This window comes from Clytia hemisphaerica, unplaced genomic scaffold (genome assembly GCF_902728285.1).
Source record: "Clytia hemisphaerica strain Z4C2 unplaced genomic scaffold, Clytia hemisphaerica genome assembly, whole genome shotgun sequence".
Lineage (NCBI taxonomy): Eukaryota > Metazoa > Cnidaria > Hydrozoa > Leptothecata > Clytiidae > Clytia > Clytia hemisphaerica.
Window position 1 is genome coordinate 1 of NW_027104002.1, and position 58,933 is coordinate 58,933.

The 58,933-nt window shown below is 35.4% G+C and overlaps 4 protein-coding genes across 5 annotated transcripts; 3 read left to right on the forward strand and 1 right to left on the reverse strand.

Moving 5' to 3' along the window:
• The first annotated feature begins 6,334 nt into the window (after positions 1-6,334).
• LOC136811346 (uncharacterized) lies at positions 6,335-8,368 on the forward strand. The gene has a single exon (XM_067067960.1). The coding sequence runs from the start codon at positions 6,335-6,337 to the stop codon at positions 8,366-8,368; it is 2,034 nt and encodes a 677-aa protein (XP_066924061.1).
• Positions 8,369-26,323: 17,955 nt separating this feature from the next.
• On the forward strand, positions 26,324-28,387 carry LOC136811343 (uncharacterized). Its single transcript, XM_067067956.1, has one exon. The coding sequence runs from the start codon at positions 26,324-26,326 to the stop codon at positions 28,385-28,387; it is 2,064 nt and encodes a 687-aa protein (XP_066924057.1).
• A 4,338-nt stretch (positions 28,388-32,725) lies between these two features.
• Positions 32,726-40,216, forward strand: LOC136811325 (uncharacterized). 2 transcript variants are annotated; one of them, XM_067067940.1, is made up of 5 exons: positions 32,726-33,017; positions 37,366-37,447; positions 37,781-38,041; positions 38,376-38,407; positions 39,941-40,216. In XM_067067940.1, the coding sequence occupies exons 1-5, from the start codon at positions 32,903-32,905 to the stop codon at positions 40,063-40,065; spliced, it is 615 nt and encodes a 204-aa protein (XP_066924041.1). In that variant the 5' UTR covers positions 32,726-32,902; the 3' UTR covers positions 40,066-40,216. The 2 variants fall into 2 exon arrangements, with proteins under 2 accessions (XP_066924041.1, XP_066924042.1); XM_067067941.1 differs by lacking the exon at positions 32,726-33,017 and adding an exon at positions 36,835-37,093.
• An 11,388-nt stretch (positions 40,217-51,604) lies between these two features.
• LOC136811339 (RNA polymerase I-specific transcription initiation factor RRN3-like) lies at positions 51,605-53,187 on the reverse strand. The gene is made up of 2 exons (XM_067067954.1): positions 52,918-53,187; positions 51,605-52,642 (listed from the first exon to the last, which is right to left on the reverse strand). The coding sequence occupies exons 1-2, from the start codon at positions 53,170-53,172 to the stop codon at positions 51,854-51,856; spliced, it is 1,044 nt and encodes a 347-aa protein (XP_066924055.1). The 5' UTR covers positions 53,173-53,187; the 3' UTR covers positions 51,605-51,853.
• Positions 53,188-58,933: the final 5,746 nt, after the last annotated feature.

Sequence of the window (58,933 nt, forward strand, 5' to 3'; positions counted from 1 at the left end):
TTGGAGTGTATTCTTGAAGGAAAGTAGCCAGTAGCCAAAACAACCGCGTGTTATGGGTGGTTTCAAATTATGACCTATGGCGCATGTAATGATAAACAAAGTCAAAATGTCGCGAATGTGCTGAACTAGAAATCACTCGCGAAAAATTGGCAATAATAAAATTTTTGAACGAAGGAAAGAAAAAGTCTGACAAATTTACCGACTCACCGACTCAATTCTACTCAATTTTCGAGAGTCGGTCTTGCCGCCTAACAAAACACATGATCTGTTCCTCAGTTTTCGACCTGCACAGGATTTTGGCCATTTGTGAAAATATCCTCCTATCTATCTATATGATGGAAATAGGGTTGTGCAGGTAGGCCAAGCAGTGTTAATTAGACACCACCACAGATAAAAGATTGTAAAAAGATGTGTTTAGTGAAAGTTTAAAATGTGTGCAATAATATAAAATAAACTAAAACATAAAATCCAGGGAACCAAATGAAGAAACTAAATAACAGTGAGAAAAGAAGTATACTTTCTACTAGAAAAGTTGCCACACCTTTGACCAGCTTTGACCCGTTTCTGCCATAACGTTGTACTTTAATCCAATTAATTTTCGCGAAATTAAAACTCGCGAACACGCGTGAGATTCCTGATTCGCGAAATTAAATCCACCACAAAACTTTTAAAATTGTATTTTTGGCGGAGAAAGTAGTTCCAAGTCTCCATTTATGGCAAAAAATAGCTATTTTCAGCTGTTTTCTGGCTTATTCGCGAGATTAAATCCACGCGAAATATTTCAAAACTCTGACTCGCGAAATTAAATCCAGAAAATTTCGCGATTTTTTTAGCTCGCTAAATTTAATCTCGCGAAATTTAATCCGGTTAAAGTAGAAAGCATACTAGAAGGGAATGAACTGGGATTGGATTGCCACTATCCAACCCTGTGGCTCTCACACACATTTTACAGTTCAAAGAAGATGATGGAAAGAGTGGAAAAAGAATCAGAATTTAAAAAAAATCAGACTAGAACCCAGTTTTAAGCCTCGTACACCAGTGACCGCTCACCGCAAGAGCTGGTGAATGAGTGAATCTTGAGAAAGTTGAAATCTTGAAAATTCTGAAATATGATGAACTATAACTATAACTTGTCCAAGACTGCACTCTATCTTTACTTCAGCACCTTGACATTGCATTCTTTGTCTATATAAAAACTTTGGCAAAAGAAGAATAAAAAATCGATTCTGGTAGGTTGCTATCTTTATCTGGTATTTATATATAGGTCTTTGAAATACACACTATAAGTAGATTGTGAATTCAGATTTTTGCTGTGGCTTCGTGATCTAGTGGTAGCGTACAGAGTTTCTAACCAAGGGTACTTTTCATGTGTAGATTCGAATCCCACCTGCTCATAGATATCAAGGGCCAATTTAAACTCTGGATTGAATCAGAGCCAAACTGCTAAATTGATTGAATAGCTGTAGAGAACCCATTATGAAAACTGAATGAACAAGATTGAATAGAGTTTATTCTTTATATTAACACCTGGTAAATAGCGTTTTAATAAAAGAAGAGGAGTTTGAAATAAATAGGACTATAAATCTATAGTATCAATGAAACTTAACTTTTCTTTATCTATTGAAAAACGTTTATTTGAAAATATCAAAGTTGAACTCTTAAAATGAGTCCAACCTAGAAACATCTTAAAGGTTCAGAAACCCCAGAAATCTCCAGATCAAATATAGAAAAATACAAGATTTACTCTCACCCGTACAAAGCAGCTAAGACAGTTTGAGCTCTGGCAAAATTTCTGGGAAATAACCTATCTGTTGGTGTGCGGATCTAGGTTGGTGTCATCAAATTTCATCAAACTAATTGAACAATACTGTTCAATTACTGAACCGAAACGAATACCTTATCGGCCCTTTTTACGCCAGCCCTAATTTAACGCCAGCCCTAATTTAACGCCAACCCCTTTTACGCCGACCCTTATTCTGCCCAAGCTTAATGTTAGGCTTACGCCAATTAGGGCCGTAAATAACGCCAAAACTTGTAAAAATTGCTTTTCAGGCTTCAAAACAGTAAGTATTAACGAAAATTTACATTAAAAAGTCATCTTTCACTCTTAAACTGTTCAAAATTCCATTGAAAATCATTGATTTTCATCCTTTAATCATGCCTAAAATCCTTTAAATTGAGAAAAAATTACAAAATTTTGGCCCTTTTTAATCCGACCTTTTTAACACCGTCCCAAAAATAACGCCAATAAGGGTGCCCATAAGGTAATAATCAAACTCTACCGGGATATTCAGTTTGATTACTGCTGATTACTGTTCGATTCTTAAGATTTCGGTTTAATTAAAGGTTTTGTTTTTAAATAAGAGTGATATCGTTTGCTTTATACTAATTAATTTCAATTCACAAGCTTTTTCACATTGGATTAACACAGATGTGGAGCGAGATTGGTCGGAGAGAGGAAAAGAAAAACATTTTTTGCATATATCAGCACTGTGTTGTTATGAAATATGTGTCTGATATGAAGCGGGAACTCTTAGTAAAGCTGGTCATTAAAATTGTGCACTGCGATGGAAGACTTTTTACTAGCTATGTAATCAGGAACGGGATGTCATGTTGAATAATTTTAAAAACTCCAGCATTAAAACAATGTCAAGAAAAAATTAGTGCACACTTAAAACATAGTGTGAATCCCCCTTTTTTGAGGTCCCCATCCTTTTCCAAAAGTGCTTTATAGGGGGAGGATAGGAGATTTTCTGAATAAAATAGCGGGTTTGAGATTTTAGGGGGAGGGTCAAGTAAAAATAGGGGGTAACAACTTTTGGTCAAATTATCTATCATATTTTATATTGATTTAGATATTTGGTGTGGGACAACTAAAAAACAGGTGTAGATAGCTAAATTTTTGCCTGCTATAAACTGTTAAACTCTTTTTTCATATAATTTTTAATACAAATTTCAATGTTTTTGGTTTTGAATGACTGGTGGACTGCTGCTGTAAATTAGCCCGGGTTCGAAAATTTAGGGGGAAATACGAATATCGAAAATAGGGGTTCAAACCCCTCTGCACATTATGTAAAACAGTTATATGCATTAGTGTGTCATTGTTTTAATGCTTAAGTTTTTTGCAGTAACTAATTGTCGTGGAACTTATTTTGCAGTATGAGGGTGTGAAATCGGTGTTTTTAGCAGAACTAATTTTTGTGGTTGACACCCACTTTTCATTTTTCTAGGAGTTTTTCAGAATTTATAGTAAAAGTTGCATTTCACGGAACTAATTTTTGCGGTAGACATCCAAAAACGCATAAATTAGTTACCGCAAAAAGTAGTTCCCATTGGTATTCAACATGTCATCTTGATTAGCAAAAGATCTACCTTCAATCGGGGTTACTTTCAGAAGTGAGGGGTAACAATAATGAACTTCAAACCAAAGACTCTCCAAAGCTGCAAAATGATTTCGTCATCTGAACGCAGGTAGTCCCAATTACTGCTACCATTTCTTTTTTCTGTGGGCTAGTTACTTTAGTTAAGTGGAAGAATAGAGTCATGTGTCTGATTAAAAATAAATTATGCTGAACTGACATAATTTTAATAATCTATACATGGGGCGAATTTAGACGCTGCTGAATGGTTTTCAGATGTGAATTCTCAAATTTACTATCAATTTGGAACCTATTATATCACTTTATGATTTGGTAATATATTAACAAATTTTGGTTGGGTGATTAGCTGGCTACTGCACATTAGCAATCAGTCATTTTATTTTATTTCAAGTTTCAATTGATTGTCTTGGGATTTTGAACCTGATTCAGGTAACTCTCATCCTTGTTGTTGCAAACACATCCTGTAGATGTCTGATGTTTTTTTTTTCTGAAACCTTGATTTCCCACTGCTGCTAACTTCTTCTATTTCTTTATGTTCGCCAATCCAAGGAGTCTTCAGTTATATATCATAAGATAGCCCATAAAACCCCGTTAATTTAGTTTTGAGATTTACAAATCCTTATGATTGGCAATTAATAATTTTTTCCCACTTACAGCTTAGTTTTGATCTTTTATTGGTTTCTTTTGTTGGTTGCTTGCGTCATTGATAACTTGCGAGTCATTTCTTGAAATGGCAACACGAAATTTACCAAGCTGATTGATGAAAAACAATCGATGATCAATAGATGTTCATTTATATTTGTATGGTATGTACATAAAGGAGAGAAAAAAAGTCTTTTTACCTTTGATTCATACTCTTCAAGGGTTACACTCAGGTTTCCAGTGCTCTGGAAATGCTCTTGATTTTATTGAGCTTGTCTAGCACAAATGAGTTAAGATGTTTGAAATGGTGGCAGTTTAGCAGAATTTCAAGATTTGAATACACCTATGCTTTTTTCAGGTGAAGGGTACTACCACCTTATAATTTACTAGATTGTTGATTAGCTTTTTATTTTCATTTGAGCCTTTTTCATTCTTTTATTTCCCTATTCGTCCTTTTTGACAGTCTCCATCAGAGAGGTCGATTATATTGTCTTCCTTTTAAGAAATCTCATACTTACTTGATGAAATAAGCTGATAAAATAATAGGCTTTATGAATTTAGTTTCTACGGGTGAGGGCCAATACAAATACAGACAAGACATGTAAGATATAAGTTTAGCTAATTAGAATTGTTTGAAGTTCAGATGTCTTTCCTTTTCATCATTCTCTTCACATGGAGTCACTGTAACACTTTTACTATCTTCCCCTATTAAACAAAGCTTCCTACTAAAAACACTTAACTTGAAATTACAGAAAGAAACATTGCAAATTTTATTGTTGTGAATACGTGATATGAAATATGAACATCCATCCATGAAATTTCGAAAAAATCTTTTCCCTACTACAGTAGTAAAATTTAAAGTGTGAATTAAGCACTGGGTAGACTTTTGGACGTTTGCAATTCGAGATAAGTAGAGGATCTTTTCCAGATGGATGTTACTAGTTAAAAAAGTTCACTTACCTTAAGGGAAGAAATTTTCGCGAGAAGAAATTTTCGCGGAATTTAATTTCGCGAATCAGAGTTTCAAAATGGCAAATTTCGCGGAATTTAATTTCGCGAATGAGCCGATTTTAAAAGTTTCACGGAATTTAATTTCGCGATTGAGAAGAATTTATCAACTTAGATTAACTTTTAAGCATAACGGAGTTGTTTAAATTTGTTTATATTTCATAAAAAATACACGTTATAATGCTTAAAATCAATTGTGTCCATCTTTTTTGGTAATACCTGGTCAAAAACAACAAAATAAAAGAAGAAGAAAAAAAATCGAATTTCGCTGAATTTAATTTCGCGATTTAACAATTTTGGTGTGCTTCGCGGAATTTAATTTCGCGAATCACGCCCAAATTCGCGAAATTAAATTCCGCGAAAATTTCTTCCGCGAAAATTTCTTCTCGCGAAAATTTCTTCCCTTAAGGTATTATATTATTTGATGTTAAGAGGAGATACCCAAAGTTGCAGTTCATTTTTATCGGGGAGGGGGGAGGCACTGGCGGATTTAATACAATACAGTAATTACGTCTGAAACATTCGAAGGTGTGCAACGCTCGTTAAAAGACAATGAAATTATAATTACAAATCTCTTCCTCTGATAGGTTCAACATGGTCTAAAACCGCCTATAGGGGAATGGGTTGTGCACACTATTTGTTTTAAATGATCATCTTCTATACAAATATCAGGGTGACATAAACGTATAATCACCCTCACTCTTAACAAAAGTACAATTTTCTCATAAATACGTGGTACTGATTTGAGTAATTAATTTTTTAGGTGAATGCTAGAGCAACATTTTCCCCTCAGTCATTACTTTGTGTTGCTACTAAAAGTGTATTATTTACAAAAGTGCTGTAAAAGTATTTATTTTTTAACTATTAACAATATATAATGTGTAATTACACTAGAAGAAAGGTTAGAATAGAACCAACATTCAATTTCTTGTTATCAATAAATGTTTAAATATTTACTATATGATAAACACCATACCATGTCAAGGATAAAATAAAGCTGGAATGTAATGAATGTGGATGAGAAAGTTCTTATCTCTATTATGGAAAAAACACTGCAGATCTCATCTTTTCTGTTGTACTTAAAAAAGTATTAAAGTATGCTGCTAAGCTATTTATATTTTAGGTATATTGCTGAGTTAATCGTATTTAGACTTGCTGAAGCAATCATATTTTGGGTATATTGCTGAGTTAATCGTATTTAGACTTGCTGAAGCAATCATTTTTTCCATTAATATTCGGTGTGCTTGACCTGCAGTCATCATTTTGTGAACTAAGATTTCATCAATACCTTTATGAGAAAAAAGATGTTTGTCATAAAACTGCTTCTGCTCTATGCTCTCCTGAATGTTTCCTTCTGTTCCAAGAAGAAATATTGTGAGCCTGATTTGCTTTGCTGGCCCAGTCAGATTGAATGGAACGATTTTGATGAATCTTTGAACGGGACACTTCATCAACTTTCACCAGATGATTACGAACAATGTGAAAAACAAGGTGACAATGCATTCAACATCTCATCCACTGGAAATGGTATTTGCATGCAATATCATGATTGCTCACGTCAATTCTGTCAAAGTAGCACTTCTTGGAACATCCCTGCTTACAGCGTGGAGGTCAAATCTGTGAGAGATGTACAACTGGCAATTGCGTTCGCCAATAAATACAACATTGCTGTTTCAATCAAAACATCTGGTCATTCATATGCTGGCTCGAGTATGGGGAAATCTACTTTGTTGATTTGGACGCGCAATCTCCCTGAACACTTGAAGACTGTAGATGATGTCAAACAAAACTTCACTGATTCTTGCGGAACCGTTTTCACTCATGCAGTCAAAGTTGGTGGTGGACAAAGATGGAATAGTGTATACAAAGCCTTGAATTCAAAATACCATATTGTTGGAGGTGGTGGATTGACAGTATCTGCAGCAGGTGGCTGGCTTCAAGGATGTGGCTTGTCTTCCATGTCTCGCAAATATGGGATAGGAATTGATAATGTTATTGACTTTGACGTTGTCCTTGCAAATGGAAGTTGTGTTACCGTAGATAAGTGTACTAATCCAGACTTGTTTTGGGCGCTACGAGGCGGAGGTGGTGGTACTTGGGGTGTTGTCACAGCAGTTCACTACAAGATTCGACCAGCTGAACCCATTCTTGAGTTTTACATGAACATTGCGAACATTGGAGCCCCTTGGTATTACACAGGGACTGTAGATTCTTGGTTGGAAGAGTGGGTGAAACTTTCACCAAATCTGGACAACCGTTGGGGAGGCTATTGGACATTGAACACACTTATTTTGTATTTTGTCGGTTCTGAAGAAGATGCTAAAGCAACCTTCATCAATGACTTCAATAAATGGAAAAATGACTTGCCTGCGCTAGAGAAACTAGCTGTCACAACAAACATCTTGACGGCTGACAGTTATTTCAATATTCGTGGAGGTTATCAAATGGATACTGATAAAACTGGAGAACGTACGATCAATATCGCAAGTCGGTTGATCCCGCGTGAATTTGTGTTGAACGAACCTGAGGAAGCTTTGGAACATTTGAAATGGATGGTGAGAAACGGGTTTTTCACTTTCAATTATCTCTTAGGAGGTGTAGTGATGGATCCTAGCAAAGACGAAACGGCTGTCCATCCCGCAATGAGAAAAGCTGTTTGGCAAATCGAAACCTTCCAGGATGAAATGACGAATTATTTGCGAGAGAATATCAAAAATACAGGAGCTGGATTCAACCATGCTTGGGCGAAAGAACCTGATTGGCGAAACTCTTTATGGGGAGAACACCTGGAGAAATTGCAAGAGTTGAAAAAGAAATATGATTCTGAAAATCGTTTCAACTGTTGGCATTGTATCGGTTACCAAGGAGATGAATATCCACGCTTGCAACCTGAACCATCTCTCTCACCTTCCACTTCACTCGAAATTTCATCCTCTTCGTTCATGTCATCTGAATCACCATCATCTTCTCCCCTTCTTTCTACCACTCTCATATCGTCACAAGTAGTTTCATTGTATATCCAATCATCCTCGCTCTCTTTCTCAAGCTCAACTCAATCTTTCTCGCAATCCCAAACCTCAACAACTTCCATGCCTGAATCATTCGCACCTTCTCACACAACGTTCATCTCTTCCACGCCATCTTTTCCATCTATTGCCGCATCCTCTTCATCCATGTCACCCACCAAGTCACCTATTTCACCTACACCACCATCCTCATCACAAGCCATCACTTCAACAGCATCCGTTACCTCACCCTCATCATCAGCTCACCTTCGAGTCAATTCACTTCTCGCATTTCTCTTTTCTCTTATCTCTTTTAGTTTTCTACTCATTTAAAGCAGGTCACCATTATTTTTCATGCTCGTAAATCGTCATGATGGTCATCAACACAACAAGTTTTGTATTCAACCATTTTTTTTATCTTCATATTCTAATTTTACTAACATACAACCCCTTTTATTACCCAATTAATATGCAGTGAGCAGCAAACGAGCTCTAAAATCGAATTGTTCTCGTCGTCACACTATTATTGAACTTTTTCATTACAGTAGACTATTTGCGATCTCTTGTGAGGAAAATGGTTTTGAAAAAAGGATGTTATTCAATTGGGTTAAAAAAGGGTTAAACATTATTTTGTATCATTGTAATTAGTTGTCATATAACTCTTTCCTTCTTGTGAATAATTTGCGTCAATATAATTTATACGTCTATTCAGCACTTTGTATTGTAAGCACTTTTTTGCTTTTTTCGAAGTAAATTAAATTAAGACATGAGTAGAGATCATCAATTCTTTTCGTATTGTCACATGTTAGAGCATTAACATGAGTCTACAGGAGGTAACGTTCTTTAGAGATTACCGTCTTTAGATTTTAGATTAAAATCCTGCCCTTTATTTATTGCCCAATTGAGTTATAGATTAAGAGATTAAGTTGCTATTTACTTTCAAAAGGAATAAGCAACACATCATTAATTTTCCTCTCTAGAATCTAAAAACTCTCTATTTGTTCCCAATATAATAATTCCTAGGATGACTAGTATAATTGATCTCAATGAGATCTTTAAATCTTGGTACATTCTTTAATTCCAATTTAAGAGGGTTCAGAGGGTGGTAGCCTCCAGTAGGTAGTTCTCAAAGTCGTATACTTAAATCTCAGTTGAAAACAAACTCTGTATAAAAACATGCTTCTAGCTATAAGCAAAAAGCTCGTACCCATTTCTTTTTTTAGCTGTTAAAGCATAATAATAATATGAGTTAAGTTGTTTTTTAAGACATGAAACTTGGATATTCAAAATCTACTCTAAATTCCACTTCCACTGATATATAACATGATAGGGTTATTTTCAGGTTACTTTTGTTGTTTTTTTGGATTTGGGCCTAAAAATGACCCAATTTTGGCCCAAAAAGTGATGTAACACCAAAGATCACAAATGTGAAATAGGAAATTATTTTTCTGAATTTGTAAGGAACATTATTCTTTTGATGTCAAGTTGTCATAAATACATACAAGAATGAGAAAAATTAACTTTTAAAGTTAAAACATGCACTAAATCCTAAAAAAAGGCCGGGTTTTTCCAAAAATAGTCTACCAGTCTGTTCCTCTAAAGGTGGTACAGTTACTTTCGGTTGGGGTTGTGGACGGCGAAATATGTCGTTTTTTATGAAATTTGTCGTTCTTTTTGTCTATTTTTAGTAATGCAGGATTCTTTAGATAAACCCCCTCCTACGTAATATTTCGATCAAAAATGAGAAAATCCACCTTGCAGGACCTCTAGTTCATTGTAATTCTGGATTTTTGACTCAATTTTTTGCATATTCTGATGAACTCTACCTATTTGAAGAATTTTCAAGCAAAGAAATCTCAATTCAAATACAATTGACGAAAAGATAGGGGAATTTCGACATAGGCCCAAATTTTCCGTCATGGCGTGACAAAAACTAAAAAGGGCTACAGAAAATCTTGTGGGTTGATTTTTGAATTTCTTTTTTAGGTTTCTGATTAACATTAATGGGTTGATGTTTCATGGAAAAAATGAAGACCTGATTCCACTCTCATAGATTTTTACAGGCTATTGAAAACTTTCTGTCACGGCGTGACAAAAACTCTGACCTAGTACTAGTCAGTGAAAAATGGATTTGAAAGCCTCAAATCATAGATTAACCAGTCCAAGTCCTATAGAAAGTTGACTCAGCTTGCAAAAGAGGCCTTTTGATTAGTTTTTTGAATCCATACCTGAAAAAAACCCTGTAATAAGGACATCATTCCAAAGCAGTTTTTTTTGCAACAGGCTCAGATGTTGATTTTTCGGGAACATATGCATGTTATATATCAAATTGTCAGAAGTTTTATGTAGATTCCAAAAATGGTTAAAAGTAGGGGTTAATAATGAAATCAATGAAAAGAAACTGCAAAACTTAATGATTTTTTATCCTATTTTGGCCTGCGATTTTACAAAAACCTAAAAAATGTGATAAAAATTTTTAAAGCGAGGTTAAGCTCTATTTTTTTTTGCTTCCCATAAAAATAGGTTTTAGAGATTTGAAGACCTTCACTTTTTTGACATTTATTTTTAAAATTTTTGGGTACGAGCTTTTTGCTTATAGCTTTCTCCGAGACAATGAAATTTTGTTTGTTATCAAGGAAAAATGATAACATTCACGTTATTCACAAAGGCAATCAAAAAGACATTTTGTCCGTGTTTAAAATCTGATTGGAAGCTTCAAAACTTCAGGCGTCCGTATAAGTTGGACAGAGGTTCTACATCACGTCCGAGGGGCTCATAACCAGTGACGCTGTCAGTTTACTCTTATCAATGGGAAATTGCTAAAATATCCCATGAGTGGGACTAATTTATAAAGTAGCTTGGGCTTCATTCATATTTAGGTGCATGAGGTCTATAGTATTTAGAAGTTTAGGAAGTGTAGAGCAAAAGTTTTCCCTTTCGGTTAAAGATTACAAGGAAAGTGTTATGTCAAAATCCACCCTGTATAAAAGCATGAAACATATAAACGACTGGACATCCATCTCCTTTGTCTTTTTGTAGAAAAGGCTGCTAGCTTCGTTGCCGCCTCGTTAAAAGCATAAAATGGAACAATATATTTTGATGATATACCACTTGGGAATACCTTGCTAACAACGTCAAAACTTCGACAAAAGTCTCTGTTGTTCTGCTCTTCTCAAGTCTTTTATCTATATCATAACAAGATAACAGAGGCAAAATCATAGTCAGCTTGTCAAAACTCCGACTAATATTTCTAAATTTTGACTTAAAAGTGTCTAATAATTTTAGAGAGTGTCACATTCTAATTTCGATATTCTTATGGAACAGGCTCTCAACTTTGGCAAGCTATTTTTTTCAAGTCATAAAAAAAATTATTAGAGTGACAAAAGGGATTCAAAAGTATACACGCAGTTGAAATTCTGCATTTTAGGCTTGAAAATGTTGATAAAATATATTGCAAACTTGTGAATAAATTCGAAAATAATTCTTTTGTGCATTAGGAGTAATGTTCAAGCTCTATCAATCATTTTACCTAAATAATTCAAAGAAATAAAATTATGACGGAATATTGTCGGATTTTTCATACTAATTTTGAAATCCAGGCGGCAACGAAGCTCGCTTCAAAGAGACAATAAATGATAGATGTCCAGTCGTTTATATGTTCATGATAAAAGGTACCCCCTTTACACAAATTGTAGGGATGACCTAAATTAATATTCACCCGGCGGACACCCAAATTCCTAAGGAGCACCTAGAACCTAATTTCGCTTTATTATATTCTTTGAGCGATCTAAATTCTAGTAGGGGTAGTCCAGGAAGACATATAGTCGCTTAGTTGGTCATTTCCAGTAAACATTGTCGAAAGTTAACCCAATAGCTTCTAATGGTTTTTAACCACAAGATATGGACGGATATTGAGATTTTTCCATAGTATTTCCAGTATTTTATCTTAAAGAAATAATAGGCTCTTCCAGAAAAAATCCGTACATGGGGGGTGGAGGATATATTGTTTTTTTTGCTCACCCCATGGACAAAGTGCAAATTTACCCCATGGACATTTGCATTTTTACCCATGGACATGTTATATCTAGCCCCCTGGACAATGCTGTTTACCCTATGGAAAATACTAAATTTTTGCCCCCTGGACAACGGTATCTCCCCCCATGGACAAGACATCCTCAACCCCTCTTGGCCTTTAAAGAGACATAAATTATTTTTTCCTTCAAATAATTGAGTCCTTCAAACTATCACTTGATTAACACTACCCACACAAATAAATGCCCTGGATACTCTTTAGTTTCAACCCCTGGACAGTCACCCCTTGGGCATTCAATCTTTACCCCATGGACACTCAATATTTACCCCATGGACATTCAATCTTTACCCCGTGGACACTCAATATTTACCCCATGGACACTCAATATTTACCCCATGGACACTCAATCTTTACCCCATGGACACTCAATATTTACCCCATGGACACGTAATCTTTACTCCGTGGACACTCAATATTTACCCCATGGACACGTAATCTTTACCCCGTGGACACTCAATATTTACCCCATGGACATTCAATCTTTACCCCGTGGACACTCAACATTTACCCCATGGACACTCAATATTTACCCCATGGACATTCAATTATTACCCCATGGACACTCAATATTTACCCCATGGACACGTAATCTTTACCCCGTGGATACTCAATATTTACCCCATGGACACGTAATCTTTACCCCGTGGACATTGTGATTTATAATGTTTGAAAGTATTTTAGGAAATTTTGCCAAGAGCTTAAATCCAGACGGTGTCAATCGAACAACTTCGGACGAAAATCGCAAACGAAACAATCGAACGTGTAATAGAACGCGATCAAATAATTGCGAATCGGTTGTCGAACGTAATTGAAGCTCAATCAAACGGCCGATTCCAGCGATTCCAGCGTAATATTCGATGCGTTTGAATAAGGTTAGATTGGATCGATTGATAGGCCATTTCACGGTCGAAATAAATCATGGGTAATCAGAACCAATTACATTCGATTGATCTTCGGTTTTGTTCGATTACGATATGTTCGATGAGTTTCATTGCGATTAAATTAAATTGGATCACTCCATTAAAGCTTTTTGTGGGCGGCCGAGCGCTTACGTACCGTGCGAGAGCGAATAAAATCTAATACAATTTAATCAAACGAACGTAATCGATTAATTGAACGGTAAATCAAGGGTAATATTGGATTGCGTTCGATAATCGAATTGCAATTATTCGATTGTGTTCAATTGCGCTCAATTGATTCGGCGTTCGATTCGTTTGATTGACATCTGGCTAAGTTTTAAAAAAAACATTGCTACCTTAATTTTCTAAAAAGTGGCACACTGTTTCAATACTCCACGCAGCAGAAGGTGCTGTTTTCACTGTCAAAGTCGAAGTTACATATTTAGACACTGATATGACTTCTCGGACTTCAGAGTACATGCTCAACCAAAAATGTATATTTGCTTCAAAAAAGTATGCGAAACTATATTATAGTGTTATACAGAGTGGAATTATTGGGTGCCCTTTCTGATAAGTGAAACCTTTATATCGCTAAATAATCGCTAAATAAGATTATAAATGTACATCCAAATTACAGTCAAACCACGAATAAACGGATATTATCGTTACCTCTAAGTTTTCAGATCCATGTTCCCAGTTGTCCATAATGTTATTTTCCATAATCGTGTTTCCACCAAGGCCTTATCAAATATCTTCCTCGTCCTAAGCAAACCATAGAAGTTAAAGTCTGTTTCAAAAAAATAAGCAGTTGTTCGTGCATTTCAAGATGATTACTCTTGAAAAAAATGCTTTACTAAAACGTAACTTCTCGTTGGAAAGATATCATTAAGTGGAAGATTTTTATTGTATTTCAAAAGTTTTTTGAAATTGGCATTTGAAAATCATACAAAAGCAATGTGTCGTGTAAAAAGTTAAGTATGTCTATATTGTCCAGGGGGGCCAAGAAGGGTTTTGTCCAGGGGGTAAAAAAGTTTGTCCAGGGGGTAAAAGAATTTGTCCAGGGGGTAAAAGAATTTGTCCAGAGGGGGTAAAAAAAATTGTCCAGGGGGGAGAAAACCCTTTGTCCAGGGGGTAAGAAGTCCTTGTCCAGGGTGTTAATCATGTGTTGTCCAGGGGGATAAAAAGTGGTTTTGTCCAAGGGGAAGAAAGCAGAAAGCCCTTGTGCAGAGGGTATTACGTATTACTTGCTGTCCAGGGGGTCCTTTTACGTTTTACAGAGGGTCAAAGATTTTATTTTTCTAGGATGGAGAGTCTATTTTTTTCAGCGATTTAAAATCAAGAATGGGAAAAAGGGGAAAAAATGTGTTTTTTTTTAATAACAATAGGACTGATTATATAAGACTTAAATATTAATTTGTTATAGATATATAAGATACTTTTATATAGGAAGTATATCTATAGAAGTCCGCCCGTTTCTGTTCTCTTCGCCCTCTCTATCTTTGGCGTGCACAACTTTGTGTGCTTTCGAGTAAGTAGTTTAAAGTCAAATTTAAAATTTGACGCAGAATGGGACCCAGTTTGGAATAGCGATCATGATTGGGACGAGGTCTCAAAAATAAGGAGCCTGGATGGGACCGAGGGCTAAATCACTCGAAAAATTTTGTTCAAGATTTATGATTTTTTTTTGATTCATGATTTATTTTTGAATTTAATTTTCACATACTGTCGGGTTGCTAATGGACAGGGACATTGCAACAAGTTTGGGGGGGGGGAGAGCTTGAATGAAATGGGGATCCCTTGAAAAAGTCTAATCGAGAAGGCAAAAATTAGAATTGCTTCAAATATTTGAGTTTACCGTGAAAAGCACAGGTCAAAATCATATATTGATGCTGTGCCGACGAATAGAGATTCTATTCATCGCGCAATCAACGAAGACAAAAGTAACCATGACGACCATCCAAGATCTTGGATGAAGTTCAAAGTTGATATTTTTATTCCCGTCGTTGAAAACACAACAAAAAAATATCATCAATGCTTTTTATAAAGAGTCAGTGATAGAGAATCATAACATAAAGTCTGTCTATTATTTCGATTCAATTAAAAGTGACATTCCACTATTAATAGTTTAGTAATTACTGTTATACATTTGGGAATCATGTAAAAGATTTCTTTCGAAAGAAACTCACTTCGATTACACTTGGAGGTTTCTGGGGAATTCGTAAATAGTAAACTGCATACTGATACAGTCTGCTAGACATTAATAAGGTAATATTTGCTCTTCATCTTTGATTCTTTCTACAGTGATTAGATTGACACATGCGCGATAAAATTTCTATTATTTGTCTTCAGAGGTTAATATATTCTTTGAAAACTTAACCTCTGATACTCAGGGTAATTTGAGTTCGATACAGGAGTTATTTTAATCAAAGTGACAAAAAAGGGAGCTTTCAATCAAAATTTAATTAAGTATCTTGCTTTCTAAAGTTTTCTCGACTTTTTCCAATCTCGGCTTCAACGGGGCTTCAACCTGGTGTACTTGAAGCCCGGGGGGTACTACCCTTGCCGACCGACTGGGGTGCTCCGCTGAGAGGTTCGAAAAATGGACCCTACATGGGACTCGTTTTTTCAAAAATTTTGCCGGAATTTGGACTGAAATTCCAAAATGTTCTCAAATTTTCTACTTTTTCCCCAAATTTTCCAAAAAAGGCACCCTACGGGCTTGAAACTCAATGCATGTGCCGCCAAAAAAATGGCTTTCAAAATCGGACCCTTACAGAACGTGCATTTTACGGAACTTTTCTGACTCTTACAGTGTAGTTTGAATTCACATGTTATTTTGCTGAAGCCATCTGAAAGTGAGCCTGAGATGTCGGATGTCAACACAATGTGCGTGGAAAACATTTTTATATGAGTGCATTCCAATCTAATTTAGAGCGCTTCCAAATTGTTTGTGGTTATGAAATTTCGTGGGGAATTTCCCTTTTGTGCCAAGTATTTTGGAACTGATCGTAGACTCCGAGTATCTATCATGGCGGTTCAAGTCCCATCCGAGACGTTCGTAAGTTTAGCAAATGAAAACAATACAAATAATATTTCATCCGTCAATCAAAATCAAAAAACGACAGCTGTCAATCAAATTTTGTCCACCTTTTGCTTTCTCTTCCATTCCATTCGTTTTATAAAAAGTAAAGGCAGGGGAATTCTACTGTACTTTTCTTAAGAAAAAGCAAATACCAGGAAGTACGGATCGGTATGGATTGGAACGAAGGACTATCTTCGACCCAGTTGCCACATATTTTCTTCACGTGAACGGTTCAATTGTTCACGTGTTTGGATCAAAACGAATCGAAAAAAAAGTTGGATTTTTTCAACTTTCTTTGCGATCCGGGCCGGATCGAAACAGTTCTTTTGTTTTGAAATAAAAGAAACATCTGAAGGAGATTAAAATAATTCGATTTCTTTTGTATGAAAGTTGTAAACAGAAATAATCTACTTTTAAAAAATTCGAAGTGGAATTAGCAAAACGGTTTAGATCGCTTTTTTTCTTCTTTCCAATCCGTTGCAAACATGGCTTTACATTGACTTTATATCTCTTCTTGTAATTTGAGACGCGACACACTCTTAATACTATTTTGGTCAAAATATTTGGAAATCATGACCCTTTGAGAGAGAAATTTTTTATTTTCGTGATTTTTGGACCCTTTCAGAGACTAACCTTTGAATTTGTACCCCTTTGAGAGACTACCCTTATGGCTCGCACATAACCGGCACCCATTTTGCCTAAGTACCCCCCCCCTCCGGGCACCTGAAGCATAAAATTGCATTTTTGTGAAAGTATGATGAGCCTTATTACTGGGGTATGGGAGGCAATTATTTACAGTTAAAAATGCTCTAAGAATTGCATTCTTAGGTTCTAATGCTAATCTCCAAAAGCAGTTGACGAAGCAATTTTTTAGAAGTATGTGTTCATATCTTCTAGGAGACCACATGTTATGATCTTCAGTTTTTCTATACAAATGATGTGTTCTATTTTCTAGGAAACTTTTATATTGCACTACATGTCTCTAAAGTTATAATTTAATTACTTTATGGACCTTTATGGTTAGGTGTGTTCTGAAATCTAGGAAATCATCTTTACGACAAGATAAACTTGTAAAATAATGTGTTTTCTCGTTTTTTTCTCTACAAAAGATGTGTTCTGAAGCTTTGTAGGGTTACCTAGACAACCAGAGCACGTTAGATGACCTTGATTATACCCCTGTCTCGTCACAACACATCATCATTTCTAGCTGAAACATACTTTCAGAACAAATCGGAAAAATTTTAGTTTTAAATGGCTATCTTTATATAAAATATGTAAAGAAAGAATGCGCGTGAGAAAATTTTGCTTCTTTGATAAACGAATAAAGATATCAAGTATCAATAGAATGTTTCTATTAATAAACAAAAGACTGACGATGACGTCAATGACTTTTATTTGATTTTAATAAAAAGAAACTTTGTCTTTTTTGGGAAGTTGTTTCATTTAAACAGCAATGATGAGTAAAATAAAGGAAAAAAAAACCTAAGCGATATGAAGCTACTCGAATGATTATTGATTGACCACCATTTTTCGTGATTTTTACAATTTTCACAAGCCCTTTCTTCCAAAATAAAACCATACTATGCTTCTTCGTAAACGAACATATAGCACCACGGAAAATGCTAGGCCTAAAATATACAAACTCGGCGTAAAACTTAAGTTTTCAATTTTATCAATCCTGATTCACTCGTCAATTTCAAGATTTCCATCCTCAGCGGCGCACCTCTGTCAATCAACAAGGGGTGTGACCCTCCCCGGGTCCTCCGTTGACATCAAAACCTTTTATTTGCATGTATTTACATTAAGAATACAATACTCACGATGAAATCCGCGATGAAATCGAATGCCCTAATAATTTTTAGAAATCTAAAACTAAAACTTCGAGACCCTCAACAAATAAACTGATATTGAATTTATTTGGAGGGTGTCCTATTGATTTAAAAAGGAGAAAAACTCTTCTCTTTGTTTTTAGATTTTTTCTTTTGTCACACACGATATACCTTTTGGCGAAAAAAATGTTGGGGAAAAACTTCCATTTAGTAGAATGAATGTGCTTTCAAATTTGTTTTTCTCCGACCAAAATTTTAAATCAGTCACTGGTTTTTGGAAAGAGCTTCACCCCTTATTTTGCGAGGAAAGCCTTAAAAAAGAAACGTCTGGATAGGGTTTGATCGGTTTGATCGGGTTTGATAACAGATCTTGTATCATATAGCCCATAGGCGGCGCCGCCGCGCGCATCATCAGAATTGTTTTTGATATAGGGGATGCGTATCGTGTATAAAATTCCTGTCCCAGAGTTATTCTAGTTTTGGGGTAACCTGCTTAAATGTTATAGAAAGGCTCCAGTAATCTAATTATTGTATTATTCAAATTTTTAATTAAAATTTAATGAAATTTAAAAATCTCTCCTAACTTACTAATTCAAGCTATCAAGTTTCTAAAACTAAAAAAACACGCGGACGAGAATTTTAAACACGATACACAGCCCCTATATAATCAAATCGAAAAGCTTTTTTTGTTCGAATTTATCACTTCAATGCAGCGATTTCACCTTTTTTGTAGAAAAAAGCTTCTTAATCCTCGTTAATCCTGGGTCAGAGCAGGATTAAAATTTGGCCAATTTAGTCGGGATTTAATCCAGATTTAAGCCTAATATTTTTCGAACAACCGACGGTTCTCCGTTAATCGGCGCTAATCGAGATTTAATCGAAAATTAAGCTAATCGGCCGCTAATCCACTTTTGAACAACCGGGCCATGGAGGCTACATATTTCAAAAATTGACGTCACACAACGAGTTTAATAACAATTGAGCATCTTCTTTTTGACGTTAAGTCACAAAATAAAAATAAGACTTTTGAATAAAAAACTACCAAGAAACCAGATTTACGGGGTTGGTGTAATTTAAGATGCACGATCTAACGATTTACGATTCACGATGCGCGATCCATGCATAAAGTATGCTGATTATTCCTAATAATTATCATAAAACTTAAATTATACAACATAATTCTAAAACAATGGCATAATCTTTTCTCGCTTTTGTTTGCCACAGTAAATTTATGCAACAAAAAAGAAAAAAGTAACCAATGGAACTACGAATAATTATTACCGTAAAATTATGAAAAAGACAAATTTACATATTGATCATAATGAGAGTGAAAGTAAACAATGCACAAGAATTATTTTTGCTCTCAGTTTTAACAATCATAATCGAATATAGTAATTTCTTTCTTAAAAGTAAATAAAAGAATATATTGGCGAACAATATGTTTTGAGGACGTAATGTACGAAGCAAAAAACGGGTGCTCTATTATGAGAAAGAATTTTCTTTCGGTAAACAATTCCCCTATATTGATTCAAGTTATGAAAAAGAGAGTAAGAACAGATGGTGAATGCACATAGCTTCTTTAAATATAATTTGTATAACCTTGCATAAATGATATTTTTAAAAATAATTAAGTTTCAGCGAATGAAAGTTAGTAAATTACCTAAATAATTTATCATGATTAGCATAATTACGCATGAATTAACATATTTTATGCACGGATCGCGAATCGTGCATCGTAAATCGTTAGATCGTGCATCTTAAATTACACCAACCCAGATTTACGAGCTTATAAATTGGAATTATGTTTGAAAACCAGAAATATTTTAGCGATGAACGGATAATAAACCATTTATTTGGACGCAGTCTCATCCAATAAAAAAAATGTTGGACGTGCGAGAAAAGATATTGGACGAGGCTTCGACTTTGTCCAATAACTGCTTAATATTTTCATTATCTACCAAATCCCTTATATTTTTATAATCCATCATATAATATTATGTCATTATGACCTAATAACAAAAAAACTACTTTTTTAAAATACTTTCAGCCTCTCCACTGTTCTTAAATTGTTCTTATTTTTTGGCATTTTTGAGCCTCATTGTTCTTATAAAATTGTTCTTATAAAAAAAAGTGTATGTTGCTCTAAGACCAAATTGCTCAATTTTTTTACCATTCTCAGGGCTGGACCCTTAGCAACTCGGTTGCTTATAAAAAATGTGTTACATATCAAAGGGGATGCGTTCAGCCTTTAAAGCCCAGTACGCTCTAAAGATGTGGACGAAAATATTCAATCTCATGAATATGTCGCGAACTGTTAAGAACCTTTATTTTATGTATAATTGGCCCGAATGAAAAGGTGTCACCGTTAGGTCAATTTGAATAAAATTCCCTCGAAACAAATCTCTAGATTCTTTCCCGAAAAGGGAAATCCAGGGAGCGATTTTCCTATTTAGGAGTTTTTGTGACCCTGCGTGGGTGGAACTCGTGGAGGTGAAAGCGACACATTCCCGTACCCCTATTACAGATATGATTGTTTTGAGGCCTCAATTTCAGGTTCGCTTTAAAGTCTAAGTACAGATGAATTGAAGTTGATAATTTAATTTTGCTTTATGAGTTTTATAAAAATCAAACTTTGCTTTCAAAAGCAAAACTGAACGAATTCGAGGGGTGAAGTTGATTGACAGCCAGAACGGTTGATTGAAAGCCGGGACGATTGATTGACAGGTAAAGATAGAAGAATTCCTTACTTTTTATGTAGTGGACAGGGTTTGATTTAACTTTTCAAAAGTGATTCGTGAAAAAATTCCTTAAAAAACAAATTTCAAGTAAAATAGAAATTAATTTTGTAGCCTTAGACCATCATCGTATATATTTTTTAGTCATTTTTCAAAGAATAAAACTTGTGTGTAGTTATTAAAGAAGACGCAATTTCATTCACTTTCTTCATCATTTTTCAAATGATGGAGTGTGCTTTTTTTTCTTGCAAATGTTTTATTTACTCGCATGTGGAGAAAAATGCTATTATATCACTCTTCAAAATTGTGTTTGTTTAGCATACTTTCTGGACATTACAGATCAAACAGATCAAATAAATAGTATTATGCATACTAAAGTTTGTTTGTCTAAGAGGTTTTCTGAATGTTTAAAAGATCAAATACATAGTGTTATGCATATTAAATTAGTGAAGAAAAAGTTTGTTTGTCTAGTAGGCTTTCTGGGCGTTGAAGATCAAATAAATAGTGTTTTGCATATTAAATGAGTTTATTAATAGAATGAAAAGCCAGTTGATTCTTAGATAAAAAATATCACAAAGTAAACACGCCATCAGCTTTTTGTAATTAATGAGGGTGTGGCATGAATAGTAACACATGTCCAGTGAAAGAGAGAAAGAACATATAGAGAAAGATGTGGGGCAAGATACTTTCTTTAACACTAACAGTTAGAGAAATGAAATTTTTTCCTCCTAATTTTTTTGAATTCCTAATTCTTTTGATTCGTGATTTTTTTCATCTGAGCCAAAACTAACTCGTGAATCACGAGTCGTTAATTCAAACCCTGGCTGAATTAACACTGTTTCCATTGTTTTTTAAAGAAAATCCCATCATGTCTTGTAATTTTGAAGGAAAATGAACACATCATGCCTTTTATTTTAGGAGAATGAACATTACATCTCTTATATTTTAATTAGAAAATAAACCAGCTGTGCTGGAAGGTCAGCCCAATAAGCTTAAAACGATCAGAAGGAAGTACAATCAAGAAACCTAATTCGATGTTAAAGCCAGAGAGGTTGAAAAGCTCATTTTGGTTGAATTTGTCCAAAGCAGACAGAGATGTGATAGATTATTTCATCCTTGGAATTTCACATAAATCTTTTCGTTAGAATGTCTTAAACCTGTTCTTTATTCTCTGAGAAAGGGGCGGCCGCTTTATAATATGTTCACTGTGGCTTTCGTCACTTTTGTTCATTTTTGGCATTTTTATGTTGATTTATTTATTTTTTCTCCAGTCAAGGCCGCCCTTCGTTTATAGTGGAAGTGCACGGTTCCAGGGGGGGGGGGGCATTGACCTTGACGGCCGACGGGGGCGTGCCGCTGGAGTTTGAAAAGTGGACCCTGTCAGATATGAATTTTTGACAAAATTAGCCTCCGTCTCGGAAGAGGACTGGGCCCGAATTTGCGGACGTTTTCACAGTTTCACTTTCGTTTTCGGCTATACGACAGCGTTTTCAAGCAGAAAGCAGAGGAAATCTGTGAAATTATGGCAGGGAATGCTAACCTATTTTTCCAGTGTTTCTCAAGATTGGAGCAAGATTATTGTTCTAGAAAGTTCATAAAGGCCTAATAGTTTCAGATTAGTATGATTTCATCAGAAAAAACATTTACACCAAAGCTCCTTATTGATATGTGAAGGCTACCAAAAATAGCAATGTTCTCCATCAGAACAACTTTAACATAAGGGACAAGGACAGTCAAGAAGTCTACTTCTTTGTTAAAAATTTGCACAAAATACTTAGAGAAAATGGTACTATGGAAGCCCATTCTATACTCATAAATGATAGTTAAAAGATCAGCAGTTGAGAGGGTTGATTAAAATAGAACTCAAAGCACACCAGAAAGAACTGGCATGTTGTTTGCTTTGTTTTGGTGTTTAAAAATATGTACTTATCAGTCCTAAAAAAATACAAATTTGAATATAATGAGGGCAGTGAGTCTGGTTAAATGTTACTATATTTACAAGAAAGGATTGCTGAAAAAATACTACTGTATGTACTACTGATGAACTAAACTCAAAAACTAAAACTTTACCATAAATTTACATTACGACAATTTAAAAATCTATCTTTAATAGCAACAAAGAAAAAAACATGGCTCAAAGTTTTAAACATAGAGCTAGTCAGAGCTTCAATTCACAGATTCAGTAGGTATAGAGCTTTCAAAATTTGAAAACAGACACTGCACTGGTTACTACAAGACATACTATCCATACTATCCGATTCATGAAAAAAATAAAGTATTTATAAAAAAAAGGTTCTCTTTTTTTTTGGTAATCAATTCCAACAAACAACAATCAATATAACAGTTTTTTGAAAACCATCCCACAGTGTAAACATTATCAACCAACTAAACCCACACCGCCAAAATTGTAAAAATAAGTCAATATAATTTCTATCAACAATTTCTCGTAAAATGTTTTTTTCCAACATTCTAGATACCAATCATGGCTGGAGGCATCATGTGTAGAGTGACTGTGTGGCATTTCATTGCTTTTAATGATCACAATACCAAACATCAACCAAACAAAACTGACGCCAAGCCAAATCTGGCGATTAAAAATTTCCATGAAAATTATAATTGAAACTTATCTCGTAAAATGCTTTTTTCTGGAGGTGTTCAAATTTAGAGGTATCACATGTAGAGCCAAGCAATACATGAAAAGTCATTTGCTATACCATTTTCCATGAGATATATGAGTCAACAAATCAAACAAAAACCAACAAATCATGTCTCTTCACTTTCATGTCACATCGTGTTTATATGGGGTATCAGAAAGCCAATCCACAAGAAGAGCCATCTTCCTTTATTATGGAGTGTTCAAAAACTATTGGTAGGTTGTTTGGAAGTAAAGAAACCCACACAGTTTGCTTTATTTTGAAGATTTAACTTGAAAACAAACTGCATCTTTCCAGTAGAAACTCATGTTTCAACCTGCTACATAACATTGGTCAGTCGGGTCTGCTACTCTAACATGTAATAGTTTTATAATAGCTGAGCTTGAGAATCCGTAGGCAGAACTTGTAACATGTATTATGTGTATAATTATGTCAGTCGACTTGAATCATGATACATTACTCATATTTCACTGGATGCATTTTCGCTGTGAAATTATCCGCAAAATTTTCTGACCGCGTTCTGAGACGGAGGCTAATTGGGACCCTGGTCAGAACGAAAAATTTTTCCCATTTTCGCCCTGAAAATAAAAGTAGACGAAAATTTGAAAGATTTTCTGTTTTGTACCCTGAAAATTGTCCAAAATAATAAGAAATCGACCCTGTCCGATACACATCTTGAAAATTTGTAAATTTGGGAACCTGTCAGATATCTTCAGAGCCTAAAAAAGGAACCCTGACAAACGGCACGTCTCCGTACCCAATTTTGCCTATAAAGTGCCTCCCCCGGGGCACAGTTAGCTGTCTAGTACACGCTTTTTTATAAGAATGGTGTAAATCCATTTCATCATGGATATTCTTAACTTTTTTGGGAAAATCATCCTAAAATATTATTATAGCATTCTTTGGTTAGGACTAGACTTAACATAATTAGTAAGTACATACGTCTCAAGCGTGGGTATTTTATACACGTTTTTTTTTTATAAGGAACCTTACCTTTGCTCTGAGCCTGGAGTTCCTTATTTTTACAGAAAATTTCAGCCTCAAAGTTCCTTATCGAGTTCCTTATTTACATAGCTGCTAAGTTTGGATTCGCAAAAATTGGATTCCTTAAAACTGTTTTTCTTATTCTCAGCCTGAGCAGTTCCTTAACAATTCCTTATTTTTTTGGACCATTTTCAGCCTCGAGTTCCTTATAAACGTGTTCCTTATAAAAAAAAACGTGTATTGAGGAACCTGCTTAGGAAATTCCGTCCAGTTTCGATAACTCAATCAAAAGTTATGACGATTCTAAGTTTATGTTACGCCACATTTTGACGTTCCTTTCTTACACACAAAAACTCTCCAGACAAGAAAGCCTCAAAACCAATCATAAAAAACTTTCTATTACACTCTCTATTTATTTACAATGCAATAGCTTCTTTCAATTTATTGAATAAACAAAAAAAATCATTTTTCACTTTTTTCTTTTAATTATAGTGATCTTTTATTATTATGCGCAAATCTTTTATTTAATGAAGTTATGTGTTTCTTTTCTCTTCCAAGAAAAAATATTTTTCGCGCCAAAGTTTTCCCGATAACTTGTTTCCGAAAATAATCCGAAATCGGAATTATACCAATAAATCCTAATAAAAAGCAACACTGGAGACGCTGGAAAAAAGAGATTTGAAGGGTCATCGGGGCTGACCAATGAGCTACTTTACTTGAATATTTGAAGAAAAGTAATTTGTCTTGTAGCTTTATGGAAAGTAAAAGCTGTATCTCTTGAATATTTTATAAGAAAATAAACTTTACTTTTCTTGTATTTCAAAACGAAAAAGAACAATTCATGTCTTGTATTTTTGAAGGAAAATAAATGTGACGTGTCTTGCTTTTTTGAAGGAAAACGAAAATTTATACATCTTTTATCTCAAAAAAAAATGAAGACTGCTTTTTTTGTATTTTGAAGGAAAATGTAATTGGCATGTCTTTGTTACTTGAAAGAAAATAATTGTTACATGAATTTCATGGAAAATTAATGTCGGATATCCTGTATTGTAAAAGGAAAATGAAACCTGCATATCTTCATATTTGAAAGAATATGAGTGTTATGTGTTTTGTATTTTTAAAGGAAAACGAAGATTACATTTCTTTATTCCAAAATTATATTTCTTCATTTCTGGAATAGCCCAATAAAGCATGCATGCCCTCTTTTATTCTAAAAGCTTTGGCACAAGTTGGAAATTACAGGTAAAAATGGGATGTCCGTGGGTATCTAGGCAGAAGCTCTAGGGGTGAATGTGAGATGTCCAGGGGGTGAAATTAGAATGTCCAGGGGGTGAAATTGGAATGTCCAGGGGGTAAAATTGGAATGTCCAGGGGGTAAAATTGGAATGTCCAGGGGGTAAAATTGGAATGTCCAGGGGGTAAAAGCAATATACTTTCCAAGGTAAATAAAGTAAACTTTCTTTGTATTTCCAAAGGAAAAGAGGTAGTTATTCTTTGTATTTTCCAAGGTAAATAGAGTAAACATTCTTTGTAGTTCCAAAGGAAAAGAGGTAGTTATTCTTTGTATTTTCCAAGGTAAATAGAGTAAACATTCTTTGTATTTCCAAAGGAAAAGAAGTAGTTATTCTTTGTATTTTCCAAGGTAAATAAAGTAAACATTCTTTGTATTACCGAAGGAAAAGAGGTAGTTATTCTTTGTATTTTCAAAGGAAAATGAATTAGGGTTCTTTGTACTTCCAAAGGAATTAAGGTAGTTATTCTTTGTATTTTCCAAGGTAAATAAAGTAAACATTCTTTGTATTTTCAAAGCAAAAAGAGGTAGTTATTCTTTGTATTTTCCAAGGTAAATAAAGTATAAATAAAGTATAAATAAAGTTCGTGTTCCAAATAACGGATGTTTTGATGATCGAGCTGTTAGAGAATTCCAGAAAAAGTTGTTAAAAAAGGAAATTGTGTCTGCTAAACAAGAATGTGTTAAATTGAGAGAGAAAGCTACCATCAATAGAACAGATATGAAACAAAGAATAAGATCTAATTTATACCCGTCAATCATCGTTTATAATCGACTCTATTTACTAGAACTTAAAACTTTACAACAGGAGAAACTTAATGGTAAATTACGTGCATTGTCAGCTGAGCAGGATCGTCCATTGTTTGATATTGCAAATACTGTGTTATGTTATGGTTTAACTCAACCGCTACCTAAATATGTCTTGGAAACATTATCACTGGGCCCACGAAATTCTATACTTGAAACTTTTGATCAGAAAGTTGTTCTAACTGAACTTGATGATTTGCTGAGATTTTGTAAGAAACAGGAAATTAGTGACGAAATTATGACCGACATTAATGTCAAAACTCTTGCGTACATCAAAAAATGTAAGAAGCAAAAACCACCAAGAAATATTAAAATGACTCAAAAGTACCTGAAGGATAGAGATCTACTTGCCATACCTTTTGATAAGGGAATCGGGATTTGTGTTATGAATAAAGAAACTTATAACAAAAAACTTGACGACATCATAAAGCTACCTCAATTTAATAAAGTATTACCAAAAAGAAAAAATGAGAAAAATCCTACCATGAAAGAAGAGGAGGTGATTGTTGAGAAACTGAAATCTTTATTAAGTGAAAATAAAATTAGTGAAAAGTTATTTGATGATATTAAACCGATAGGGAGTCAACCACCAAGACTTTATGGTCTAGCAAAGATTCACAAACCGTTGATACCGCTGAGGCCAGTCCTTTCAATGCCAGGATCAGCATATTATAAAATTGCCAAAAAGGTGGCAGATTGGCTCTCAGTTGTGGAAGAGTGTCAGATTAATACATCATCACAATCTTTAAGTCAATCACTGAAAGAAATCACTTTGGAAAATGATGAAGAGATGATAAGTTTTGATGTAGTCTCGCTCTATACGAACGTCCCTGTTGATGAAGCCATAACCCATTGTGCTGAACTGTTATATGGAGATAGATACCCACATCCTCCAGTTTCAAAAGATACTTTTGTTGAATTAACCAAACTATGCAGTCTAAATGTCTTAATGCTAACACCTCGAGGATACTACCGACAAACTGACGGGCTAGCGATGGGTAGTCCCCCAGCTCCTTATTTGGCAAATGGTTGGCTCAGTCAATTTGATGGAAAAATCAAAGGAGAAGCGCAAATCTTTGGAAGGTATATGGATGATATATTACGTAATATCAAAACAAACCAGATCGAAAACAAACTAAATGAAATAAATGAATTCCATCCAAATCTAAAATTTACTTGCGAACGCGAGGATAAAGGTAGTATTCCATTTTTAGACATGAAGATCATACATTCTGGAAATGAATTAACATCGACATGGTACACGAAAAATACTGATACTGGTTTAACAATGAACTTCCATGCACTGGCACCGATCAAGTACAAGAAGTCCAATGTCACCGGGATGGTATATCGAATTCATCGTGCTTGCAGTACACCTGAAAATTTCAAATCAAGCATCGAAAAAGCAAAATCCATATTACGAAAGAATCAATATCCTCCTTCATTTTACGAACCACTTATGAAAAAGACCATTGAAAAGATCACAAAACCTCCGCAAACAGAAGAACAAAAGGATGAGGAACCAGAAATGAAAAAGTTTTTTCTTCGATATCGAGGTAAAATTACCGAGCAGTTTCAACATTCATTAAAAAGGGTCGGTGCTCCAGTGAAAGTTATTTTAACGATACGAAAACTTAAAACGTTGTTACCATCATTGAAAACACCTGTTGAAAAAGAATACAAAAGTTGGGTAGTTTATCAGATAAATTGTTCACGCTGTCAGTCGTGTTATGTTGGGCAAACAGCCAGACATCTACTATCCCGTATTCGAGAGCACAGGAATGCTAATACACCAGTGGGAAGCCATTTTCGTAGCTGTAATGTTGAACTTAAAATGGATGATGTCAAAATAATTGCACAATCAGCTAAATCGGAATTTCATCTTATGGCCCTTGAGGCCTTATGCATTCAAGCCATTAAGCCTTCTTTAAACACAAAGGATGAGTTCAAAAGTAGAACGCTTGTCTTGAGAATTTGAATTGTCATGGGATAAATGATCAATTATCATGGGATGATTGATCAATTATCACATGCCAGTTTTGAATTCTTACAACTGGCGTTTGAAAAATTTGAGCTCATTCTTTGAGTTGAGTTGATATAGAGAGTATTTGACGTGTAAATACTGAAGTTTTTTAGCAAGCAGTTTTACTGTTTTTAACTTTTATCTTTATTTATTTTTTAGACCTGATGATGATACAAAAGTATCGAAATATATTGTCAAGTAAAATTAAAATAAAATGAAGTTACATCGTTGATATTTCACTTCTGATATCAAAATTCACAATGTTTTTACCGAGAAGATTGTAAATAAAGTAAACATTCTTTTGTATTTTCAAAGGAACAGAGGCAGTTATTCTTTGTATTTTCAAAGAAAAAAGGTTTATTAATTTAAGTAATACTGTTGAATCGCGAAATTAAGATCCCACTAAATATGAAAAAATTTGTGAATGGTCTAACTTGCGAACTTTTCTGGTCGCTAAAATTTCTGACATTAAGGTAATAAGGTAATAATAATAATAATAACACGTTATCAATATTATCAATACCCATGGACAAAACATCCTGATTTCTCCCCCATGGACAAACAAGGACCCTTCTCCAACCCCTGGACAAATGACACGACCGACCCATGGACATTCTCTCCAACAGTCAGGTCTCCCCCATGGACCCATGGACAACACATATGTTCTCTCCCCCCCATGGACAACATGTCCTCACGGTTCTTCCCAGGGGATGGAAAACAGGAAAACAACATGTCCTCTGCAACAAGTCCTCGGGTCTAAGGTCTCCAGGTCTCCCCATGGACAATCATGTCCTCATGTTCTCCCCATGGACATGGACATATCACCCAACACCCCTAGGACAAATTAGTCTAATTCAACCCATGGACAGCAAAAAATATACCCTTGGACAAATGGTATTTACCCCCTGGACAAATGATATCTACCCCTTGGACAATTGTTTTCTACCCCATGGACAAAGCGAGTCATGAACCCCCTGGACATTATATCCTCCACCCCCCATGTACGGACTTTTTCTGGAAGAGCCCAATATGGAAATTTGACACAGATTATTTTTTTAAGGCTATTTTACTAGACTAAAATTATATTCATGGAATATTGAAAAGTTCATTTCTTTCGTTTCAGGGAACTAAATGATTAAAAATAAATAAATTAAATAAACGAAATGAATGAATGAATGAATGGGATGTCATCTTCATCGTCATGTTATACGTTGAATTTGATTCGTTCAAACGAGGTGACTGATAACCTGGATAAGTATGTCGTGTTGACGTTCATTTTGACGTTGTTGTTGAGTGTAGTGGTAGTTATGGCGCTGGTCAAATATATCACATACAACATGCAACTTGATGTCGAACGACAGAGAAAGATCGCCAACAGAAAAGTGTTACCAGTTCGCCTTGGTGATGAAGAAAATGAAGGTAGTGAATCGGACAGTGAAGAACTTTTCGATGAAGAATGGAACAATAGTGGAATTGAGCGAGATGACAACGAAGTAGAAGAAGGGGAGACATGTAGCATTGCAAGTACTCTACAAACCAATTATGTTGAAGCTGAACATGTTTCTCTGGATCACAAAGACGAATTATCTGATCACAAAATAATCGATCTGGATGTCAGTTGGTTGATCTCCTCATTGAACCTACCCCAATCTTTCATCTCACCACAACATCCCTCTGTAATCACTCAATTGTTTTCTAACCAACAACATTCTATTGTAGTCTCCAACTTGGTGCAACACGAACAACTACTCTACCAGTTGGCCATTATACGGAAATTAGGATCTCTACAGCTGATCAACTTTACTATCGATGTGTTGTTACATCAACGCGTTTTACATCAAGAACTTGCGTTGCAAATGAGAGCAAAGTATGAACAACAATTTGATAGTTTTGACTGTGAACAAACTGAAAGTCTTTTTTCGGCCAGCAAACAGATAACACTCGTTCTTCAAAACTTCATCAAAGATTTACAAATGTTATCGGTAGAGCGTAAAGTTTTAGAAGAATTGATTTCTTTGTTGTTTTCTCATCCTTTGAGTTGCTTGAAGATCTTCTTGTTGGCTCTACCAGACCATTGTTGTGTGAAAGATGGAGAGACAACCATCTCATCCATCGCTTTCGTTGAACGTCTTTTGTTCGCTATCAAAGGAAGGTATCTTGTCTTTAAAAACGCTGTCAATAATGCCAACAAAACAACAAATGAAGTGCTCGCCTCCTTTGATCAGAACATGATACAAATTCTTCAACATTTCCAAAAAGAGTTTCATAAAATAATACGAACTCAAATTTTCAAAATCAATCCGCAACATTTAGAAATGCAGTTAGAGAAGAACGTGAACACATTGAAAGTTGATCTACTGAACTCTGCTGGCAATGTTTCTAAAAAGCTGACGAACTTCAGCGACTCTTTGATGGGACTTCTAATATCGCACCTCGAAAACCACGCAGTCTCGGTGAACCAATCAAAAGTACAGCAAGTTGATAAAATGAAAAACTTGTTGACAGAACTCCAACAAAGGACAATAAGTGAAATACAGAAGGTGGAAGAAGCATGTTTGAACACCCTTCAACATGATTGCGGCTTTTCTGACCAACAAATTGAACAAGTGGTCGGTGAGACGAGAAATTCTTTAAAAGAGTTGATTCATGGTTATAGCAATTCTATGAAATCGAGTGAAAAGTCTTTTCTTGCAAGACGAGAAAGGACCGCCAAACTGACCAACTTCTGTATCGATTATTTGGTCAAGTTGGTTTCTTCCCGATACAGAACGGTTCTATCATCGAACATATCTTTCGTTAAATCGTTTCCCTCGCTATCGGATGGTGTTCGATCGAAACTGGAGACGTCGATTCGAGGGAAGATGGGGATGGTTTCTTTTGATGTCGTTCTCGCTATCATTAAACACACGCTTGTGGAAATGCAAAACGTCAAACACAATTTCCTTCTTCGTATACCTTCATCCTCTTTCGATATGATGTCTAATCGAACGGAAGTGATCAACTTGTCAGTTTTGAAACATCTCGAAAGTGATTTTGAGCTCCCTCATACTTTGCTGGATGCTTTACACGAGAAATGTCACTTGATGATCAACCAAGCGTTTCAACATCTTCAACAAAACCTTCAACAAGTTGTGCAACAGGAAGTCACCAAGTCAACAAATTTCATCTTCAACGAAAATCAAGTCATCTTTCGAACGTTTCATGAGAAGTCACGTGTCTCTAAAGTGAACAAGAAGAAGAATGCACAATATTTATCGCGCAAAGGAAGTTCTTCCAAAGAGAAAGCCATAGGAGGGAAATTGTTGGACCTTTACCGTGGTGCGATTGAAGTACGAGATCACCGCTACCAAGAAAAAGTGCAAGAGATTGAAGAGGAGCATGATGGAAGTAAAAGCACCAAGAAAGGAAGAGGGAAGTGCGTTCGGTGCTTCGACCAACAACAAGAACTTTTACAACGCAAAGCGATGGAAGATCAAAAATTTTCCGCCTTCTTTAAACTAGATCAGTATTATATGAGAGAAATGCTGTTAAAGAAAATGACCAACATAGATGGGAAAACGACCGACTTTGAATCACCTCATGATGAAGACGACAGGAAATCGATGGCCAAGAAAACTAAAAGTCCCAAAAAGCTTTCTGCAAAAATACCTACACGGAGAAAAAGTCGTCGTGTTAGTGATATGACGTGATTCACGGTTCTCCGTTTTTTTTTTAAGTTTACAAAGTGGAATACGTTTTTGGATTTTAGCGGCCTAACCAGCCCATACTCACAACTAAAGATTGCACAGTTTTTTTCTCGGCAGATTTCTTTGGCAAATGGTCCCACATTTTTACACCATGCAAGTATTCCCCTGAATTTTTAGGGAATGTCTTTGGTAGTCAACTGTTAACAAATTTTCAAATGATTTCCAATTTGTATCTTGGTATTTATTGTTTCTAAATATATTTCTACTTTTGCGTTGAAGTTTTATGAACTATTTAATACGATGTATAAAATTTTATTTCAAGAATTTGAATATTTATTTGTAAATATATATTTCACAAGATTTTATAAGTATACCAAGTATACCAAGGTGAATAAAATATCTCAAGTTTTTTCCTCAGTAAGCATATTAAGAATTAAGAAGAGTTCTACTTTAAAAGTCCTTGATCCTTGATCCAAGACAGAGCCGTCGTTATGCATTTATGATATATTTGTATCTTTTTTTCTAATGAGTTTGAGACCCAAGTCAATTAAATTTTTTCGATAATTTTTCTGTTTGAAAATTTCTCTTCCTTCTTTGCAAACAGTGGCAAAACCAGTAGGAAACAATACTTTTATTTCAGTGGATGGCACAGAGTTTTTTTTTTTTGACAAGAAGCAGTTGCGTCCTCACCCTGGCGGGTCTGAGAAGATAATATCAATTTCCATTTCATTTCAACAGTAGAATCTAATAAACACATTGATTCGGACAACCTTCTTTTTGATGCATGTTCAAACCAGTGAATGTTGATTTTGTTGATAAAGGAGGTGCGCAGAAGCAAAGGAACCTTTATTTCTCAGAAACAAGCAGCAAACAATCTGACGCTTTCACTGCTCACAAAGGTAACCTCTTTTTTCTCTCTTCTCTCTTTTATGCACATAGATCGTTCCATGTGACAAGAATTTTCGACTGAATTTATTTCGGGAAAGAAAAACCCGCTAGAAATATTTAGCCTTGTTGATACATCATTTGTGTTTTTTTCGTTTATTTGCGATGAAAATAAGATTCATTCCAAACTGTATTATGCTGCGGTGTGACGAGTTATGAAAGAAGACGCCATAAGCATGGATCTGATTTCAAGAAAAAGCTTTTTTTCATTTGACACAATATTGTGAGGTTCAATGGGGGTGTGAATACTTTTGTCATAATCTGTCGCCATAAGCATGGATCAATTAAAAAGAAACACCAATTAAAAAGAAACACCAATTACTCTAAATTTGAGTCTAAGGTGGTCTTGTATGCCCCTGCGGGCACGGTCACCATTGTTCTTTAGATACAAAAAAGTCAACAAACAACTATTAAAAACAAACAAAAATGTGATGTGATGAATTATTGTCTCTGGGTGAGACATCCTTATATACCCTGGTCGAACATTCTAATCGATGCAAAACACCTATCAATGGAAACTTGGAACCATCAACGTACGTACAGGACGAGAAGACCAAAAGCTTGAACGAATTATTCGCGAAATCGATAAAGCAGATATCAGCATCTGTGCCCTACAGGAAGTCAGACGTTTATCTCAAGGATCAGCTTCTATCCCTATCAAAACAAATGACTTTACAAATAAATATGAAGTATACTGGAGTGGATACACTCAAAAACGAATCCATGGTGTTGGAATAGTCGTGAAAGTCAACCCAAACATTGAAGTAAGCGATATTATTTATGTTAACTCAAGGATTATTGTTGCAGAAATCACCCTCTACGGATGTCATTTGAAAATTATTTGTTGTTACGCTCCAACAGAGGAAGACTCGAAATCCTCAAAAGATAAATTCTACAGCAAAATAAGAACTCTTGTCACTAATACCGAAACTAATCGTAAAGTTATATGTCTCGGGGACTTCAATGCAACAACATCGGCCAGTTGGTCAAACACATCACTACGTGAAAACTCAATAGTAGAAAACCTTGAATTCAATGACAATGGGGAGCGCTTCCATAACTTCTTCGACAATTGTCGTCTATCCGTCCTAAACACATGGTTCACTCACAAAAAGTGCCGCAGAGTTACCTGGTATTCCCCCGATGGGAAAACACAAAAGGTATATGACTTTATTCTCACTTGCAGCTGGATTCGACAATACGTTAGTAACTGCAGAGTGCACCGAAGCTATGATTTTGACAGTGATCACCGTTTAGTTATCGCGACCTTGAATACGCCATGCACCAAAGCTGCACGCTACAGAAAAAGGAACAAAAAGAGAAAAAACGAAAAACTCGATTTGAAAATGTTAGATAACGAAAATATCAGAAATCAGTTTATACAAACTGCAATCGACAACATTAACACTAGAAATCTTGAGAATGAAAATAATGACACTATAAATCGACATTTTATCCACTCAATAAATTCTGCTGCTGAAACAAATATTCCGAAACTGACCAAAAACCGTATAATTCACCCATGGCACAACGATGAAAAATTAGATAATCTATACCAACAAAAAGACAAATTGATGACAAAAAACATTGACTCCGCAGATATTCAAAAACTTCGTAAAAAGATCAGATTACGAGCACGTTTTCTTAAGAATGAGTATCTGAAAACAGAAGCTGAAAAATTGAACCAGCTAGCAATTAATCGCAACCTACAAAAACTTTTCAAACGGGCAAAAGAGCAAAGTAGCACTCTTTCAAATATTCAAGCTTCTTGTCCAACCCAAAGTCTTCTCAATCACTTCAAATCTCACTTCAACCCTACCCAACGACAAAACAGGCCAATCGAACTATCGAATGATGATCTTCCCCACTATGTTACACAACTTCGACAAATTTCAGCTACAACAAACATCAAAAGTGAACCCCCTGATACTGACGAGATAAGTCAACAAATTACGAAACTTAAAGTCGATAGAGCTTTCAACGATATTGACCCTACTCTAATCAAACGGCTCGATCATCCAGTTATGCTTCAAGTGATACACAGAATGTCTTCAAATCTCTGGGAAAATTTTGACGTCCCGACTGCATGGGGGAATTCCCGTCTGCAAGCCATATGGAAAAAGAAAGGATCCAAAAAAGACCCCAAAAAGTATCGTGGGATAAGTATTGGCTCAACCGTTTGTAAACTCTTGATCAATTTAATTCTCGATCGACTTCGTCCTTGGTACGAGCTACAACTAAGCGACGAACAGAATGGTTTTCGGAAAGATAGGGGAACAACTGAAGGAATATACACAATTAAACGGATCCAACAGATTACTGATCGAAAAAGACAGCCCCTTTTTCTCCTTTTCGTCGACCTGACGGCAGCATTCGACCACATCCCTCGAGACTGGCTTTTCGAATCGATTCGTTTGCGATTCGATAACCGTCAATCACCCCCACTATTCGACATTCTTGAAAAACTTTATCAAAATACAAGTCTAACTTACGAAGATGCAAATAAAACGTTTCAAACCTCATCTGGTGTTCGACAAGGAGGACCAGAAAGTCCCTTCTTGTTCAATCTCTATATTGACTTTGTCATGAGACTCTTCAAAGAAAAATCAAATGATATCAACTTTTTCAAGCACAAATATCGCATCAACTTGAAAAGTCTCACCCGAACACAGCGGTACCAAATACGAAATAAAAACATCCAAACGTCTGGACAAGCGGAACTCTCATGGATTGGGTATGCGGATGATTTAGTACTTTTCTTTACTGACAAAGAAAGTCTTTTATCTGGTTCTGAACTTCTAAACCAAGTTTTCGAAAGTTTTGGGCTATTAGTTAACAAACTCAAAACAGAAACTATGGTTCTGAATCACCAAATTCTTGAACAACACTATCACAACACAATCATTTCACTCGACGAGACACCAATCAAAAACGTCACCAAATTCACATACCTTGGATCGATAATTAGTCATGACGAGCCTAATACCGGAAATGCAGAAGTCAATAATCGCATTCAAATGGCATCTGCTAAATTCAACGAAATGTCTAATCTCCTTCAAAATCAACGAATCAACCTTCGCACCCGAATCAACTTCCTCAATAGTTTTGTGAGAAGTCGGCTTACGTACGCGTGTCAAAACTGGAATCTAACAAAAAATCAATTTGAAAGATTGAATGTTAGTTATCGTTCTTTTCTTCGACGAATGATACGTAATGGTCGAAAGTTTGTAAATCCGACTGAAAACGATTATCGTTTGATTATATCTAATCAACATCTGCACGAAATTTGTCAGACACGTGACTTAGAATTTTTTATAAGAGATCAACAAAAGAACTATATGTCACATGTTATTCGAATGAACGCGGAACGTTCAATCAAGCAGCTGGCTTTTAACGATGATAAATATACAAAGAGAGGAAGGCCTGTGAGAACTCTACTCGACCAGGTCTTAGATAACTTAGATATTTCTATTGATGAATTTTGCACTCTTGCCCTTAAGGGCAAGAATTAGAATTTGATGGAGAGATGTGTGACTGAGAAAATAGGGACTTATCCCAGGTTTCCTCTCCTTGCACATTTTTCCATCTCTGTTTAACCTAGGAATAGGGATACAGTAAATTTTATATATATATGTCTAAATAAGAGATTTTCGAGAGATTGTGATGAAAGTTCATCAAATATTGAACACTTTTTCAAACTTTTGATTTCAAAATGAAATTGTTTTAATAAACGATCAGTATGAATTCTGTGTTTGTAATTCGAGAAAGTTGGAAAAAATTGCTTTCATTAAGTGTTTGTTGGACCTGAGAAATATAAAGTTCTTTTTGGGAGAGATGAAGTCTAGTGTTAGTATTTGGTCGCTGAATGAGATGAGCTGTCGAGCGTGTGGGAGTGTTCCATTGCGTGATCACCTCACTACACCTGTCAATCCTCGCGTTGCCAGGGGTTTCGGCAAACTCTCCTCTTCTGGTATTACAACGCGCGTGCAATACAATGACCTTTCCAACATCCATATCTCGCCCTTCAAAGGTCCTATATATGACCTTATTTTAATTGTATTTTTCAATTTTAAAGCATCATGATTATCAATCAATAAGCCATGCCAACATATATAAATTTTTAAAAAGATCATTTTGATAATGGTCATGGTACAGAATCGCAAAAATGGTTATCAAATTCATAAAAAAGCGAATCCTTGGGGACTAGGTACGAGGTTTAACAATCTTTCAGGTGTAGTTAACAACCAACATCCTTGTACAAAATCTTTCCTGTGAACTTACAGAAACATTCTTTTCTTCTAGACACAGGAAGGAGCAGCTTTGAACGATCATCCACAACTCACTCAACACAAAATGGAATCCAAAATCTCGCTTCTCATCTAAGGTTTTTTTTCACACAAATTTTAAACCGTCCTCTTTCTTCGGGCGGGAAGAAGTTTTGGCCAATTCGCCAATTTTTGTACAATTTGGACGAATTAAGAAAAATTTAAGTTTGGCGTCGCGATGAATGATTTTGTAATGACTGGGCTAATTAAGGGTGTTGTCAGGAAAAATGAAACCAAAGTATTAAAACCTTTCAATGCCGGCAAAAATCCTGATATCCAATTTAAAGCTGAAAATTAGAATTTTGGGATCATCCATTTTATCCCTAATGATTAAAAATAGATTTATTGAAGACAGGTGTTTTAAAGCTCTTACATACTTTCCTTCTTTTCAGCACGAAATCGATCTTGGTCCCATCAACCACCACTACACCTCTCCCGAAACACATCTCCGACAAACCACCATCTTGCATGATGACGTCACAGCTCTTGAAATGCGATCCTCGACAACTGCTTGTGACAGGGTATCGTTCTGATGTCTTCACTTCCAGACCTTTTCTACCGGCGACGAAAAGTTTGAAAACAACAACAGCGACCGCTTCTTCGTCTTACCATGGCAATAAGCAAACAACCCCAAAAACTCATCACAGCTTCAGGTACCTAAATTGAGTTAGATTTAATTCATAGTTTCATACTTTCACACCTAACACTTTGATCTACTTTAATAGGATGAATTTTCGCGGCAACTTAATTTCGCGGATGACATTATCAGGGGACAGTAATTTTGTGTCTTTTTTACTGTCAAATTATACATATGGTTGTTGAAATACGTATTATTAGCGCTTCTTTGATGTCAGTTAACATTTTAAAGTAGTTATCCGACATTTTTTGAGTTTTGTTCAAAAACATTTCGCCGATAAGACTATTCCAAATTTCCAGTTTTTGTAAGAATAAAGGTCTAACACTGTAATTTCTCTGCTCTCTTTAAAGGTGGAAAACCAAACCATCAAATACTGCACGAGGTATTTTTTATCCTTCTCAAAAGCTTTATCTGTAGTTTGGGGTTCAGTTATTCACTCAACACTCGGAATAAGTACTTGGCACCCTGAACTGCAATCGTCTCACCTCCCCGGTGGGAGGGGGGGGCACTCGACTCAAAATTAGGCCTTTGAAATAGAACCCTTACAGTGCAGAGATAATTTATGTAAATTTGAGTAAATTTGAACAAAAAATCGAGCATTCCAGCGTATTTTTTTGAAACCTTTGGAGCATTTTTAGGCAAAAATTTTCAGTGATCGAAATAGCGGTGGGTTATCGGTTGAAACCAACAAGAAAAAAAATCACCGACCCGAAAATTTTCGGAAAATGTGAAAATAACCGACCAATATTTGTGTGAGCTAAACTAATCTTGATGATCAGTTATTCATGGAATATCTACTTTATGACTAGTTCCTTAGTTGTAACTTTCTTCTCTTATTTCTTGGTTACTTCAAACTCTATTACACCTCCTTCTCACAGACCCGGTAGGATTTTTCAACCAGTGGGGATAAAAATAACGGACCAAATTCGATGGGGATTGATATTTCCATAGTTTTTATGGCTGGGGATTTCAATTCTTTTGTTTTCAAGTCAAAGAATTCAGTAGGGATGGGAAAAATAGCATAATATTTTGCAGTGAGGATTGGTTTATTTGATTTTTTTCATTGGGGAGAGAAATTGGAAGATAATTTTCCACCGGGGACGATATTTAGGCCAATTTTTCCAGTGGGAAGGGTTCCCAGTGGGTCTGTGAGAAGGGGGTGTTCTATTGACTTTCTCCTCTAATTTCTTCGTTACTTCGAATTCTATTCCTTCGTGACTTTCTCCTCTAATTTCTTCGTTACTTCGAGCACTATTCCTTGCTAACTTTCCAATGCTTCAGTCTTAAAAAGTTTGGTATCGTTGGGAAGGTAGGAAGGAGCTTATTACCAAACGTTTTAAAAGTTGAAGCATTGGCTGAGAAATAAACAAGCATAGTAAAATTTAGTGCACATTTATCGTGAATAGACTTTCATTTCTTCGATACTTTAAACCCTATAAAACTTTCTTCTTTAATTACTTCTTTTTATCTGGACTTAATTTAGCATTTTATTACTGATGTCAGTTTGTTTTCTGTTTTCTGTTAAGTTGAGAGATTTATATGAACTAATTGACATGAAAATAAGGCTAAGGGTTAAAACAAGTGTTTAAAAGCCAGCAAAAAAGACAAATTTTCGAAGTGTATATTAAATAACCGATCAGAAGAAAAACCTTATTTCGACCACTGCAAAATATGGTTGGATTTTACAAATTTTACACCCTTAGAGTGCATTTTTCTCATCTTTGCTCATTTCGACACTCACATTACTCTTTGGGAAGCTTGGAAAAGGAACCCTTAAGGACCGTAAGTACGGTCGGTTGTTTATCTTGAGTGCCCCCCTCCCCGGTCTCACCTCCCCTGAGAAGTTGATTTCTGAAAATAACCACCCATCTTATGTTTGATTAGTTGAGGATGTTTAAATGATTTTCATTTGTAGTGAACAATTACCCAGACCCCATGTATAGTGCAGACTCAGCATTTTTACAGCGTGTGACGGAAATGGCCAGTTTGGAGGTGGAAACTGTCAAAACTGAAAAGTGGAAGAAAATGCGACGAAAATAATAACTAAGAACAAACTGGTTTTTGAGATATTCGAGTTTGAACTCGATGCTATTTTTCTAAATATTATAAATTTCTAGATGTATATTTTGTATAAAAGAATTTATGTTGGTAAAAAAGAATTTTTATGTTGGTAAAAATGCAGAACGAAAAATGCTTTTTGTCCGTCCTTTCTTATTCGACTATCCTCCTGTGCCTTAAAAACACTAATTCTCTTAATTTTTAAAAATTATGATACTCTGAATTATCTTTTCAACGGTAAATCGTTTGTTAGAATGGAAATATTGGATGAAAAATTGTAAACAAAACAAGAATTGAAGCACCCTGAAAGCAATAATTTTTCGTTTTTTTTTTACATCCGCCCCATTGATTTATTTTGAAAATTTGTTGCACTTTGATGCAAATGCAATCAAATCTTTGATGAACTTAGACATCCTGTTTATTACACATCTAAGGGTAAATTTGATTAGAAAATTATCTTTTACTCTTTTTCAAAAATTCCAGAAAAATTACATTGTTTCCCAAAAAAGTCGAAAGAATTGGAAAGTGAGTAAAAATTTGGACTGATATGCTCCAGGTCTAGCTTACGAGTCTCGTAAAGAAGGTTGCGTCATCATAAAGTTCGAAGAAATTCTTTTCTACAACATACTCTCCGTTGCTTAATTGTAGGGGGTGAATAAGAAGGAAGATAAGTGATATTGGGGTGATTTTCCAAAAAAACCTAAGAAGTTGTGGCCAGTTTCCGCACTTTATCAGGAAAATTTCATAAATTGGGGGGTCGTTATAAAATGCTGTTGGGGCGATTTTCCCCTACAATTAAGCACAGAGAGTACGAAACTTCAAAGAACTCACAAATGAACTGAAAGATCAAAGGTGGAAAATGAAAACACCCCTGTGGTGCCACCTCAATACCCTGAAATTTCAGTCCCACTGGACAATTGACATTGTTTTCATTCCCATTCAAAATTCGATGGAAAGAATCGGAAAAAATTGCACTCTAAAACCATCCCCACTAGAATTTTCCTATCTGGGATTTCAATAGAAATTTTAATCCCCACTGTGGGAAGAAGTGCTGCTGGTGACTCATTCACAAAAGATTATAGACAAAAGATATAGCTTGAAACTCTTGCCTTACAGACTCTGAAAACAAGGTACAATTGTTGTATTTGATCATTTCACGTTCATCAGTGAAAAAACTTTGGGCTATCTTTATTACACTTATATAAACTACTCAAGCTATAAACGAGAATTGGTTTCCCTACCGTTAAGGGAGTGGTCAGAAATTATTTATTAGGGGGTGATGGATTCTAGGGGAGGAGGTGTCAAAAAACTTCATGTCTTTAGGGCAGGGGGTTCCATTTTTAAATATTTCCTATCTATATAGGAAATATTTGTTAAAACGGTAATTTTTCTTCTCCTTCTTCTTCTTCTTCTTCTCCTCCAAGTCTAACGCTCGGTTTTGGTCAATTTCGTGAGTTTGTACATGAGTCTCTTTTTAAATCAAGCTCCGGCGGTAAAAACAGTAGGATGTTCTTTTTTCGAGGCGGAAGACGTCATTTCTTCGAGAAACGTGTGTGCTAAATATCCGTACGGTGCTCTATTCTCCTTGTCGATCGGGCAACGTCGGCCGTTTCAGAAGCGTATTGTTGATCGGACCATACTGATTTGTTTCTAACTGTCAAAACAAAGATGGCAGAAAATTAGACAACAACTTTTGCTCTTTCGCTACTTTTCTTTGCTTTGGTTTATATGCTTTGATGAGTTGAATTGATTTTTGTACGATTGTCACAAGGAATGGTCGATAGGGAACTTTTCTTAATATTCCTTTCTGGATTTGATGTTTCGTTTACATTCTGTTGGTTTGGCTGGAATGAGCTGGAATGAGAGATGATACAATCTCTTGGTCTTGGAAAAACAGGACATTTTATCAACTTTCACAACAAACTAACTTCAATTTTGTTTGTATATTTATATAAATCGTACGAAGGCAAGTGACTATGAATAAATCTGACCATGTTATACCTGAAAAATTACATACTTGCAATATGAAAAAAGTTTGCACCCAACGAATGCAATGCCGACAATGCAACAATGGCATGGGAATGGTTGATGAACTGATTTTAGCTAAAAATTTAAACATGGAGCAAAATTGACTGGTTAATGATTGAATTTCCCTTGGTTTTTTTATCTACAACAATGAATTAACTGCTGGGGTTAGTGACAGTTTAGTGAAAACTCCTTGCGGGTATAAATTTATAATTTTAAAGCTGATAACCGGATCCGGAACACCACGGCCCCAATATGAAGAATGTTATGTTATACTTCTTAAAAGGTTTATTGCATTGAATATGGATGTAAATAATTTGAAATCATCTCACATTGTACAATTAAAATTTTTCTTGAACTTGGAGATTTTCTTCCCCGCGTGCATTTTAAAACGTGGAAAACTTAGCTGTGAATTTAGAGATCTTTTGCAACCGTGGAAACTTTTGTCGTGAATTTGGAGATTTTCTTACCGTCAATTTGGCCACCATTTCACCGAACCTCCAAAGTCATTTGATTTGAGTTGATGAACGGCGTATTAAAAAATGGCAAAACGATGCAGCGTTTGACGCGTTATTTGTTAATCCCATCGGGCGATACCGTGAGATTGGGTAATATGCATCAGTGGAGGCTAGCATGCATAGCCCTCAAATGAATAACCTGTCTGGTCATTAAAATACAACTGCGCAGCTCCGACCGCAGCTCTATTCTACCATTTTTGTTTTGATTTAACTTTTTATTTTAATGACCAGCCAGGTCATTCATTTGAGGGCTATGCATGTTCAGCCTCCACTGATGCAAGTTACCCAATCTCATGGTAGGCGGTTAGGCAGCGGGCGTTCTCTTTCTCCAATCAGCGCTATCAGTGAAAGTTATCATGACATGTTATGAAAGGAAGTATGATTGATAAACTTGGTGGAGTTACCAAAACAAATTTGTTGTCAAAGAGATTTAACAAGTTAGTGAAAATACAGACCAGATATCAAACAGTCCCATGTTTCGACCAATCGTCCCAAGTTAAAGCAGTTGGCGGTATGTACATTTAAAACGTGGAAACTTTTGTGATAAATTTGGAGATTTTCTTACACGTGCATTCAAAACGTGGAAAACTTTTGTCGTGAACTTGACATTTTCTTCCACATGCATTTAAAAAATGAAGAAAACTCAAGTAATTTCCTGGCATGACAATTTATTTTATTTTCTGACATTTTTTGGAAATTTTTGATTGTTTTCCAAGTATGTGACATTTTTTGCTCTTGTAGCAGCTGCTTTTGGAAATCATAAAATGGCTTCTGTTAGGGGAATTTTTTCCTATCGACATTCTTTCAGATTATGAATTATGAAATGTTTCCCAGTACTCTTAGGGTTCCAAAAACGGGGGGTTGGAAATTTTCTAGATTTTAATAAATGGGGGGGGGCCTAATGGCCGGGGGGGTTGGAAATTGTACTTCTGAAACCCAAAAATAAGGTAAAAATAGGCTAAAGTCAGGCTATTTAGAGCAAAATAAGGGGTCTTCTCTTTGACAGCTGAAAATATCCTTAGAAATTAATAAACGGGGGGTTCTAATAAGGTCCAGGGGGGGGTTGGAAATTTTCGAAAAATTGACAAGCGGGGGGGCCGTTTATTTGGAACCTAAGAGTATATAAAAATGAGTTTTGTTTTTTTTTGCATTCTGTCGGAAAATATGAAATTGTTTCCCTCTTTTGAAAGATTTTTACATTTTTAGCACGTACATTATTTCAAAAAACTCCAAAAGTTACTTTAAATTTTTACATTTTTTACAATATTTTATATAAGAAAGTATAATGCAAAATATTTCATCTCATTTTGAAAATATATAAAATTCTCTTTGGTTTTCTTACTGTGAAATATTCTCCTTTTTGTCATTCTTTCATTTTAAATATTTGCCCTTTTTGGCTAAATAATATTTCTGGAAATCAGTGCTTAAAATAATAATTATATAATCAGGTCTTTTGATGTGTTCAACAACACTCTACTTGGCGGTGCGACGCCGGGTGACCACTAGTATAATACTAAAATCCATTTAAAGTCCACCTAACGAAAATTAAAGTTCCAGCGAATTTGATTACCGCATTGTTGTTCTCAGTCGGGTTCAGCTTGGATATATTCCGTGATCCGTAGCTTTGAACCTACAGTCATCTTATGAATAATCCTGTATACTGGCAATAACATAAATGGAATTTTGAAATTTTTAGGGACTTGTGTTGCTTGATGCTATCTGAGATTTAAAGCACTTTGAAAATTTTTGAGGACCTCAAATATTATTTTAACATTTGTAAAGGAAATATTTATCCGCATCTTTGCGGCTCTTGTTTTTCCATTAATAGTAATATAGATTTCCGATGTACCGGCAGCCATTGGCGTATCCACCGAGGTAAGGCGGTGCCCTCCCCAAAAAAGAAAAATTGACCAACAAAGGTCAAGGTTTTCCCAATAATAGAATGTGAAGGTGCCTGCAGTTTTTGTGACCTTTTTCTGGCAACATGTGACATTTTTAAGGGCTCTTTTAAGCTGTTTAACTTTTCTTAGATCAAACTTTTGAAATTTCATGCTTTCTGCGCACTTTTTGTGAGCTTATTCTCGCTAACTTTGACCTTTTAAAGGCCTTTTTAAAAGCTATTTGAGCTTGCTTAGAGCAAACTTTTCGCCTGTGGCGCTTTAGTTACGAGAATAAATTTTCTCCGAAAATTTTCCCTAAAAAAGGTCAACTTGTGGCTACGCCTCGGCATCGAGGGCAGCTGCTATTTTTGTAGCTTCAAGTTCAAGTCATTTTTGTGGAATCGTTTTGAGAGGTCAAAGAACAATTTAAATGGCCTTTAATAGGAAGGGGTAACAAAAGTATATTGACTGGTTAGAGGGGGGGGGTTGAAATTTTTTTGAGGATATCAAGGAGGTGTTTTTGAAAATATCCTCCACCCCACCCTAGTACTCTCGGGTACCTAATAGCCGGGGTTGGAAAAATCTCAAAACTTATTAAGCGTGGGGGGGGGGGGCTATTAGGTACCCGAGAATATATAGATACTTTCTGACCACTCCCTAGTTACAGCCGTTAAAAAATTCTTTGAGCTGAGGTAATTTGATTACCTTAGTGAAGAGTACATTACATTAGACAAGCTAGGTGCTGAATGGACCTACCTGATGATGAAAGTTAGATAGCAATGTGGAGAAAAATAAAAACAATCAATCAGAAAATATAGCGGGTTACTTTAATGGGATAAACTTTCGTGGGGATTAAATTTCACGGTTGGGCCTATCCGTGAAATTCAAATATTTCGCGGGGAATTAATTTCGCGGAAATGCATTAAATTTCATCATTGATTGTTTATGGGGGAGGGAAGGGAAGTAGGGAAAAAAGAAATAGAAAGTCCCGGTTGAAAAAATCAGTTTTATTGACAATTTAATCATGCTGATGGTGGCATTGTTATCAATGATGTTTTTGTGTGAAAAAAACAAAGAAATATAAGGAAAAAGTCCAATTAAAATCTGCAAAAACGGTGATTTCCGGCATATTTTCGGCCGGAAAAGAATTGTTCTCAAAAATCCAACTCGGCCATGTTTTGAACATTGCTAATACGCAACTTCGTGCAAAAAATCAGAAAACACTAATTCTAAAATCTAAAATCTGGAGAAAATGCCAAAAAAACCCCGGTTTTTCCGGCTTGGGCTCCGTCAAATTTTACTTTTAGGTATTTCTATTTTGCATCAGTGTGTAAAATTTCATGAAAAAATATAATGTACAGCTCGAGAAATTCAAGAAAGACCGTTTTTCCGGCGATGATCGGCTGTTACGGTGACTTTTAGAAAGTTCCGACTTCAAAAGTTTTATTAATTTCGCATAGCGAAAGTATTACGATCGTCTTTCGCGGCGGCGGCGGTGTAATGAAAAATTTAGAAAACGAAAGTAGTTGAAACTTCTAGAACATTCTCGAAGATTCTAAAATATGGACTCACTCGCTAAGATAAAATTCAATGATTCCAGTCCGCAAGTGCTAGGTAGGTGGAACCAAGCATTCGTAAACATTCTTGTTTTTTAAAATGGCGGATTCGATCATGCTGTCCCTGTCAGACTTGCTCTGGATTTTTGTATTTTTATCATGTTTTTGATGTTTTTAGAGTACTTAAAGAGGTTTATATTTGTTTTAGCATAGTATTTTATGTTTGTGTAGTTAGTAAATGCACCAATGAAGTGATATGAATCTTACAATTAGAGTTGCCCTTGAACATCACTTCACACAACAACAAATACAGACAAACACAACAGTCAACAGACAGGTATGATCTTCATTTTTACAGGTAGAATTATTTGTTGATATTCAAATATCAGGTTGTGGTTGTGCTGTAAGAAAGATTATCGTTTACTTAGCACTTAGTATTTCACAGAAGAATTCATAGCAGGGGGTGTCAATCTATAAGTTAAGTGATAGAAGCTACCTTTTGATGTGTTAATTGTCATTTTCCAGACTCAATCAATGTCAATCGATGAGCGATGACTAATTATAATAACTAACCAATTGATTGGATGTCGATCGATTTCGATAATCGAGACTATTCTAACTGATAATAGATTTGTTTTTTAATCGATTGGACTCGATTGGCTGTCAATTGTGATCAATATCTAACATCTTTATAATATAAAAATCGATGGAAAATCAACCACAATTACAATTGATAGCCAGTCAAGCTTCCCATAAAATCTTGATTATCGATTGTCTATCAATTATCGAAATCAAACGATATCCAATCCATTGATTATTTATTGATTAGTCATCGATTGGAAAAAGTTATCGATTGTATCGATTGAGATTCTGGCATGTTGGATTAGCGCTTCGTGGGATAGTGGTCATTGGACCTTGGCAGTTACATCAATATGCCAAAAACATTTTGTTCAACCACCTTCACTTCAATATAGGCCACCATAGAATGAACTTCCTTTTATAGGATGAACCATATTCATGTGGCTTTCAGCCTTGCACTCCATCACAGAGCCTATTTGAGATATTTTACTAAAACACCTGTAGCCCAGAGAAAAATTTTAGACCTTTATTATTTGAATGCATGCCTTTTTAATACTCAAATATAAAAAAATTAAAAAGATTTTAACTTGGTCATTAGTCAAAAAAGTCATTAAAATTGATTAGCCTCTGCGATGGAGTGCAAGGCTGACAGCCACATGAATATGGTTCATCCTATAAAAGGAAGTTCATTCTATGGTGGCCTATCTTGTAGTGAAGGTGGTTGAACAAAATGTTTTGGCATATTGATGTAACTGCTTGGTTGCTACGCAGGCGTCAAAGTTTGGGATTCCCACTCACAGCGGTTCACTTGAAAAGTGATTGAGCCTTCACCCGGGTCAACCCAAATGAATGCGAGGGAAAACGGCAAGACTGTTGTTGAAGTCAATATCAAAATCTTACTGGAAAATTTGTATCAACTTTGCTTGAATACTGATTGTACAATGGATTTGAGTTTTGATTGATCAGATATATAACACTAAAGACAAACTTTTTTATACAGTGTCAGACTCCCACTCAAAACAATTGATTCATTTTCAATCGATGACACATTGATAACAAATCAATTGACTGGATATCGATTGGTTCTGGTACCGTAAGTTGGTCTAATGTCCAACATCCCTCTTCTAATTCCGACACCCTTCCTTAGAGATAGGAATAATAGGAAGATTGGGATGACTTATAGACAAAAGGTATTTTCCTCTCTGATCGCTAAGGAAAGAAAAATGGTTTCCATCAGCGATTCTGACCTTGCAATTATCCCTATCTTTAAAGAAGGTTGTCGAAATTAGAAGGGGGATGTTGACATTAGACCAACGTACAGTAATTGATAGGTATTTGATAATATTATGCTAATTATGACATTAAGGAAGGCTCAATTACATTATAGTCAGGTAGAATTGCATAACTACCCAGACAAAAATGGTGTAGAGATGAAATTTTGCACAGAGGTCCAGGAATATGTCAGGAATCACCAAAAAAAAGCCCCACCCCCATGAAGATGGGAACACCCTCAAATCCATAATGGCGGACATGGTACTTTTTCCTACAATTAATCACGGGGGGACCCTTGACAACTGATTTTTAATTATTTTCAAATGTCAAAAATAACTAGACAGGGAGATTCCTCTCGATGAGTAGATAAAGAAAATGGAGTCACTTTTGAGATTTGGACCACGTGATCCCGAGATATGACCTCTAAAGTCCAAAAAATAACGATTTTGATGACGTCAGCATTTTTACTGAGAGCAATAAATTGAAACATCGACAAACTCATCATGTAGCTCTGATCATGGGCTTTCGGAAAAGTATATGGTTTAATATGTTTAGATCAGCCGTTGGCGAGATATAACGATTTTAAAATCGTTTAAAACGCTTATTTTTGCTGAGTCAGCACTTTTTTTCGATTTTAAAATCGATATCTCTCGCCAACAGTTGGTTTAAACATACTAAACCATATATTTTTCTGAAAGCCCATGATCAGGGCTACATGACTAGCTCATGGACGTTCCAATTTATCCATCTCAGTAAAAATGCTGACGTCATCAAAATCGTCATTTTTTGGACTCTAGAGGTCATATCTCAGGACAAGTGCACCAAGTGCACTTGGTTGGTTGGGGTTGATTTGTCAGCAAGTGGGAAAAAATGCACTGTAAGGGTGTAAAATTTGGGAAAATACCAAATTTTGAGGTAAAATTTGAGAAATTTAAAAAAATTTTGCCCTGAAAAGGCCAAACAATTTCGAAAAATTGCACAATAAAGGGTCAATTTTCAGCCAAATTCTTCCTGCACTGTAAGGGTCCAATTTTAGAGACCTGATTTTTGGCCGAACGTACGGTCGTTTTCAAAATCGAGTGCCCCCCCCCCCGGGTAGTCAATCAACAAATTCTCAAAAAATATGTAACTCCACGTCTCAATAATATGGATTCAAGGCAAGTAACACAGCAGTAACAAAGTTTTACCTTTAAGGTAAAACATTTTTGCAGAAAAAAAATTGGCCTTAAAAATTTAAATTAATTTCCATCAAATTTAAAATATTTATGTCATATTTCAAATTTGTGCTTTTCGAGCCTTGAAACAGTTTTTTTTATCTAATAGCAATATTTTGCCAAAAATTAAATTATTTTTATATTTATTTTTCAAGGAGAAATAAATGCCCGTCAAAGTTGATTGTGTTTGATTTTGTTTTATTGAGATAGTATATATTATGTATCCGTCATTAAAGTCTATCGTCTCAAAAATATGTAGATACTTTAATTACCTTTCAAACTAATTCTCAGCACCAAGTTATATTAAAGTAGAAAGTTATGTACCGTTAGAATTGGAATGATATATTAGAGAGGCCCCCCCAGCGGTTTGCGTGATGGCGTGATTGATTGGGACTTTTTTCTTGCGTGATGGCGTGATTAGGGGTGCCTCTGGGGGGGGGGGCTCATTAGAGGTGAACAATCTATATGACTAAAATGTTCACATTTGGGTGACAATAAAGCTCTAGCCCCGTTCTATTTATTGCATTCTATTAATGGTGGCGGGGGGGGGGATACTTAGGCATAAATAGGTGCCAGGTATGTGCTGATGCACACAAGGTTTGGCTTTTAACCTTCCCAACCCAAGTCTCTGAATTATTTAAGGTACGAAAAACTTGAAAAGTCATAAAAATCTCTAGAAGGTTAGAAATTTTTTTGAAAATGTGCTCTAAGAGTCAACTTTTTATTCTCTGTTAGAGCCAGTTTTTCTCAGGTCCAATTGACATTCTCCAACTCTAGTACTCCCCGGTCGTTTTTAATATGATTATTTTGTCTATGAATAATCAAAGACTTTGCGAAATTTTCGACTCTGAGTCGTCTTGTTGATAATCGAATTAAGTTTGATGGTGGGCATTGTTATCAATGATGTTTTTGTGTGAAAAAGCCAAGAAATATAAAAAAAAAGTCCAATGAAAATCTGCAAAAACGGCGATTTCCGGCGGAATTTTTTTTTTAAATCGGACTCGGCCATGTTTTCGGCATTGTTAATACGCATCTTTGTGCAAAAAATCTGAAAAAACTAATAATGAAATCTCGAGAAAATGCCAAAAAAACGATTTTTCAGGCATATTTCCGGGATTTTCGGCAGGAAATTTTTTTTTTCAAAAATCGGGCTCCGTCACATTTTGGGCATCACTACTTTGCACCTTTGTGCCAAAAATCAGAAAAAGCTAATGAGCCAATCTCGAGAAAAGCTGGTAACCGACGGACGAACGGACAAAGGTTAATTTAAAGGACCTCCGAGGTAGGTCCAAAATGAATCATATGAAGATTTCTCCGAGACAGGCTTTTGCTCAATGAAAATCAAAATACTGAAATTGAAAGGGTAACAAATATCTAGATAAATTTCAGTTTCATATTGAAAGACCGAATGTGAGCAATAAGAGCATTTTCGTTGAAAGTCGCTATGACTTGAAAGAGAAGTTGCACTGGAACTATCCTGATAGCACAAGGTAGATTTTGTTTTTGTCTGAGAAGAGTGCAGACATGTCATGTGTTATGTTCGAAGATTCGAGAACGATATCGTTTGGAGGAGAGGAGAACATTTCGTGTCATCGTAAAGAAGGGAAGAAGTACCACTCACAATATTTCACCATCAAAAGTGGAAGTTTGATTACCCCCTCCATCAATACTTCTGTTGGCAATAACGAGCGAACAAGTAAAACGACTGCCACCAGAAAACCACAACAACAACATCAAAGTGTCATCGAAGAAGAAACATCCAGTGAAAAAGAGAAAGAGATTTTACGTCTGCAAAACAAAATGGCAAGGTTACAAAATAAAGTGGCTTCTATGCAAAAGAAGGTATTAGAATTACAAAAGAAAATGTAAAGTGGCCCACCTCTTACAGTGAAAGTTGAAACAATGTCCATGGAGTATCAAAGCCCTTCAAGTTTTAATATGAAAGTTTGAAGTCATGTTGGGAGTACTTTCAAAAGCTTTTATTTTCAACGCTTGATTCGAAAAGTACTTCTGCAAAAATAAAAATATACATGAAATATATGAAAATATGGAATAATGTGGAATTTCTGAAGACCATTTGGAATTTGGTAGTCGACAGGCGAAGAAGAGTTATGTACACGATGATGATACGATATATTTATCAAACACACCTTATATTTTATATATTTTACAAATTTCAAATAATAGGTATATGTAGGTAGAGTATCAAAGACACTTGTATTTTACTTTACTTGCAATAGGTGCATGATTGGTTGAAACGATTATCACAAGGTTCAGACAAAAGTCAACAAATATTTTTACCTTAAATTCTGATATTGTAGATATTCAGAATTCCCAGCGATTCTAGGTTTTCCCTGAATTATCTTAAATAACCCTCATTATTTTCCAGGGTCTGTCTAATAAATCCTGTTTTTTCAAAACAAGAAGATGACCCATGAGAGGGCACCGGCAAATAGAAATCCAAAATATAAAAGAGATTTTGTTTCATTAAATTTCCTTGATTCAACAGAAACAATACAAGGTTATTTTAGCTACCTTAAGGGAACAAACTTTCTCGGTGCGGAGGTTAAAGAATTGGTGTTTTTGTTCTAATTTTCGCCAATTTTAAAATTTTGATGGAAGCTGTATCTCTCGAAACTCATTTCACGATAGACTATCAAACTGTGAGAATTTATTCCACGAAGATTAGTTCCCTTAAGGTCATACAGAGAACTGCTAGGAGCCAGTCAATTATAGTTCATAAAGCCAGGAGATATACACACCATGTCAAAACTATGTGAAGCAGATTTTCTACTGGTGGAAAGTTTTCCCATGGTGAGATGAGGGTTGATGGAGGCGAACATATGATCAATGTCTTCCATGTCATCTCTAAGCACCTCTTCTTCTTCATGTTCCTCTTCTGACGTCATCTCATTCAAATCGTTCCATTCGTTGTACAAAGGTTTTATGAATACGCTCGATCGTGGAAGGATGTACGGGTCAAATGGAAAGAAATGCTCTACAAATTTTGCCTTCCTATCATTTTGCTCAAGTTGTGAGAAGATTTTTTGTCTATTATTTTTCTCGATAGTACTGTAACAGAACACCAGTTCGTACATACGTGTGATGCGTGCAAACATGTCTACAATCGTCTTCAAGCAAAATCTCAACGGGTTCAATTTAGAAAGTACAATCCTGGGCAAGTCTAGTGATTTCAAGTAACTTATTCCTTTCTCTGACTCCACGAATGCTTTGTGATGATAAACAAACACATAAAAGAACGTTTGTGATAAACTATAAAACGCGCCATGTTTATGGAAGTCTGCTTGTATGTTGCTTCCATCTTGTAACTTGAGATATCTGTGCAACCATTCTGACATGTGTTTCATTTGGTGGCTGATGGTCTCTTTATCAACAATTCTGGCACGTGCTAAATAACTTCCGAGGTAAGAACAAGCACCCTGTCGAGTGACCAACGAATTGGAAGGGTTTTCAAACATCATCCAACAGGCACCCACAAAATCATTGCTTAGGTTCTGAAAAAATTAAAGTGGAAAAGTTGAGAATTAAATGAAAGCACACCTCGAATTTCAGAAAATACTGTCAATGTAAATTATGAAATTGTTCCAGATTATTTGAAACTCTTGTCGCAGTTTTTTTTGCAGAGCAATGGTACAGGTATATGTACCACAAACCCCAGTACCTCAAAACAAACATTTCTTACTTCAGGCACAAATTTTACTGTCCCTCACTATTGTTAATAAAGGCTTATGCTGCTTAGACCAACCTAAGAAGTCAAAAAAATACTTACTTTATCTAAGCCAGAGATGTAGAAAAGTATAAATTGTACATGCGAGCTCTCTTGTGCTTTCAAAATGACCTTCTCGAAAATACTAATCAGTTCTTGAAATAAAGCTTTGGATTTCTTCCATTGCATTGTATCATTGGAATAACAACATTCTCTAACAAAAGTCATGACCAGTGCCATAAGGTTGTCCATTTTATCAATTTGTAAAAAACTTTCATTATTTGTAGCAATCGTGCTATCGTCTAACTGAAATTGCATGTGGTCCTGTTCATCAATGATNATATGAATAATATTATAGAAAAAGGACTAAATCAAACCAATCAAACATTCTGTCAAGTAATGAGAATTTTATGCGAAAAAGAATCAACAAACCAATAGAATGCCGGGATCGTGTTATCACAAAATAGGGAAGAAAATTGCAAATTGGCTATCGGTCGTCTCAGAATGCGGAATAAATACCTCATCGAAAGCAATATCGAATGACCTGAAGAATATTACCATTGATCCTGATGAAGTTATTGTTAGTTTTGATGTTTGCTCCCCTATATATACAAACGTACCGACAGAAGATGCCATCAACCATTGTGCCGAGCTGCTTTACTCAGGCAGATACCCAAAGCCACCTGTCCAGAAACAAACCTTTATTGAACTTGCAAAATTATGTAATTGCGATGTCATAATGCTTACAAATAAAGGCTATTTCACGCAAATAGATGGACTAGCAATGGGCAGCCCTCCAGCACCATATCTTTGCCAACAGGTGGCTTAGCCAATACGATCAAAACATCAAATCAAATGCTAAGGTCTATGAACGCTACATGGATGACATCCTGAGAAATATACAAAAGAACGAAGCAGAAAGGAAACTGGATGAAATCAATAATTTGAATCCAGAATATTTGAAATTCACAATTGAACACGAAACAGATAACTGCTTACCATTTCTCGACATGAAGATAATCCGATCTGAATGTAAATTATCTTCAACTTGGTACTCAAAACCAACCGATACGGGACTGACCATGAACTATCATTCCTTAGCACCGATTAGATATAAAAGAGCTGTCGTATCGAATCTTGTTCATCGAATTTTTAACGCCTGCAGTTCCTGGATGAATATCCACAAAAGCCTAGCTAAAGCGAAAAAGATACTTGAACGTAACCAATATCCAACCAAATTCTACGACGCAATCATCAAAGAAACGATAACAAAGATCCTTGAAAAAGAGAAAGGGACACAATCAGAACAAGAAGAAAATAATGAAGAAGGGGTCAAGCCAACATTCTTTTTTGTTCAATATCGAGGTAACGCTACTGACAAGTTCGAAAAATCTTTGAAAAAGATTAATGCCCCGTGCAAAATAGTCAAAAAACTGAAAATGACTAAACACGTTCTTCCTTCTTTAAAAGCAAAAGTTGAAACGGAGCTCAAGAGCATGGTAGTGTATCAAATTCAATGTTCTCGATGTGAATCGAGCTATGTCGGGCAGACTGCCAGGCACTTAATTACCAGGATCAAAGAGACCGCAACGTAAACACTCCAGTGGAAAGCCATTTTCAAAATTGTAATTGCGAAATTTTGATGGAAAATGTAATGATTCTAGATCGCACAATTAAATCTGAACAATGCTTAATGTCCCTTGAGGCACTGTGGATTAATAAAGTAAAACCAAAACTGAATACCAAAGATGAATACAAAAGTAGAACTCTTACAATAAAGATTTAATAGATTTTATTGCCTTAGGGGAATTTGTAGTGGAATTCACTTTTGATTTAGTGAAATTTGATTTTGATTTTTTAGTTACATTAGTTCTTTGATCAGAGTAGGTTGTATGTATGCGTGTTATGGAAAATATATATTTTTACTAAATGGTTTTAACTGTTTTACTATTTTATATTTTAGAACCTGAAGATGAATCACAAGTATTCGAAATATGGGTAAAGGCCACATTTTTGGTACACCTGTCCCTTCCGTTACGCTAAAAAAATTTCATCCTCAAAATTGCTTAAAACCTATTTATTTGGATGTGTATATACCTCTATGATGATAATCAAGTATGTGCTCCTCTATATTACCTTTTTGCAGAACTGTAGGACCCTAGAAGTTGTTGTGGTTGATTTTTTTCTCATTTTCAACCAATAACTAAAAACTTGTTATTTCTACAAAAAAGAAACACTTATAAGACTAAACTTACTCTTAAAATGTTTCTACAAAGTGTTTTAACCAATTCCTAATCGTTTTTCATGAATTTACATTTTCGGGTTGGAGGGGTAGCCTAATTTGCGTAACGGAAGGGACAACTTTCAAATTTTTAATTAACATCTTTACTAGGAAAAAACTTGTTTCAAAAGATAGTTTGAATTTTAATAATCAAATATGATCTTTTAACCTAAAATGATAGAACTAACCAGAACTAACTATATAAACTTACAAATACTCCTAAAAATTGTAAATATTAGGTATAGAATAAGCGTAACGGAAGGGACAAATTTTCTGGGCCATCCAAGCCTCATCCCAAATTTTAGATGATCCCTAAAATTTAGGTGACCCACTGTAGGTGACCCCTGAAATCGAAAATGTGACTTGCCTTTCAGTTTTTCTTTAAAATTTTATATTGAGCATTCAAAAAAGAAGACGCGAAAACGCGTCCTATGGAGCGTAAGGGTTAATGAGACCCCTGGTAAAATTTGTTATGGTCAAAACAACTTCGAATAACTCCTAATTGTCATTTTCAGGGATTTTGAGCAGTTTGGAGTCTTCAAAAAAAATCAAAAATTTTTGGTTAACCCTTTGAGCGCGCAGTAGTTTTGAAAATGTTGAAAATTTTCAATGATTTTTTTTTGAAATTTGAAACTTCAAAATGGCGTAAAAGCTTGTAGCTTTTGATTCAGACACTCGTTTTGGTACCAACCATTGGAAAGGTAATTCTATACTCTTTCAAAAAGCATTGGGTTTAATCCCCTTTAAATCAAGTCCTAGGGAGCTGAGACCCAAGCTTTGGGACTTGGTATTTTGGCTGTTTCAGGACGCGAAAACACGTCCTATGGAGCCTAAGGGTTAATGAGACCCCTGGTAAAGATTTTTTATGGTCAAAACAACTTCGAATAACTCCTAATTGTCATTTTCAGGTATTTTGAGCAGTTTGTAGTCTTCAAAAAAAATCAAAAAATTTTTTGGTTAACCCTTTGAGCGCGCAGTAGTTTTGAAAATTTTGAAAAATTTCAATGATTTTTTTTGAAATTTGAAATTTCAAAATGGCGTAAAAGCTTGTAGCTTTTGATTCAGACACTCGTTTTGGTACCATTGGACAGGTAATTTTATACTCTTTCAAAAACATTTGGTTTCTTTTCCTTTAAATAAAGTCCTAGGGAGATGGGACCCCAGCTTTAGGACTTGGTATTTTGGCTGTTTCAGGACGCGAAAACGCGTCCTATGGAGCCTAAGGGTTAAGAGATAAAAAGAAGTCATTGTAGTGTAGCAAATGTGAGAACAGTCTACAATAGCTCTTTCAACAATGCAATAACTTCAGATATCTTGGCTTTGAAGAAAGAAACACTATAATGAACATCCAAGTCCCTGTAACACTCCCTTTAAAAAAAGGCGTAACGGAAGGGACATCCATAACGGAAGGGACATCAAATTTTCCAAGGAGATAACTCCCACCACATTGATTGTTAATATAAAGTTTAAATGTACCTGCAAGTAAGAAGTCTAATGAGGGTAGTAGTCAACCAAAAGGAAAAGTTTTTAAGTCGAAGACTTGAGATGCTGTTCAATTTAATGTTTGAGTAACGGAAGGGACAAAACCAAGGCACATTTCCAATGGGAAGGACTGTCAATGAAAAAACATGTCAAAAATAGAGGATAATGGTTTGCAAATTGAATTTGGAGTAATCCCAATGGTAACTTGTGAGAATTTAACAAAAACTATAGCTATTTGACAAAGATTTTCTTGAAAATGAATTTGCGTAACGGAAGGGACAAGATCAGAGTCGCAAAACATGCTTTTTAGAAAAATGCAAAACCTGAGCAACAGTGAAAAAGTATTACTCAAATATTGTGAAAACTCGCTCCTATCAAATATAGGTGGACTGAAAAAAATTGAAAGTGAATATTTTATCCCAGTTGAAGAAAAAACAATTTTGAATCTTATTTTTTTTGCATTTTTCGTAGAAAAATGTGAAATTTAGACTTCTGCAGGGTCTGTAAGAGGAAAGACTGTCCTATTGCTGGCCAAACTCTGATTGTAAGGGCACTTTCTACCCCAGATCAATAATCAATTGGAAATTTTGCAAGTTTAATGCTAGTTTTCAAGATATGAGCAGTAAAAGTCAAAAGCGTAACGGAAGGGACAGGTGTACCAAAAATGTGGCCTTTACCCATATATTGTTTAAAATAAAATAAAATTGCTGGTTCAATTTCATTGACAATAGAATTAAAGTTTAAAAAGCCAAGCAGTAACACAAACACAGCATCACAAAAACACAAAACCCCAAAACCCCAACACAATTAATTCAATCGGAGTCCCCGACAGCGACAGGCGCAGCGGGCTTTAAAATGTTTTAAGGACGTCCAATCTCACCTCCCCACTTCCTACCCGGAACCGACCCGCAGCCAAACAACTAACAAACATAGAAATAAACAAAAACTAGAAACAAATACAGAAACAAAAAGGGTGAAACAACAGACAAAAACAAGTCAAAGAGACAAGAACAAGACAAAAGACAAGTATCAAAAACTCAATTTTCAAGTCCTAAAGCCGTGCAGCCGCACGGGAAAGAACAAAAAAGAAAATTGAAAAGTCAATATCGCTGAATAATATAAAAACCCCACAGCCACGCCAAATGCTAATATTAATATATACTAGCCTATAACGATAAGAAGAATATGAACGTTAACAGATTCCCCTCTTTCTGTGAGATGATCAATAAAATATAATATCAAAACATATCATCATACCAGCCAAGCAAAGCATACCAATAAAACAAATATCAAAACCAAAGATCAGTGGTCATTGTATAACAAGTCCATTTTCAACATAATCAATATCAACTGGAACAAATATATTTATCAATAATCGATCGCAACCAGAACTTTCAATAAATCAAAATCATCATAACTATTCAAATACCATTCTCCTCAATATAAACCAAAATATATCTCACCATGTAATCAACATATCAAAATACCAATATCAAATAACACCCTATCATGGAGGACGTAGCCTTCCAGAAACAAGAACTTGATTTAATTTACTGGAAGACGCTCCCCGTTTCGTAAGGGAGTCTAATTGCTTTGAAGCTTCGACCCACTTGATGGACATTTTATTATCGTGTATCATTTCATAAATGACACCCATTTCAATGCGTAGCCTTTTCTCCGATACCATAGTTGTTGAGTGAACATTTTGTACCAGAGATTTGTTGTCGACAGTGACTTTATGGGGATTCGATTCTGTTGATCAGATTTTCCGTAAATCAATTCTGTTAGAAGGCATCCGATAACGAAAACACCTTCACAACCATCAGCAAGTGACAATGTTTCTGCAGCAAGTGTGCTTCTCACGACACGTTTAATCTTTGCAGATAACCAGGAAATGGGACAGCATTTATCTCCTTCGCCTTCTTCTTCAGATGTCACTTTATCGTTCTTTCGTAACTTTCTCGATGGCGTGATTGGAATCTCCTTGATTGACTTTACGTAGATCGATTGCGATAAAGTTGTTTCATTTTGGTTGGTCGAAACTTCCAATCCGATGTATTTGAAAATATCAGTTCCCTTAGAACCAACTTTGTAAATTTCACACACCTTTTTCACAACAGTTTTTAAGAAGGTCTGTGAACCAACATACAAAAAGTCATCAACATGTAGGATAAACATTCCTGCAAGCTGGTTAGATGAATCACGCCACATAAACAGTGCTTTGTCGATGGTTGATTGTATGCATCCAAGTTTCAGTAATGGTTCTCGAATCGTAAAATATCAATTACGGGATGCATCGTTGAGCCCATACACTAC

Bases quoted from the DNA above. Each gene is read 5' to 3' on its own strand.
- LOC136811339 (XM_067067954.1), bottom strand. From the start codon at position 53,172: ATGCAATTTCAGTTAGACGATAGCACGATTGCTACAAATAATGAAAGT. The intron at 52,643-52,917 runs GTAAGTATTTTT...TAATTTTTTCAG, and splicing joins ACATCTCTGGCTTAGATAAA to AACCTAAGCAATGATTTTGT.
- LOC136811343 (XM_067067956.1), top strand. From the start codon at position 26,324: ATGAAACAAAGAATAAGATCTAATTTATACCCGTCAATCATCGTTTAT.
- LOC136811346 (XM_067067960.1), top strand. From the start codon at position 6,335: ATGTTTGTCATAAAACTGCTTCTGCTCTATGCTCTCCTGAATGTTTCC.
- LOC136811325 (XM_067067941.1), top strand. From the start codon at position 36,898: ATGAAGTCTAGTGTTAGTATTTGGTCGCTGAATGAGATGAGCTGTCGA. The intron at 38,042-38,375 runs GTACCTAAATTG...CTCTCTTTAAAG, and splicing joins AAAACTCATCACAGCTTCAG to GTGGAAAACCAAACCATCAA. The intron at 38,408-39,940 runs GTATTTTTTATC...TTTCATTTGTAG, and splicing joins ACCATCAAATACTGCACGAG to TGAACAATTACCCAGACCCC.